At 41.2% G+C, this 71,927-nt stretch overlaps 3 protein-coding genes and 2 pseudogenes across 7 annotated transcripts; 4 read left to right on the top strand and 1 right to left on the bottom strand.

Moving 5' to 3' along the window:
* The first annotated feature begins 18,012 nt into the window (after nt 1-18,012).
* LOC122020632 (protein disulfide isomerase-like 1-5) lies at nt 18,013-27,918 on the top strand. 5 transcript variants are annotated; one of them, XM_042578634.1, is made up of 16 exons: nt 18,013-18,701; nt 19,073-19,202; nt 19,383-19,548; nt 21,113-21,231; nt 21,628-21,708; nt 21,790-21,876; nt 22,766-22,837; nt 22,930-22,998; nt 23,658-23,735; nt 23,843-23,977; nt 24,330-24,383; nt 24,460-25,729; nt 25,835-25,933; nt 26,092-26,202; nt 26,275-26,590; nt 27,794-27,918. In XM_042578634.1, exons 1-12 carry the CDS (start codon nt 18,190-18,192, stop codon nt 24,574-24,576), a joined length of 1,620 nt encoding a protein of 539 aa, XP_042434568.1. In that variant the 5' UTR covers nt 18,013-18,189; the 3' UTR covers nt 24,577-25,729; nt 25,835-25,933; nt 26,092-26,202; nt 26,275-26,590; nt 27,794-27,918. The 5 variants fall into 5 exon arrangements, with proteins under 5 accessions (XP_042434568.1, XP_042434569.1, XP_042434571.1 ...); XM_042578635.1 differs by having other exon boundaries at nt 27,731-27,866; XM_042578637.1 differs by having other exon boundaries at nt 26,275-26,576; nt 27,731-27,861.
* Nucleotides 24,701-28,324, top strand: LOC122019500 (annotated as a pseudogene).
* A 1,430-nt stretch (nt 28,325-29,754) lies between these two features.
* Nucleotides 29,755-52,605, top strand: LOC122019671 (ATP-dependent DNA helicase DDX11-like). The gene is made up of 12 exons (XM_042577130.1): nt 29,755-30,033; nt 30,151-30,723; nt 30,808-30,890; nt 31,364-31,717; nt 32,042-32,329; nt 32,396-32,641; nt 32,725-32,946; nt 49,352-49,913; nt 49,982-50,339; nt 50,542-51,695; nt 51,794-51,919; nt 51,997-52,605. Exons 1-9 carry the CDS (start codon nt 29,886-29,888, stop codon nt 50,194-50,196), a joined length of 2,691 nt encoding a protein of 896 aa, XP_042433064.1. The 5' UTR covers nt 29,755-29,885; the 3' UTR covers nt 50,197-50,339; nt 50,542-51,695; nt 51,794-51,919; nt 51,997-52,605.
* On the top strand, nt 51,307-52,462 carry LOC122019499 (probable WRKY transcription factor 27). Its single transcript, XM_042576961.1, has 3 exons — nt 51,307-51,695; nt 51,794-51,919; nt 51,997-52,462. Exons 1-3 carry the CDS (start codon nt 51,307-51,309, stop codon nt 52,460-52,462), a joined length of 981 nt encoding a protein of 326 aa, XP_042432895.1.
* A 414-nt stretch (nt 52,606-53,019) lies between the features above and the next one.
* On the bottom strand, nt 53,020-62,816 carry LOC122019498 (annotated as a pseudogene).
* Between the last annotated feature and the right edge of the window lie 9,111 nt (nt 62,817-71,927).

Raw genomic sequence — 71,927 nt, 5'->3', positions numbered from 1 at the left:
TCCTTTGACCTACTTGGATTTTTCTCCACCAGATGTCCGATCATCCTCGATCCATCTGGATTTTCCTGCCCGGCTTCACTCACGGGACTTTCACCTAGCTTCACTCACTAGGGTTTTCACTCGCCTAGCTTCACTCACTAGGACTTTCACCGGCTTCACTCACCAGGATTCCATCCGCCTAGCTTCACCACTAGGACTTTCACCGGCTTCACTCACGATTTCCATCCGCCTAGCTTCACTCACTAGGACTTCCTTCCGCCTGGCTTCACCATAACTTCCTGGCTTCACTCACGGGACTTTTCTGCCCGGCTTCACTCACCGGGACTTTCATTTTGCCTAACATCCCGGTTAGAACTTATCAAGTATCCAACAACCTTGACCTACTTGACTCTTCTTCAATCAATATCTTATTGTCAAACATCTAAACCCAAACCAAGACTCACCTTGGTTACCCAGTCAACCTTGACCTGAGGGATATTGCACCAACAATCTCCCCTTTTTGATGTTTGACAATACCACAATAACACTTACAATCCCATATGTAAGTTAGGCTAATCCCATAGCCTCCTTCTTCATGCCACTAGGTAATGAAAGCATAAATTAAGCTCTTCATTCTCCCCTAAGAGGGCAAACTCCCTCTAGGTAATGAAAGCCTAACTTACTCCCTTTCATGAGTCCTTTCATTCTCCCCCTATGACCTTCCCATAGGTAATGAAGGACTAAGCTTAACCATACATTCTCCCCCTATTGGCACACATCAACCCATCGTTGGACACACATCAACCTATGCTCCAATTCTGGGCACACTTCAACAAATCCATTTGTTGAAGAGTCTCCCCCTGAAGAGTTGCTCATCGTTGTTCACAACATCACTCGTTGTGATCAACACGATAATGAAGGTCCCATACCCTTCATTTATCCTTAACTTCTCCCTCAATGTAGACAACTACCCAACCTTGAGCATTATCTACCACTTGAGTGTCCACTTGAAATAATGAGGATATCCACTCCCCATTTCTCCCCATTTCAAGTTTAAATGCTCAACCTTGAGCAAGTTCACAACAAAAGGTTAACCACCTTCCAAGGTTCATGAAAAATAATTTTCATGTCTTTAAAGAGTCCCTCCCCCTAAAGACATGGTGGTAACTTCTGTCATTGCACCAACAATGACTTGGAATCCCTAAACCTTTAGGAAACCCAAATTTAGAAGTTTTGAGATTCAAATATTCAAAATTTGAAACAACCTCAACCTAAACTTCTACTTAGTCTTCGTTAACCAATCCATCCTTGTTTTCAACATGAAAACACCCTTTGTATGTATACAAATGTATTTAAGGGGTTTGGAATGGTTACCTAGACTCAAAGAGGTTCAAAAATGCTAAAATCAGGCCTTCCCAGCCAAAATCAGCAACTTGGATCGATTGGAGTTGGGTTCCAATCGATTGAACCTTTCTGAATCGATCCACTGATCGATTCAGACTCCCTGGATCGATCGGCTGATCGATCCAGCGAGCTTCTGCTCGCGGGAATTGCTGTTTGAATCGATCCATGGATCGATTCAGGAACTCCAATCGATCCATGGATCGATCGGAGCTCTGATAGTTGCTGAAATTCCATTTCAGTCAACTTCAGAAACCTCTAGAAAATTCTACAAAAATCTAAAAATTATGAAATTTCGTGTAGACATTATTTAGGGCATACTTAATCATGGAAAAATAGCTTTCTATGAAAATACATCTTATTTTCAAAGATTGACACAAACTTGAAAACTTGCAAAAACTTTAGTGTTTTTCTTCAAGTTTGTGTCTAACTATTCAATGGTGATTACTATCAAAAGATAGCTTTCACCAAGGTTTTCCAAAAATATTTTAAAAACATTTTCAAAACCAATATCCCATCATGTTCCTTGGGCATAATGCACATGACTTGTACATTAGCTTTCCCAATGATGGGAAAACACATAACTATGTGTTTTGATGAATTTAAAACTCAAAGGAATGCACTAAATCAACATCTTGAGCTTTGTTCATCATCCTAACATCTCACTTGTATATAATATGCACTAAAACACATACAAGTCACCTTAGAGGTCTTTGTGAGATGTAAAATTTGGTTTTGCCCTATTCTAGGGATCATGCATATCTATCTAGGCATTTTAGAGATATTAGACATCCACCCAGGATGTCACTTGTTAATAAGTGTCGTTAAATACCATTCGTCCTTAATTACAAGGAATTAAACTAAATGCATGATTATGTTATGGCATACATCAACAGAAAATAATTTTCAAAAGAAAATATCCTATTACTACATGATGTATGAATGTCATGACATGGTATTTTTGGATTTTCCATAATAAAACATGAATGCAAAAACTAGACATGATGTCATGGCATATGATGGGCAAACAATCATGGCAAGATTTAGCATAAATAAAATATACCTAGATTAACTATCTAAGTATCCGTAAAGTCTTAGTTAAACTTACAACTTAAACCTAGATTGCCCTAAAGTGCTTCAAGAAAATGCCAAAGCCTAAGTTTGCATTTCTTATTCCCTTGATTAATTTATGCCAATTAAAATAAACATGTCCTCAAATGTTGGCATATTCCATTTTTCCTCAAGAGTAGCACTTTTAAATTTAAGGCCCGGATTACCTTAAATTGCCTAAGAACATACCAAAAACCCAACTTGATAGTTCTTATGAATTTTCCAATATGTGCCGTTTAAGATTAAAATCAATTCTTCCACCATTAGGCACATTTTACTCTTTCAAGGAGTAATCAATAATTCCATTTCATTTTCAAAGGTTAACAAAAACCTTGAAAATGCTCCTTGAGTGTCAATTTCCTCAAAGTTGGGTTAACTACCCTTCTAATCGGAGTTGACACTCTCTAACCCATCTATGGGGTAGAGAAGATGCTCCTAGGAACCCAACACCTATTGGTGCTCCTTGGATGCTCTAGGTACTCACTAGGGATAACTTCCCTAGATACCTTCCTAGTGACCTTGTTGGGCTTCTTAGAAGCCTTGGTCACATTTTCTAGGTCAACTCTAGGGATAACCTCCCTTGTGACCTTGTTTATGACTTTCTTAGACTTCTTAGAAGTCTTAGTCACATTTATTGCAAAAATACTCTTAGGGATGACTTCCCTAGTATTTTTGGCTTGACCACTAGACCTAGGGTTTGTTCCATAACTATATGGAACTCTATGGTAAGAGGGCACATCCTTCTTAGCCTTTGGTTTGTATCCCAAACCTCTATGGCCATTAGATGACCTTTGTGCTCCTAGACCTAGGTTATGCTCATTTTGCCCTAATAGGATATTTTTCATCCTTTTTAGGGTCTTTTCCATTTTATCAAGTCTTGACCTCAAGACTTGATTTTCTCTCACTAAGTCCTTAGTATTTGACCCATGAGCATTTTTGTTTCTAGGCTTGTATCTAAAATCCTTAGAGTTTTTGCCTAGGTTTTTACCTACATTCCTAGCCTTAGGGATAGTAGTTTTGGCATGTAGGGCCACATGCTTTTCCTTAAAGCCCTCGTGCTTCCTATTCTTATGGTAAATCGCATTAAAATGATAAAAATTTGACCTAGCATGCTTTTTACCATTTTGCAAGGGAATAGGCTCAATGAAAGTTACCTTCCTTTTTACCTTGGAGGCTCCCCCTTGACTAGTGCCCCATTGAGCCTTGACCACCTTCTTCCCCTTAGGGCATTGACTTCGGTAATGCCCCTTTAGATTGCAAGAGAAGCACACGATGTGCTCCTTGCTCTTCTTTGTTCCGGGGATGGTCTCCTTGAGCTTCTCCTTGCCCTTTTGTGCCACTTGGCCCTTCTTCTTGGCCAATTTAGGGCATTTGCTCTTGTAGTGCCCACTTTCCCTACACTCAAAATATATTATATGATTTTTATTTTTAATTGAAACATTTATACCTTCTTGTATAGGGATGGCACTTGCTCCTCCATTTGATATTTCTTGAATTTCGGAGGTGGCACAATTTTCTTCTTCTTCACTTGACCCGGATGTAGAAACTTCTCCTTCTTCTTGATCCGGCGTCACCAAGAATTGCTCCCCCTCAATCCTAGAGGTGGAGGCTTCATCATTTTGAATGTGAAACAAGGAGTATGCTCCCTCCTTGTTCCCTTCGGTGCATTCCCTTGAGGATGAAGCTTCTTGGATTTCCTCTTCTTCGGAGGTTGAGCATCTCTCAACCTCGGAGTCCTCCTCTTGGTCTTGATCCAATGAGTCGCCCTCTTTGGATTCTCCTTGATTTGATACAGTGGAGGGGATCTCATGAATTCTTGCCAATTTGCTCCAAAGCTCCTTGGCATCTTCAAACTCTCCAATTTGTTCCAAGATGTTGCTTGGCAATAAATTGACCAAAAGCTTGGTCACTTTGTCATTGGCCTCACATCTTTGGATTTGGTCTTTGCTCCACTTGCTCCTTTTGAGTACTTTGCCCTTGGAATTTGTGGGAGCTTCAAAACCTTCCATGAGAGCAAACCATTGCTCTATCTCCATCATGAGAAAATTTTCGATTCTTGATTTCCAAGAATCGAAGCTTGTAGATGAATATGGTGGAGCCACCCTTGTGTCAAATCCAAGTCCATCTTGGAATTGCATCTTGAAGTTGAGCTTGATAAAGTCTTGAACTTGAAGAATTTGCTTCAACTTCTTCACCCTCTAGCTTTTCTTGTTATGCTTGACCCTTCCGGCGATGATTCCGGTGAAGAGCGACCTCGCTCTGATACCACTTGTTAGGACCAAAAGTAGCTAGAGGGGGGGTGAATAGCTCGTCGCGTTCGCTCGTTGCTCGACGTTGCTTGTTTCTTCAAGAATATGCAGCGGAAAATACAGAAACAAATACAACAACACTAACACGGTTGGTTTACTTGGTATCCACCTCACAAGAGGTGACTAATCCAAGGATCCACACCAACACACACACCCTCCACTAAATAAAACTCTCCTTTATGGTAACTACCAAAGGCGGAGAAGCCCTACAAGACTCAATACAAGAAGAGAGGGAAAGGATACAAGAAATACAAGCTTACAAGCTTACAATGAGTACAAAACCCTAACCCTAGCTTCTCTTCTTGGCTTTGATCCGCCTCTTGACTTGGAGAGCTTCCAAGATCCTTCAAGAACTGGCGATCTGAGCTTTGTGAGCGCTGTGGAGGAGTTGGCGAGAGCTCTGGAGTGAATCGGAGAAGCGATTTTGCAGCCATCGAACGCCTGCAGCTATAAACGACGCCAACGGTCGGATCCCGATCGATTCGAATGTTCCCAATCGATCGGGGAGGCTTTGGATCGATCCACGGATCGATCCGGCGCTTATCGCACGCTGGATCGATCCACGGATCGATCCGGCGCTTATCGCGCGAAGCCCCTGATCGATCCATCGATCGATTGGGACCTCGATCGATCCACGGATCGATCCGTGGCTCGTCATTGCTGTCCGGATCGATCCACCGATCGATCCGAGCCGGATCGATCCACTGATCGATCCAGCACTTGGTTTTTGTCCAAAACCAAGTCCTAAACCTCCCAAACCAACATCCGGTCAACCTTGACCTGTTGGTATATCATGCCTAGCATCTAGTCACTCCCTTGACCTGCTAGGACTCCCTTACCAAGTATCCGGTCAATCCCTTTGACCCACTTGGACTTTTCTCTGTGCCAAGTATCCGGTCAATCCCTTTGACCTACTTGGACTTTTCTTTCATGCCAAGTATCCAGTCAATCCTTTGACCTACTTGACTTTCCAACACCGGATGTCCGATCATCCTCGATCCATCTGGATTTTCCTTGCTCGGCTTCACTCACTGGGACTTTCACCTAGCTTCACTCACTAGGGTTTTCACCGCCTAGCTTCACTCACTAGGACTTTCACCGGCTTCACTCACCGGATTTCCATCTGCCTAGCTTCACTCACTAGGACTTTCACCTGGCTTCACTCACCAGGATTTCCATCTGCCTAACTTCACCCAGTAGGACTTTCACCTGGCTTCACTCACCAGGATTTCCATCTGCCTAGCTTCACTCACTAGGACTTCCTTCTGCCTGGCTTCACTCACCAGGACTTCCTTCTGCCTGGCTTCACTCACCAGGACTTTTCTTCTGCCTGGCTTCACTCACCAGGACTTTCATTTTGCCTAACATCCCAGTTAGGACTTCTCAGTCAAGTATCCAGTCAACCTTGACCTACTTGACTCTTCTTCAATCAATATCTTATTGTCAAACATCTAAACCCAAACCAAGACTCAGCTTGGTTACCCAGGTCAACCTTGACCTGAGGGATATTGCACCAACACAATTTTTGGTCGGGCTGCGCTTTCCTCCACATCCGTTCATCATCAAAATATGCAACCACTTTCGCCTCCCGCTCGGCCAATTAGTCCCGAACTCGATTAGGCTGCTGAGCGGGGTGATAGTTCTTTTCAAGTTGAATGATATCCCCTTGGACCCCCAAATCTTCCACTATTTCTTCTACCCAAAATAATCCGAGTGGGGGACCTTCATATTTCAATCTAGGTTGGGTTTCGTCCTATTTACCAACATGTCGAGCTCCAATAAGCATTGGAAGGAGCATTCCTTTTTTATGCGTCTCCCCAAACGGCCGGCCTTCCGAACGAAGTGGCAGACGGCGGTGCCGAATCAACCGGGTCTTGGCAAATTCAAGAGCCATCCGGCGTATCTTCATGCGGCCAACCAGCTGGTCGGCCAACGTTACGATATCGACAAGTTGCTCCTTCCTGGAGTAATGTATATATTCGGCTTGTCTCCCATCCAAGCCGATCTGCCTTGTAGCATGAGTAAGCGATTCTTATCCCCCTTTTTCTTTTGTGCTAATTGATTTATTCTTTGTTTCTGCAGCTGAAGTTATGTGGCGTGCTAAGGCAACCGAAAAGCTCAAGCTGAAAGCCGCCAATATTGAGGCGGTGAAGGACAAAGAGGTAGCCGAACGGGGTTTGGTTCTGGCCGGCTCGACAACTGAAGGGAGCGAGGGAACTCAAGTTGCTCCCGAGGCTTCGGTCGCTCGCGTCTCCACTGACGAGGCCGCGGCCAATATCACAACATCTGCCCAGGCCGAGGAGGAAGGCCGATCGGCTGACGAGGTACCTTTGGTGACTCGTAAACGCCGTCGGCTAGAGCAAGCCGCTCAACAACCTCCACCAGGAGAGAAGCTTTCCGAGCGGAGCGATGATGCTCATGTAGTTTTTGAGGCGGTCTCCTCGGAGCAGACTCCGACTCAGCTTGACTTGCCGCCGACCATCACTGAGGCGCAACCTTCCACCTCTCAGACTTTGCGTCGTCTTAGGCGACTGGGCGACCGTCCGGTCCCGATCGGCGAGTCCTCTGGCCATGCTGCTGCGTCTCAAGATGATTCGAGCGGCCCGAGGGTGATTAAAACTGTCCTCAGATTTCCCTCGGAGGAATACTTACTGGCCGCCGATCGGCCATCGGTTCCCAAACAGCAGATCACCCTCACCGGTCCGCTCGCCAAAGTTTGGGAGGACGCGCGCGTACGCGTCGCGCTCATGTCCCCCAGTCAGCTAGGGGACAGTAACCTGCAGCAGGCGACCGGGGTATGCCTTTCTGCTTTACTGATACTTCCTTTATTCGTAGAGTTGGGTAGAGCAGATCGCAGTCAGCAATCGACTGGCTGAGCTGGAGGAAGAAATGAAAAAACTCAAACTTTCGAAGGCAAACCAAGGGCAATCCACGGCTGCTTTGGAGAAAAGCAAAAAGCTTTTGGAAGCCGAACGGAAACGCGCTTCCGATCTAGCGAGCGAGGTCGCTCGGCTTGAAGCTGTGGTCAAACAACGGGATAAAGAGATCAAGACGGCGACCACTTGGAAGCGCAAGGCCATCGATGACATGGACCTAATGAAGGTGGAGATCAGAGCGCTAGAGCAACGCATCAAGGATCTGGATGCCCTTCTGGCCACCGAGAAGGAGAGCCGCTCGGCCGATCTGCTCAAATTTGAAGGAGACTTGAAGGATCTCCATGCCGCCAACGATTCTTCCCGAGCCGCGCTCAAAGAGTATCAGGAGGGGGAGTCGGCTCGCTCTGACGAAGTGAGGAAGGCATTTGTCCGCTCAGGCGACTTCGGAGAGAAATTCACCGACAAGATTTCCCTCACTTTCGAAGAGGCGATTAAGGCGGCGGTGGATTATTTGAAGACTAAAGGCCACCTTCCCGCCGAGCTGACCATCCCCCCAGAGGATCTGGCTACCGTGATGGGCGTCATTCCTGATGCTCTTTTTGATTTTGACGCGTGAGGAGTGTTTTTTATCAACCTTTTTGTATCCTCGCCGTTCGGCAAAACTTATTTTTGCTGTAACTTCTTTTGTTTGCCCAACGTTTGACGTAAATAGATCATCTTTCCGTTCCTATAACTTTTGTTTTGGCAAGAAATTTTTCTTTCGTCATGTTTAAAGTGTTCTTTAAAACTCCTCCACTCGGCTTCATACTCTAACATGAGCTCAAGCCGATTGTCTTCGAAAAACATCTTTCGCCATGCGACTGCATAGCCGCTCGGCGAGCGAATGTCATTCGCTCACGTGCTCACATCTTTAATTCTTATTAACTATCTTTTGCTTTGCACCTTACCTCAAAGGGATTTTCCCTATATTTTTGCTAGGCGAGCTGCTCGGCCGTATGCTGGCCGGCTCGTCTCTCGATATTTAACGTCGGAGCTCGACGGTCTTCCGCTCGGCGGGTTTATAGACGCCGGCTCGTCTCTCAATATTTAACGTCGGAGCTCGACGGCCTTCCGCTCGGACGTTTATAGACGCCGGCTCGTCTCTCGATATTTAACATCGGAGCTCGACGGTCTTCCGCTCGGACGTTTATAGACGCCGGCTCGTCTCTCGATATTTAACGTCGGAGCTCGACGGTCTTCCGCGCCGACGTTTATAGACGCCGGCTCGTCTCTCGATATTTAACGTCGGAGCTCGACGGTCTTCCGCTCGGACGTTTATAGACGCCGGCTCGTCTCTCGATATTTAACGTCGGAGCTCGACGGTCTTCCGCTCGGACGTTTATAGACGCCGGCTCGTCTCTCGATATTTAACGTCGGAGCTCGACGGTCTTCCGCTCGGATGTTTATAGACGCCGGCTCGTCTCTCGATATTTAACGTCGGAGCTCGACGGTCTTCCGCTCGGATGATTTATAGACACCGACTCATCTCTCGATATTTAACGTCGGAGCTCGACGGTCTTCCGCTTGAACGTTTATAGACGCCGGCTCGTCTCTCGATATTTAACATCGGAACTCGACGGTCTTCCGCTCGTACGTTTATAAACGCCGGCTCGTCTCTCGATATTTAACGTCGGAGCTCGACGGTCTTCCGCTCGGATGATTTATATACGCCGACTCGTCTCTCGATATTTAACATCGGAGCTCGACGGTCTTCCGCTCGGACGTTTATAGACGCCGGCTCGTCTCTCGATATTTAACGTCGGAGACATGGAGGAGTAGTGCTCGCCATGGTCGAAGCAGAAGAGATATTGACAGAAAAACTAAAAGAAAATGCCGACAGAATGAAAAAGAAAGCAATACAGTAGGAGGGGAGCTGAAAAGGAAGGCTTACGGGTACGAGAAAGATCGAGGAAAGGAAGAAGATGGCGAGCGCACCAAACAGACGGGGAATAAGGATCGCCGGAGCAGAAACAACAGCGGGGGGTCGAAGGTCGATGAAGAAGAAGGCGGCGGAGAGAGGGGGCCGCGAGATTTATAACGTTTGCCCCGTACGGCCTTAGCCGTCCGATTCAGGTCGTGAAGAACGAGGTCATCATCCAGCCGTTCATTTCAAACGGCGGCTGTCCTATCGGAGGTGACGCCACCGCCATACCCTGACAAAAGTAAGATTGCCACGTGTCAGCAGAATATAGGTCGCATTTAATGATCGCCCCTTACCGTGCGCAGCACACGTGATGGGTAGTAGAGGAGAGGATGGGGCATGGATTCCAAGGGAATACAAGGCATGGGCAAAGTACCGTCGAACGGATGAGCACCCCTAAGCCTGGCCGAGCGGATTGATGTATCGGTCGTTACTATGTCAGATCGACAGTCTAGTCAGTCGGACTACGCCTCCTTCGACTAGACTTGAGGGGAAGGCAAGTGATCCGGCGGTTAGAACACGGGACCCCATAGCGAGGGATCAATGCCACGTGGAAGTCAAAGGGCCAGGTGGTCCATCGGAGAAGGGTGAGCCGACCGGACTCATGAGAGAAGAGCAGACCGACCGACCGACCGGAGAAGGATGGGTTGGCCTCCCGACCGGCCTACCGATGAATATCCGATAATAAAAAGACGCCCTGACAGGGATCGGGGTTCCGACGTTCGATTGAACAGTAAGGAAGGGTCGAGCGGACGTCATGATCGTCCGAAGGCAATGTAACATACTGCTAGTAGTCCCTATATAACATCTTACCGTAGATTTCCCCAACAGGCCGATGAAGAGGAATGCTGGCCGGACAGACGCCTCGTCCCGCCGGCCAGACGGACGCCCCGGCCTGTGTCGGTAAAGAAGGACAAGAACATCTTATGACAGCTGTCAAGTCCTATGGCTAGGCCATACTCCAAGTCTGACAACAAGGTGTTCTGTTGTCCCATCGAAGACGTGTTTGGACTGTAGCAGTATGGCGTCAGGTAAGCTTTCTGACAGACACATACCGAGGTATGGGCTGCGGACACGTATGCGCCTCGGTGGACGTGCAGGAGCTCTTTCACCGCTCTATATAAAGAGCCTTATACTTCGCCGGAGGTACGCGAAAAAAGACCTTTGGAGCCACTTTTTTCATTGCTTGCTTGCCTGACTTGGGCGTCGGAGGGTCACCGCCGGGAACCCCTTCCCGGCCCGACTTCTGTGCAGGTTCGCCGGAGTTTCGTACGACTAGCCAGAGATCTACATCAACGACTCGGAGAGCGTCACGTGCCCAGCGTCCGTTGATTCAGCATTCGGACAGGATCAGCAGATATAAAAGCCAGGTTCGGAGTGACCATATCCTACAGAAAAGCATACATAGCTCGAGAGAAAGCGATGAAGAAAGTTGTTGGAGATTATGACCAAGCATATAGAGATCTTCCACTATATCTGCGTGAGTTAAGAATCAGGGATCTTGAAATCTATGTGGCACTATACAGGAATGGGGATAATCAGTTCCAACGCTGTTTTTGGGGTTTTGGAGCTTGTAGAAGAGTATTCAGGTCTTATCTTCGTAAATTAATTGGAATTGATGCCACACACCTAAGAGGCAAATATCCGGATGTGTTGTTGATGGCTACATCAATAGATGCTAATGACAATGTCCTCCCAGTAGCCTTTGGAATCGCTGAAGTTGAATGTGAGTCTGCATGGGAGTGGTTTCTGGATCATACGAAGAGATTCTTTAATGTTGATCCAGTGTTAATGAGTATAGTATCATATATACATCGTGGCATTATAGCAGCAGTTAGGAAAGTCTACCCTACTGCCCATCATACTTTTTGTTGCCACCACATGTCTTGCAATATGGTAACAGATACTGCAGTAGGTCAGGTTTAGGGTTGTTTTGGGCAGCAACTCGAGCAAACACAACACTACAATATAATCTCATAATGCAGTCCATGCTTGAAAAACATCCAGATGCTCATAAGTGGCTTCAGAACATTGACCCTAAAAGATAGGCTAATGCACACTTTAGTGGCAGAAGGTACACAATGCTAACCACCAATTGTGTAGAGAGTTTAAATACTTTGTTCAAGGAGACGCGTGAACTTCCGATAAACAGATTAATTGATAATACCAGAAGAAAGGTAGCTCAATGGTTCTTTAACCGTAAGGAGGAAACATCGAAATGGTATGTTGCATTGACACCTCATGCTACCAAAGAAATGGAATCAAGGAGGGAGAAAGCTAGACGATATAAAGTCCACCCCTACTCTCAATCCGAAATGGAAGTAGAGACATGAGGTGCTTCATATATTGTTGATTTGGAGAGAAAATATTATAACTGTGGGGAGTTTCAAATTTCAGGATTGCCTTGCTCATATGCAATTGCCGTCATAATTCATCGGAACATGGATACACTCCCATATTGTGAGCATTATTTTCATTCACATAATTGAAAAACGACATACATGGATCGTATTTACCCCTGTCGAAGCAAGGAATTTTAGCCTAGGGGAGTCAACAACATTATAGTGCTATGTCCTTGTAGCCTTGTGCAGCCTGGTAGGCGAAAGAAGGCAAGGATCGAGTCGAAACATAATGGGAAGGTAAAAATCAAATGCAGCAGATGCAAACAACTGAGCCATAATCGGAGGACATGTAGAATGCCGCCAGCCCCTAGTTCTTGACTGAATTGTAAATTGGAGGAGTTGAGCCATATGTTTTGTATAAAGTACATATATAGGATTGTAAGAAAAATAGTTGTGGAAAGTGATGTTTCTGTTATATAGGTTTATGGAGTATTTATTTTGTGTTACAGTGTTATTGTAGGTATGAAAAGTGTAAACCATCACCTGCAAGGCAGAAATAATACTTTACACCATATCTCCATTGTGTAAAATAAAAATAGGATACATTTCAATTCAACAAGAAGGGGTCAGTAATTTCAAAGTCACGTAAATATGTTGTGAAATATAAATGAGTTAAAACTCACACAAAGGGATTGTAGTAATCCTTGCAAAATAAGATAGGATAGCAGTTCTCGGTCATTGAAAAATAAAAGAGATGCACTGTTCCGTGGCAATTGACACGGAGCTATACCTTCTTAGACAGGGAGTATAAATACGTTTTGACACCATATATACCATCTCTCCAGTAAGAACTTCAGAGGGAATGTTATTTCAGGTAAATCCAAATAAGGGAGGGCCATCAGTGGGTTTCGGTCAAAACCCACTAATGGACCTAGACACCTCTGATTCGACTCATTTCAGTTCTAGTGGTATTATGAAGTTATAAAGACTTCAAATCTGCTGGCAAATCTTTATTTAAAGCTCTATAGGTGTTGGGAAAAAAATAAAATATAATCAGCCTCTGTTGGGCCTGATATGCTTGAATATCAGGCCCAACGTGGGCCTGATATGAGTGCATATCAGGCCCAACGTGGGTCTGGTATCGTATTGTTTTATAAAGCTTAATTTTATCTCCCCTAATATAAACTCCAAACATTCTAATAGTGGCTTGATCAAAAAAATTAAATAAGATCAATTTTAAAAGTCTCTTTCCATAGGGTTGAAAAGAAAAGTTGTGCACTGTGTCGTGCCAACTGGCACAGAGCTATACCTTTTTAGACATAGGGTATAAATATGTTTTGACACCAGATATACCTTCTCCCCAGTTAGACCTTCACAGGAAACGTGATTTCAGGTAAATCCAAGTAGAGGAGGGTCATCAGTGGGTTTTGGTCAAAACCCACTGATGGACCTAGACACCTCTGATTCGACCAATTTCAGTTCGAGTGGTATTCTGGAGTTGCAAGGACTCCAAATCTGCTGGCAAATCCTTATTTAAAGCTCTATAGGTGCTGGGAAAAAATAAAATATAATCAACCTCCGTTAGGCCTGATATGCTTGAATATCAGGCCCAACATAGGCCTGATATGAGTGCATATCAGGCCCAACGTGGGCCTGATATCGTATCGTTTCATAAAGATTGATTCTATCTCCCCCTAATATAAACTCCAAACATTCTAACAGGGTCTGATAAAAAAATTAAATAATATCAATTTTAAAAGTCTCCTTCCATAGGGTTGAAAAGAAAAGCTGTGCACTGTTCTGTGCCAGTAATACCTTCTTAGAAATGGGGTATAAATATGTTTTGACACCAGATATACCTTCTCCCCAAGCAGACCTTCACAGGGAACGTGATTTCAGGTAAATCTAAGTAGGGGAGGACCATCAGTGGGTTTTGGTCAAAACCCACTGATGGACCTAGACACCTTTGATTCCACCCAATTAAGTTCTAGTGGTATTCTGGAGTTACAAGGACTCCAAATATGTTGGCAAATCCTTATTTAAAGCTCTATAGGTATTGGGAAAAAAATAAAATATAATCAGCCTCCGTTGGGCCTGATATGCTTGAATATCAAGCCCAACGTGGGCCTGATATAAGTGCATATCAGGCCCAACGTGGGTCTGGTATCATATCGTTTCATAAAACTTGATTCCATCTTCCCCTAATATAAACTCCAAATATTCTAACAGAGGTCTGATCAAAAAAATTAAATAATTCTAACAGGGGCATGATCAAGACATTCTAACAGAGGATAAACTAACACTGGAATATTAATTATATTGCATAGTGATTAGTCAAATATAAGTCACAATATTCTGTGACATCCAAATTGCGATGCTGGTGCTTATTAGTGAAAAGAGAGATAATGTATATAAGTTGTACTGCACACCATATCTATCTTCTCAAAACTAAAAACATGGTAACAGTTGGGATTGTTTAGAAAATCAAATAGGATCAGACCAACACTCGGTTTCAAAAGCACAAGGTAGGCTTTGAAATTTAAATTAGGCATGTAAATATTGAACACCAAAGTAACTAAGTTACGAGAAAAAAAAATGGTTCTTAGTCCTGAAACTACAAGAGGCACTGTTCTGTGGCAACTGGCACGGAGTTATACCTTCTAATCCATGGTGTATAAATTCTGTTTGACACCATATATATCATCTCCCCACCAAGACCTTCACAGGAGACTTGATTTCATGTAAATCCAAGTAGGGGAGGACCATTAGTGGGTTTTGGTCAAAACCCACTAATGGACCTAGACACCTCTGATTGTACCCATTTCAGTTTAAGTGGGATTCTGGAATTTCAAGGACTCCATTGGTGCTAGCAAATCATGATTTAAAGCTCCATAGCTGTGGTGGCACGTGATGGAAAAAAAAATCATGCACCGTTGGGCCTGATATGCTTGAATATCAGGTCTAACGTGGGCCTGATATTCTACCATATCAGGCCCAACGTGGGCCTGGTATGGTATCCTTTATTATAAATTTATACTATCTCCCCCTTTCTATAAACTCAAAATGTGCTACCATACTCCTTATGAAAAAATAAAAAAAATTAATTAGAAGGTGCTACCATAGGGTTTAAGTCTATAGCATGACCATAAGTGGAATATGTGGCAACTGGCACAGAGTCATACCTTCTAATCCATGGTGTATAAATTCTGTTTGACACCATATATATCATTTCCCCACCAAGACCTTCACAGGGGACTTGATTTCATGTAAATCCAAGTAGGGGAGAGCCATCAGTGGGTTTTGGTCAAAACCCACTGATGGACCTAGACACCTCTTATTCGACCCATTTCAGTTCGAGTGGTATTCTGGAGTTGCAAGGACTCCAAATCTGCTAGTAAATCCTTATTTAAAGCTCTATAGGTGTTGGGAAAAAAATAAAATATAATCAGGCACCGTTGGCCCTGATATTCTACCATATCAGGCCCAACGTGGGCATGATATGAGAGCATATCAGGTCCAAAGTGGGCCTAGTATGGTATCCTTTCTTATAAATTCATACTATCTCCCCCTTTCTATAAACTCAAAATGTGCTACCATGTTCCTTATGAAAAAATAAAAAAAAAAATTAATTAGAAGGTGCTACCATAGGGTTTAAGTCTATAGCATGGCCATAAGTGAAATATGTGGCAACTAGCACGGAGCCATACCTTCTAATCCATGGTGTATAAATTCTGTTTGACACCATATATACTATCTCCCCACCAAGACCTTCACAGGGGACTTGATTTCATGTAAATCCAAGTAGGGGAGAGCTATCAGTGGGTTTTGGTCAAAATCCACTGATGGACCTAGACACCTCTTGTTCGACCCTTTTCAGTTCGAGTGGTATTCTGGAGTTGCAAGGACTCCAAATCTGCTGGTAAATCCTTATTTAAAGCTCTATAGGTGCTGGAAAAAAAATAAAATATAACCAGGCACCGTTGGGCCTGATATGCTTAAATATCAGGCCCAACGTGGGCCTAATATTCTACCATATCAGGCCCAAAGTGGGCCTGGTATGGTATCCTTTCTTATAAATTTATACTACCTCCCCCTTTCTATAAACTCAAAATGTGCTACCATGCTCCTTATGAAAAATTAAAAAAAAAATTAATTAGAAGGTGCTACCATAAGGTTTAAGTCTATAGCATGACCATAAGTGGAATATATGGCAATTGGCACGGAGCCATACCTTCTAATCCATGGTGTATAAATTCTGTTTGACACCATATATATACCATCTCCCCACCAAGACCTTCACAGGGAACTTGATTTCATGTAAATCCAAGTAGGGGAGAGCCATCAATAGGTTTTGGTCAAAACCCACTGATGGACCTAGACACCTCTTATTCGACCCATTTCAGTTCGAATGGTATTCTAGAAGTTATTTCCATGGGCTAAGAGAACATAAATATTCTGTTCACTACTAGTCGACTGCTAATTTTAGTAGTTGATTAGACCCGTTGACTGATAACTTTAGCAGTCGATTGGTAACTCTGCAACCATAAATTCTGTATCCTTCCAAGTTGTTGGTTCTCAGCCACCAGTCGACTGAGACATATACCAATCGACTGGTAAACCCTAAACCTAGAGTTTTACCCCAAGTGCAATCACTCATGCACTCGTCCTCGCCCGTACAAGTTGACCTTGCCTTCTGCCCTCCTCCATCAGATGCTTCCCCATCTTTTACGCTTTGCCTTCAAGAGCTTCCTTTAGTTTTGTCCTTGTTGTCGGGTCTTCCATTGCCAAGATGCTTCTCACCTCCCGGACTTCAACCTTGCCAAGAGCTTCTCGCTCCGAGACTTCATCCTTGCTAAGTCACACTTGGACTAACGTTGCCATACTTGGACTTACACTTCCAAGACTCCACTTGGACTTTCACCTTTGCCAAAATCTCACTTAGACTTTACCTTTTTTAAGATCACACTTAGACTTTTCTTATTGTACCTGCATCCTGTACGCTCATATATCAAATATAACAATAATCTTAACTTAAACCTTTGCCAAACATCAAAACCTAGGGTCACATAAATTGTTCCAGCAAGTTTTACATTAAAAATCTAACTAGCTAGTCCAAAACCAATTATATTGTGAGGAACTTTAATACCATCAAGCCTAATCATAGCATCTCTAAGCATACGACCATCATGTGCAGAACTTTCTCATACAGGTAAAATATATATAAACTGCATGTTTGGACAATAAACACCTAATACATTCGAAGTTATATTTAACTTTGATTAATATACCGTCTAAAGAACCTAAACAAACTTATCATTTAAATATTTTGAAAAAACAATAAGTAAGGTGACCTTTTTTGTTTCCAATAAGTTATAATTTCAAGAAATACAAATACAAAGTACCTTGAAACACTGCCACCGATCGTCTTAACAATCTTCAATAATAGGAACTGGTTTTTTAAGCAAAATAGAATGTAATTTCTGTTGGTCCCCTGACGGTCAACTAGAGGAGGGTGAATAGCCTGAAAACACAAATCAAACCTTCCTCGACATTTCAAACTAAATTAAGAAAACACTTATATAATAACAGAAAGTAAATACATAAACTAAAAACAGAGACAAGAGAATTTACCAAGTTTGCAATCAGAGGATTGCTAATCCTAGATAAATGAAGCTCACTTAAATCTACTTTGGTGGAGTAGCCTCTTTACAATGTTGGTAGCTTATAAAAGTAGTATAGCAGACTTAGAAGTGTAAGCACAGAAGTTGTTGCAAGTGTTATTCTAACTACAGAAATCAGGACGACATTTATGGAAGTAATAATAATTACTTGTTATTTCTATTTTAAATAATAATAATGAAATATGTTTCAAGTTATTAAGAATAATAAATAAAAAAACAAGTTATAAATATTATGGAAGTAATTTTGAAGATGAAAGTAAAGAAATCTTATAGAAATATTTATTTTAAAGGTAATGTATTTGTTATATTTGTATTTCCAAATCTCTGCCGTCAAATCCATTCCCATTTTATTCCCGCACCCACAAACCAAACGCCACCTAAATTTCATTATTTTTCTCTTCGATCTCCTGCTTCGCATTCCAATCTCCTTTCAAATCTTCGCCGTCGCTGCTTCAACAGCAATTTCATTGTTTTTCCAGAAAATTTGAAGCAAAAAAGCAGTTTTTTTTTAGTTCCGGTACGTCTTTCAGCATGCCCGTTTCGCAAAGATTTGTTCTTGCCACTGTTCTACTCCTTTTCCTGCTCCAATCTCTCCTGCTAGTTTCCGCATCCATTATCGACAACGAAGAAGATGATCTTGAGGGGCTTGAAGAGCTCCTGGCGGTAGATCAGGAGGAAGAGCAGGAGAAGGGCGGCGGCGGCGGCGGCGGCATCCAGAACAAGCTTTCGGAGGCCGAAATTCTGCGCCGCGCTCAGAAGATCGTTGTAGAGCTCAGCAATGAGAACGCCGAGAAAGTGGCTCTCTCGAACGCGGCCGTTCTGCTGCTTGGTTATGCCCCTTGGTGCCCCAGGAGCGCCGAGCTGATGCCGAAGTTCGCAGAGGCCGCAACTGCGCTTAGAGAGATGGGAAGCAACCTCGTGGTGGCGAAGCTCGATGCGGAGAGGCACGAGAAGGCTGCGAAGCTTCTTGGAATCAAGGGTTTCCCGACGATACTCCTCTTCATTGATGGGTCGCCGCTGGCTTATAGGGGTGGATTTACCAAGTAAAAGAGCTCTTCTTCTTTCCATGATGATTTCATACAGTTTCTGGACATATTTTCACGAGATTGAAACATTTTACTAAATGTGGCAGTCTTTGTAAGAGTGTGGTTAGATTCTCTAAAACACAACTTATTTTAGTTTCTATTCACTTTTGCCTTCTTTCTAATACCCTGATAAAGTGTTAAGTCACTGTGTGTTGTGCACATTGCAAGTTGCAACATACATAGGTAAAGGGAGTAACATTTGTTTGTCATCTGCTTGTCTTTGTAATTGCTGCTGTTCACATGGTTCCAGCTCTACTATCAGCAACTCTTGTCCGCAAAAATTGTTTATCAAACGATTACTAAAGAGGAATTTCATCTTCTAAATTCAGGGAGGAGATAGTGATTTGGGTGAAAAAGAAGACTGGTGCTCCTGTTATTCGATTATCTTCTTTAGATGCAGCTGAGGAGTTCCTAAGATGGCATCAGATTTTTATTATGGGCTACTTTGAAAATTATGAAGTATGTAATTAGAATTCCCTTTTAGGATGCACCATCACTTGACTTGATGTTTTCATTTTGTTAACTGTTGACTTCTTCCTGTTATTTCATGTTCTTTGGAAATGGGAATTGGAATGTTGATGCATAAGTCTGTAAGCAACATCTGCAAATTCTGATGGTTTCTGTTAAATTGTTTTGCAGGGACCCGAATATGATGAATTCCTCAAAGCAGCCATCACAGACAATGAAATCCAGTTTGTTGAAACCATTGACAGCACCATAGCTAGGCTTCTGTTCCCAGATGTTGAACTGGATAAGAAATTCATAGGACTTGTGAAAAGTGAGCCAGAAAGATTTGAGAAATTCGGTAAGTTGGTGAGTCCAGTTAGTATAGTACAATTTTTTCCTTGGCTTGGAGAACAAATGAGAACTAGAAACTTGAGCTGTTTCCAGAAAGAATGACTTTTATGCTCATTAAATCTTAGTCTTCTTTTCTTTGTCGTCTGAAAGTATTTCCAATCTCATTTTGAGTACCAATTTCAGCAGTTAAATTTGCTGAATGTATGTTGTTGTTAAAGCCTGATATGGGAAATAGTTTTTACACGTTGCTCCGGCATTTTGTGCCTTCTGAGTTTCCTTGAACAGGTTAGACTCGATATGCATTGGCTCAAGCCATATCGAGCATAGAGATACATGCCGGTGTTTCATGAACTAATTTTTCAGTCATGATGTAGAATCTGATTGCTATTTGTCTGTGCTCAATGCATTGAGTCAAGAGATAAGCGGAAGGAATTTAGATATATTTAGTTTCCAACTTTCTTTTGTTCTTGAATGGGTTTAACTTTTAATGCATCTAACTCAAACTAGGTTTGTTTCATCTGCGACCAGTTTGCCATTTCTACATGAGTTTTACCTGCCATGTTTAGAGGTGGCTCTAAACTATTACAAAGCATAAACTTTGTTGATTTCATATCAATTAAATTACATTTCATTTAGTTAAACAAGAGTTGCATATTTTATATGTTATATATTGTCAGTCGTATATATGATTAATTAATAATCTAGTTAATTAAGCAGGAGTTATGACTTGCATCCCTTCCCCTTCAACCTTCCAAGTACCTATTCCACCTTCTACCATTCCACGATCTGACAGGGTATGGTAGCACCAACGATCGGTAGATCAATTTCCTTCATCATCCGCCCTTTCACTATTATCTTCCCTTCACTCCTTCCCTTTTCCTTCCATTTCGGTAACTCAATGTCACTACCATTTTTTATGTCCCTTCTGGCATACCTTTTGCCTCATATGATCTTACAAGAACATTGCTTATGTTTGTCATTTTAGCATCCCTACTAGCAATCCTTCTTCCTTTCACAATATTCTCAACAGTTCGTTGCTTGCATCCTCCCCTGCCTCCATAGTCCTATATATAATTACTATGGATTATATATTTTGCATTCAATTGCATCATCATTGTACAGTTTTTATCATTATAGATTCTAATATATTTTTTATAATTCTGTCGTTAGAGTTTTTCTTGATATGATTTTTTATGTAGTATACTTTATATTTTGCTTTTCTAAAAAGTTAAAAATCATGGAATTCTCCAAATTCCTTGGAAATTAAAAATCCCCAAAACCCGAACCAAAAAAAAAAAAAGGGTTAAGATCTTTAAAATTTTTGGGCATGGCTCCAGGTATGAAAATTACCCAAATCAAACCAGGTTGGGTCACGTTTTGTAAAAAAATTGCCCCGGCCCCAACATGCCCCATGCTCCATGCCCAACCCTAGTTTGTAGTCCTAAGGTTTCTAATGTTGATGATGTTTTGATTTCTTGGTTCTGTTTAGTTTTTTTTAATAAGATTTGCAACATAAACTGTTGATGTTATATATATATATATATATAACCTTTTTTTCTTTGCTTCTGCAGATGACAACTTTGAAGAACATAGGATCTTGCAGTTCATAGAGTACAATAAATTTCCTCTAGTTACTGAATTGACTGAACTAAATTCTGCTAGAGTATATTCCAGTGCAATTAAGCTCCAGGTTGTTGTTGCTCCTTTGTACTTGCATTATTTACGCTCTTATATTTTCTAGAGAAATTCTATGACTCGTAAAATTTAAAATTAGAAAAAGTTAAAGAAAACAATGTCTGAAGAAAGGCAACTGTTTATATCCAGTAGCGAGCTAATTTGTTGTTATCCTTTATAGGCTCTCACTCCTTGGAAGACGATACCTAATTGATATATTGTATCTGATCTCTCTTGACTAACTGTCTATTAATTAGCATGTACCTTGAGATATTAGGATTTCTTGTTTGAGGGGAGAGGAACCCAATTGAGATCAGCCGATTCAATTTAGAATAGAACAATTGTGGAACACGATAATTTCTGACAATTGCACCTGTCTGACAATATTAATGTCAGCTCAATTTATTTCTAGGTTTTTATTTTTTCAACTCCTGAGGTCGTTGATGGTCTTCGACCACTAATTCAAGATGTTGCAAAGTCTTATAAGAGAAATGTAAGTAAAATAGTACTGCTTCTTAGAGTGCATTTCTTACTTGGATTTCCTGAGGTTTGATTATATTGCTTAACAATGCAGATAATGTTTATATATGTAGACAATGCTCAAGACAACCTTGCAAAACCATTTATGACTCTTTATGGACTTGAATCCGAAGAGCCTATTGTAAGAATTCTATCACTTGATTTTGTTATTTGTAATGCTCATCGTAAAGCTATAAAAACTCATGGTATAATTTGATAATTAAGCTATTTTGCCTCTGTGTGTGTTGTGTGTAATTTTGTTAGTGGTGGGAATTAAACTTTTATCTAGTTTGAAACAAAGATGAGATCTTGATCCAAATTTGCCATAGAAACTAAATGAGAGGCAAATTTTCTACTTGCTTTTCCCAGACTCAGGATTCTTTCTTTAGATTGGTTGTACTATTCTAAAACACCATCTTGATCAAACTGGACAAAGCTTAGACCATGGGCGGTCACATGAATCAAGTATACCAGGCTCAACATAACATATTATCAACCGTAAGAGAATAAGAAGAGGGTTTCAAACTCATGACTTTAGTTCCAATTGTTCGTTTATATTTTGTTTGGTTATAATCAAAACTTTATACTATAAGGAAAGGGCCCTGTGATACTATATGATTTATGGTATTTCACAAACTAGGACTCAGCTATAGTAAAATATGTGATAAATTTCACTCCTTATCTTTTTTTTTTTTTTTGAATATCTTTGGAGGCTTCCAGCTTGCATTTGCTAGTAGTTCTTGGTTTTACATTCGATGGGCCATCAAATGCTAAGTTGACTCTATCCAGTTCCTTGATAACAAATTATCTTCTCTACTTTCAGCATTTGGTCAACATATTGCATGCTTAAATTCTATTTCACTTATTTGACTTGTTCTTCTCAGTTGACATTGCCTATCTATTTTTTTTTTTCGCTGCCATATTGTTGTTGTTTCCATTTCAATGTTCGAGTAATGTTTTTTTTTTTAAATATTGTCTTAAGCTTGTTATCATGATCAAATAAGTTACGAGGTCATTCCTTCGATGCACAGGTTACTGCATTTGATAATAGAATTGGTTCCAAGTACTTACTGGAAGCAGATCTTGCACAGAGCACTTTGGAAGTAAGTTGAACCACTCTGCAAATTTCAACTTTTGACCGAACACTTAAAGGTGGACCCTTCTATATGATTATCTATTTGGGTCAACTTTACAGGAGTTCTGTAACCGATTTCTTCATGGTACTTTGCTACCATACTTCAAGTCAGAGCCAATTCCTAGTGAAGTACGTATCATATATGCAATTACCAATTTTGTGTACACAATATTCATGTTAAACATCCTGCCATAGCTTCTCAACTCATATATGTGATTGCCAATTTTTAATTTTTTTTTATTATTTTTTTTCCGGTCACCCCAGGGATAGTTAATGAGACTAACTGGATTATCATTTTTTTTAACTGATATTATTCCCTATAAGCAATTCTTTCGAAACACTAAACGTCACATTTTCTTTAATGGCTTTAAATGTTTTTTGGTCCTTGAGAAGGAAATTTATTGTTCTGCAAGGATTTTTTTTTTTAAATCACCCATCAACAGGAACGCATCAACTGTATGATAATAGTATGATCGCGATCATATAGATTTAATTCTATAGGTAATTAAAAATAAATACCATAATACTTCATTTCCATGAACCATGAGAATCTAAGTATGTAGAATTAAGGTAATTATTAATTTTACATCTGCAAGAGAAATGACTAACTATGATACGTTTACGCCCATTATTCTACTTTAACTCTTCTGTTGATTCTTTTTCTCGTATATGTTTTATTGGTCATGTGAATTTGGAAGCAAATTTCTTCAATACTTGTGTCTTTTGTTGTATTGTTATCGTATCATGTTCTAAGTCAGTTCTTTTTTTTTCTCTCATGAATAACACAGAAGGCAATGGTTGAGAAGGTTGTCGGTAAAACATTCAGTGCTTCTGTCTTGGAAAGTGTCGAAAGTGTATTTTTAGAGGTATTCCATTTTGCTTGAGTCAGCTTGTAGTTCTTTCATTTTTGAAGGAGTTACTGGTGAAACATTTGTCTGCGTGTTAACAATAAAGGCTTTGTTTTGAGCTATAGGTCTATACTCCATGGTGCATGGATTGTGATGCTACCAGCAAACAAGTACAGAAATTGGCCGAGCACTTTAAAGGACTGGAGGATTTGAAATTCGCCAGAATAGATGCTTCTTTGAATGAACACCCAAAGCTGGAGGTACTGATTCAAGCATCACGAAAACAATAGGGAAACTAGATTGAAATTCTTTATAGTCGCCTTTAGTTTTCCGGTATGCAGATAATTAGCTATCATCTAAAGCTTGAGTAGATTCCAGATTAGTGATTATACATTATAAATACATTATTGTGCTCCAAATTCAGTCAAAATTGTGTGGAAGGAATATTTGTTAAGAAGAATCATAGGCATTCAGCTTCACTTGTCAAACAAAAAAAAAAAGAATTTTGTTCATAGTTCATCGGATCCTCCAAGTCTTAGCATTAAGTATTTACTTCAATATGTAGCATATTCATCTTCTGTTTTAAATTCACTATTTGTATTGCAATTGCAGATAAACAACTACCCGACGCTTCTACTCTATCCAGCTGGAGATAAGTCGAAACCTGTATGTATTGCCCATATCGATACTTTGTCCATTGCAATTGCTTTATGTATTGTAACGAATGTACATCATTTTTCAGATAAAAGTTTCCAAGAAGTCAAGCTTGAAGGATTTCATTGCTTTCGTAAAAAAACATGCTAAAGCTGATGAAGATAGAGGAATTCTGGAAAAGGAGGAAAAGAAACAGGAACTGTGATGAACAAAATGTTACAAGTAGATTCTCATGGATTCGCAGCGAGGTTTATTGTGATCTTTTTTTTTGTTTTCGCCTGATGATGAAAGGGAAATGAGGTTTAAGGACTTGCTGCTGAACGCCAGGAATGCCGTCGTATGCCCCCACCTACCCTTTGCTTCCCCATTCTGTCTCCTCGCTTGATCTTGTTTTCAGAGACAGTAGTTCTTCTCTTTGTTTCGGAAGATTGTTCTACTGAATTGTCTTCAGAAGATTGTTCTACTGAATTGTCTTCAGTTTTATGGCGCCTCTTGTTCCCCTTTCTGTTTGCTGATGATTATTGTAGACGAATTGGTCTTGCGAATTGATTAATATAACCTGTCGGTTTGATGTAATGACCTTTTTTTTTCTTTCCCTCTAATTTCATCTTTACCTGTTTTCTTTCGTTTAAATGTTTTGCCCTCCAATCTCAATCAGTGGATGGTTTAAGAGACCCAGATATCAACTGCAACTCGGCGCTTTCTTTGGAAATTGTTATCTTCTTGGTACCATTTCGTAAGCAAAATTCTTACTTGCGTTCGAAATATCTCCGTTTGTTGGTAAGACAGTTTCAGCCATCTCTATTCTGTAGGAGCTGATTACTGATAATCTCTCAGCACTTGAATTGTCATTATAACAAATAAATTTGGTTTTCTAGCTTCTTACTTTGAGATATATATATATATTTCCTGGAGAAACGTGGTTTTGGTGTCGTTGAAGCTTTGGAAAATGGACTATGAGGATGGCCTGAACAATCTCTTCTTTACTTGGTAAATAATTTGTGTGGCCTGAATTCTTAACAATGAATTGCATGCTAGTTCACATCCAAAGTGTATTCTTTAAGGACCATTAATAAGTCTTGAATGGCTAGTTTAGTCTCTTCCTCTTTCTGTTGATTTGATGTAACCTAGAGATATTTTGGTTATCTCAGTGATCCGTTTCTTGCCTTTGCAATCTTGGCAGTTCTTTCATTATCTTTTTGAACTTAAATTCGGATCTTGAGAACTTATCCTAACTATTAATTGTAGATGTCACAAACACCTCTTCATGTGCAGCCGGATGTAATAATACCAGTATTGTAAAATACCTGCTCGAGCGGAAAGGTGTTGAGAAAATTGAGTTGGAGGCAAAGAACATGGTAGGCTGAGCCAAATAATCCATTCTTACCAGTGTTAACTTCTGTAAATGTATTCTCCTGCATGATAATCTATTAACTGGCATTCCTTGAACCAATTTATTGCAGTATGGTGAGACACCGTTTCATATGGCAGCAAAAAATGGCTGTAGCAAATCTGCAAGACTCCTACTGGCACAGGGTGCTTCACTTGATGCAAAAGTTAACGTAAATCTTCTATAAGATTACTTCACCTTTCTCTTAAAGCTATTGTTGTTAAGTATTTGAATTTCATTGTTTGCAATCTTCTTGGCGAACACATAGCATCTAGTGCTCATGTAGCTCCTTACCACTGTTGCATTTTTCCTTTTTAATGTCTATTGCAGAATGGGATGACTCCACTACATCTGGCAGTTTGGCATGCACTACGGGCAGAAGATTGCAACACTGTGAGCACATTGCTAGAATACAATGCCAATTGTAGTGCCAAACATAATGTATGCTTTCATTAATTTTGTATCAACAGGTCAACTTAGAAATTTTGAAGGGAGATTTGATATTCTTTGTAGGAGGGCATGACCCCTTTAAATCATCTCTCGGAAAGTGCTAGTCTGAGAAACTTTGAGGACTCCTTATCAAGCACATGGAAGAGCAAAGGAAATGCAAAGCTATTGAGTCTTGTAGTGAAGCAAAAGCTAAGATGGATGAGTTTAAATCAGCTATTTCAGGTATTATTGGATTGCAAGATCTCAAAATGCAATTGCGCAGATGGGCGAGGGGCATGCTTTTTGATGAGAAGAGAAGAGCATTTGGATTAAATATGCTCCAAGAAGGCCTCCACTTATGGCTTTCCTTGGTTACCCTGGAACAGGTACATGATAATAGGTAATGGGCTCTCCTCTTAAGTTGAAAACACAGGATGTATGTTTTTCATTTTGTAAAGAAGTTTGGCATGCTACTAGTACTGCTTATTTAGTCTACACATAGAAAACCAGTCATTTATGCTTTAACTTGGATGCATGGTTTGAGCATGCACAGAATATGGTTGTCTCTATTAGTCGTCTGAAAGGATTTTCCTATTTCTTGTTTCATGAATTTGTTGGTAGTTTGAACAAATTAGAAATATGGGAAAGAAGTACCCATCCAGGTAATACTTCCAAAGGAGTTGCAATCCACATTTTGGGTAATATGAGTTCAAGCAATGCTTTGTTTCTGTTGGACTAACAAAGTAGCCACTCAATAAACTGTTAACAATTTTTTTTGTTGAGGTCTGTCGTATAGAAGTGCTCAAATAGGATCAATGATTGATTTCTGTATTTCTTCCTAATCCTAATCTGTTTTTAGTTGCCACCATTGAGTTTGGAACCCTAAAAAGACTCTTGGTGATAAGCTGGATGGCAAATTTTTCGCAATCACATGTTTTGATTCCATGACACAGGTTTCTGGTGCGATAGATAGACTTTGATTCCTGCACATGGCTAATTGCATCACCTTTTGACGTTCCATGTGAATAGTTCTCTTACTAGATTTGGAAAACGGAAACGTAAAGAAAATTAAATAACTGTTTATTTTGTTTTGGTTTTACTAATAATATGGTCTAACATAGTGCTCAATGCCAAGAACTAGTCCTTGTAGTCCATCACAAATAGTTGGGACACAGATTGTCATTATTGTCTAAATCCTTATTGAGTTTGTAATATGATATAAAGGTTGTCTCCCATTTTCTTGCTGCTTCTATGATTTGAATCTGCTAAGTGTTGGAATGGTTATTTTGTTTGACACGTAAGACAATGGTTGCTCGCGTTCTTGGTAAACTCCTCCATATATATATAGTCGTTATTATCCTGATATCATGGGTTTCCTTGTTTACCTTTGTTTAGATGCACTAGACGTCAGTATCGCACCTTGAAACATTGTTAATTTCTCACAACATTGCTTCTAGTATCTTGTTAATTTCTTAGTATGGAAAACTTCAACAAACTTTAGAGACCTCTATAGTTAAATTATGATCTTGTAATTTTGTAGATCTGTGAAATCTTCATACTGTTAGACTAAAGATCCTGATGCTACATCAAACAATTTCCCCAGATAAGTGAAGCAAAGGGAGGAATTCTTTTTGTAGATGAAGCTTCAAGATTGATTCCAATGCAAAAGGCAGACGATAAGGACTATGGCTTGGAGGCACTAGAAGAAATTATGTCTAATGGATAGTGGTAAAGTGGTGGTGATTTTTTCTGGGTACTCAGAGCCAATGAAACGCGTGATTGAATCAAAAAAAGGTTTTTGTAGGAGGGTGACTAAGTTCTTTCACTTCGACAACTTCCGTTCAACCGAACTCGTTCAAATCCTTCATCTCAAAATGAATAACCAGGACCAGAACAGTTTCCTCTACGGATTCAAGCTCCACTCATCCTGTAGCATCACGGCCATTGCAGAGCCGATCAATAGTGAGATGACTGAGAAACAGAGGAGAGAGATGAATGGAGGACTAATAGATCCATTACTTGCAAATGCTCGTGAAAGTTTGGATCTTCGACTTTATTTTGATTGGACACTGATGAGGTAGTGACAATAACAATGGAGGATCTCAAACTTGGTCTTCAGCTGCTCACTCATTGATGATTCTTCTAGGCTTCTTAGAACATTTTACTTCTTGTAGCCAGAGTACATACCAGGCATCGATCAAATGCTATGTGTCGATAAGCTCGATTAGTTTGTTAAATATAATTTTTGGAATTGCCAACTTTTTTTTTTTTCATTTCAGAGGAAGAATATTTGGCGATGGATTAAGGAATGCTTCAGTGTTTGAAACCTATAATGTAATTTGTAGATTGGATTTGATTCTATAATGGCATTATTAAATGAGATTTCACATATTCAGAAGAAGGAAAAGACTAATTGTTCGATTTTATACGAATCAAATTTTGTTAAATCACCCCTCTATTGATCCATCATAGTAAACGGAGCATTAGGGTTCTAAAAAAAGATAAATAAATAAAAGCATTGTGAGAAGGGTGTCTTGTTTTTCAAATCAGGTCGTCTTATTTCGTTTTTTTTTAATTAAAAAAATGTCGTATTTTATTGTTCAGCCTTAAATAATTATTCAATTACTTTCTAATATTGTTTAGAGGACTGTTACTTTTTTTTTTAATCAGTCGTAAGCGTTATAGCATATGTACTTTTAGAATACTAAAAAGATGGTATCCCTTATCTTGGGCCTATAAGACTGTCCCATGCAATCGGGACATAGTGACCCTTTTAATGAGCTATTTTCCACAAGTTAAAAATTGACTTGATCTATCGTAACAATACTATATATAAGTACCAAATGTAGCAACTCGTTGGGGCAATATCTACAATTTTATAGCCGCTATATCACGGTAATATTTGATCTATTTGTAATTGATAAAACACATTCCACTTGCTCGCCTAATTTATATTGTAACAATTATAATTTCATAATTGTTATAACGCGCATGATCTATTTAAAAATTAAGTGAGAGATAATAATACTAAATTTCTTTTCATAAATGTTATAACGCCCTCTTTATCTTACTATTTTATTAAGAATTTGTCATCTTTACTAACTAATTTTGGTGAAACCTAAAATAAAATTATGTTAATATTTTTTTTTTCTTTTCATACAAAAAAAATTCAAAGTATTGATAATTTCCACAAATGCATGAATTAGGGATCTCTTTTACCCAATTTATGGGTAGTATTTTAGCTAAGATTAAATGTATTATTTATTCTTATCAATTTAATATTTGATATAAAAAATTAAAATTATAAAAATATTATAATCTTGTCCACTAAAAAATTTAAAATAAGGATAATATTTAAAAATTAAAATTAGTTCTATATGCCAATTTTTGTATCTCTCTACATTGTATCGCTAGTATTTAGAAAATAAAAAAAAAACCTCTTGTGTTTTTGCCAACACACTTTATCCGTCGCGTGGATATAACATGGAAAGTTAGTTCACTTGTCTATCGTATAGCACTGAAAGAGTAAAAGTCTAGTTCACTTGTCTGTCGAAAGAACCACGTGTCTGCCATTATCGGAATCGGACGGATCCAGGCGAGCCGTGAAAAGTTGCGCGGGAAATCGCTGTTAAGAAGTAAGAACCGACCGAAGGGGAGACGGAGAACGAAGGCTGAGAACGAACGGGAGGAGCGAAATGGGAGAAGAGGACACGAATCCGCGGCCGCGTCGCGACTTCCCGGCCTTCCCTTTCGAGCCCTATCCAATCCAAACCGAGTTCATGAGCTTTCTCTACAACTTCCTCGACAAAGGCGGCGGCGTCGCTATGCTCGAGAGCCCCACCGGTACTTCTCTTCGTTCTATTTCTTTTATCCGTCTTAATCCTTCCTTATGTCTCCGCGCCAATCTATTCTTCAATTCTTCGTGGTTCCTTTGTTCACTGGTCTGGGATTTTGAGTCAGGAACCGGTAAAACCCTAAGCCTCATTTGTAGCGCTATGCAATGGGTCGTCGACCATAAGGAAAAGAAACAGCTACTGAAGTCTATGAAGACGGATGCGAAACTGGGCGAAGCCAACGATGATGGAAATTGCGACGAGCCCCAGTGGATGAGGGACTTTGATATCACAGATGTAGAAAAGAAAGAGGCTCCCAGAAAAAGAAGTGAGTTTGTGGTTGGAGATTTTGAGAAGAAGCGCTCTGGAGCAAAATCAGTAAATGTGGAAAAGATGGGTGTGCAGTCATTGGACGACGAAGAGGATTTTTTGTTGGAGGAATATGTAAGTGAAGATGAAAGCACGGAGGGCGGCTTTGAAAAATCAAAGAGGAAGAGGGATACTGATTCTAATTGGAGCAGCAGCAGTGATGAGGAGGCATACGAGGAGGAAGATGAGGAAGTGACACCTAAGGTATATTTTTGTAGCAGGACACATTCACAGCTATCACAGTTTGTGGATGAATTCAGAAGGACGAGGTTTGCTTTGGCTCTCAAACTTGCATGTTTAGGTTCAAGGAAGAACTTATGTATTAATTCAGGTAAATTGGCTTCATATTCATTGAAAAACTTGGTAGCCATCCTGTATCTATTTATCAGTTGTATTCTTTTTTTATTTTAATCAGATGTTTTAAAGCTTAGGAACCCAAGCCGGATTAATGAGAGATGCTTGGAGCTGCAAAGGAATCAGAAAGATGCGAAACTCAAGGTTTGTGAGATTGTTCAGGTTTATTTATTTGTTCCAGTCTTGTCCTAATTTATCTAAATTTCTTGTTTATTTCTTTGTTCCATTCTTGTCCCAGCCTTTCCAATTTTCTTCTACTAGTAAAATAGTATTGGAATTACTTGCATTCTTATTTTCATGAATGATTTTTTTTTTTGGCTTGAACATGCTTACAGCAAGACAGTTTCATGACGCTACTCCAAATTCCTTGACAAGGCCACTAACATATGATACTGTAATTAGTTGCCGTTGTTTTGGGTTTGCTAACATTTGTACTATGATAATGGGTTCCTGTAAGGCACCAGAACCTGATCACATAATTTTATTTTATTTTTGTATAATTGTAATTTCTCTTTGTTTGCTGCCATTTATGGAATGATGCTATAGCAAAATGTCAATTTTTGTGTGTGTAATATTACTTGCAAGTTTCAACTTATGAACTGGATATTGTTTGGAAGGTTTTGGATGACAAGGGGAAGATGCGACGTTCAAAGGGCACATCTGGTTGTCCAATGTTACGGCGACAGAAGTTGCAAAAACTATTCAAGAATGAAGTGTGGAACACAGGCGCAATGGACATTGAAGATCTTGTTCAGCTAGGAAGTAAAATTGGTACATGCCCTTACTATGGTGCCCGCAACATGGTTCCTTCATCTGACATAATTGTGCTTCCTTACCAATCCTTATTTTTGAGGTCGGCACGTGAGTCATTAAGTATAAATTTGAAGAAAAGTATAATAATTATTGATGAAGCCCACAACTTAGCAGATTCTCTAACCAACATGTACAATGCAAAGATCAGTGAAACACAGGTAATTTGTTGGGCATACAATATTTCCATAGGCATAAACAAAATGTTGTAAGAACATATATGTAATCATATACTCTTTGATTAACTTTACTGGGGTAGTTACTGTTGTGATATCTTGTGATTTAGGAATGGTACACTTCTTCTTATTAGATATGTTATGCAGAAAAGAACCTTATCGTTGACATGAATGATGTTTTATCTAACTTGATAGAAAAATTTGATTTGCTTTTCTTGACTTCTTTAACTGCTGATTCAACTAATTAATGCAATTACCTTTATGATGTTGAGCAATTAGAAAAGCAAGATTTTTAATTGTCTGTTACAGTTGAAGCGAATACTAGACGCCCTCGAGTTTTATATCAACAAATTTCGTAGTTGCCTGGGTCCAGGAAATCGCCGTTACATCCAGACCCTTATAGTGTTAATCCAGTCCTTTCTTCAAAAGCTGCATGAATTCCTTAGCACCAGTTCTTACAGAGATGAGCAAGGGATTAAAGGGTCACTTGCTGACACTTCCATGACTATAAATGATTTCTTATTTTCACTTAACATTGACAACCTCAACTTAGTGAAACTCCACAGGTACATCAAAGACAGCAAAATAATTCACAAGGTATCACATTGATGGAATTTATCTCCTGTGGAGTTTCTTCCTACCTGATAACTATTGCTTTTTTAGATAAGTGGCTATGGAACTAAACTGGCAAGCTTGCAAAGTCACAATTCCATTTGTTCTGATAGCCAGAATAATAGTGAGGAAGGAAGCATCTTATCTGGCTTTCAGACATTGGATAATATCATTATTTCACTGGTTCACAATGATAGAGATGGAAGAATATTACTCTCAAGACCAAAATTATCTGGTCAGAAAGAGGAAGGATACATTAAATTTATGATGCTGTCTGGACACACAATTTTTTCTGAGGTCTGTTGCCCCATGGATTCAACCATTCTCAAGAACAACGATGATTTGGACAGTGGTACTTACCTCAAACTTTTTTTCTGCAGGTCTTGGATCAAGCATATGCTGTCGTTCTGGCTGGGGGAACACTTCAACCCATTGAAGAGACAAGAGTACGACTCTTCCCTAATTTGTCACGGGATGAAGTACATTTCTACACATGCAACCATATTGTCCCTCCAGAGAGCATTTTGCCTATTGTAGTTTCGCATGGCCCATCAGGCATTGACTTTGATTTCAGTTATAATTCAAGAAATTCTTCGAACATGGTTTGTACATTACCTTTAAAGTTTTTCAATGCTGGAATATTTTTTGATATGCTTCAGTGGATTTCATTAAGCAGTAGAAGCCCTGTACTAATATACCAAATATCTAACATGCAAAGCACATGTTTTACTTAAAAAAACAAATATGATCTTCAATAGCAGGATTTTAATGATCTCTAGAGTGTGCAAATTATATGATGGAAACATTCTTGTTGTGTATGATACCTAACTGAGCGATGAGTGCCCGTTTTCAGATGACTATTGTTGTTCTCATTTTCTGCACTTAATACGAAATATAGCCTAGATAATATATATCTTCTAGAGAAATAAGGATACAATATTAAATTCTATGCCAAGTTATTTGCCCGATGTCTAGGATTACCATCACTGGAGGTATCCAAAAAACTACTACACAAGCATGAGATGCAAATTAAATGTTCACAGAGAATTGCCATTTCAAATTGGTGTTGCATTTGCTGAAATTAAACTGAACCCTGTTACCTCATATATTATCCAAATTTTTACTACCTCTGTATAGTAGTTGAGTCTTCTGCTCTAGGTTTATATCTTTTAGTGCAACAAACATTCCAGAACATTTTATTAACTAGTATTTAGCTTACATGGTACATTAATGGCAGATAGCCTTAGAGGTGTTCATAATTGGTTGTAGATGAGCTAACTGAACTTTAAGTTTTTTCTGGGTTCTATTTTTGTAAAGTGCCTTTTGGTTTAGTTTAGTTTGCAGTAAGCTCAAATATATTCGGATCTATTTAGTTTAGTAATCACATATATATAATTGACTTGGAAATCTAACTCTTTGTACTTGAATAGCAATTTCTTGGAGATTTATTACTTTTATATCTCATATTCATTCAAAAATATAAAATTTAGTCAATTGATATCATACTCAAATTATTTGCTTCAACTTGAATAACAAACTGAGCTACTGAAAAAGTTCAGTTAGTTTGATTCTGTTTGATCTCAATTGAAGGGATTGAAATGCTAGATAGTTCAAATATGCATTCTCATGATCAGAATGGCTGATTTTAACTAATTAGGACACCCTGATTTATTGCTGACATTTGTTATTATCCACTTCATATCTTCTTTTGTTAATAAATTGGTGGTATACTTTCACTATTTGATGGCTAAGTTATGTGATTGCCACCTGTATATGATGACATGGAACATCATAGTTTCCTAGTTTTTTTTTATCTTCTCTTTACACAAGTTGTATGTCTGTTGATGTGGTTTGCTATGAATGATGATGACCTTTCTATTAGGATGTAACTAAGTTGGAACAATAGGCTGCTATGTTCTGTTTAATTATGAAGTATATTTCTACAAGTTATGTGGTGCCTTTGGATTGTTAACACGGATTCATTAGCATGCTATGCAACTTTCCTTTTTATTTTTATTTATTTAATTTTGAAAAGGAGTAGAGTGAACAGTATGTTCACTGAAAAACCTTTTTAAATTAGTATGGTGCAGCGGCAGGGCATCCAAGTTGTCACTCAGGCACCCGTGGTTCGAGCCCCAGCTATGGCGAATTTGCAAGAATTTTTCCTCCAAATGGGGCACGCAACTAAAGGATGCTGGGTTTCTGGGCTGCCCGCTGTGAGCGTTTCCCGATTTATCCTGGTGGCTCGTGGAAAATTTCCGTGGGGCGGGGCTGGTCACCCCAGGCTTGACGTTACCCAACCTAGTTAAAAAGATAGAATTTGAGACATAAGAGAACATAGAACAGTTGCATGATAAACACATCATCACATGAAGCTATAAAGATTATATAGTAATGAAATGAAAAAGAGTTTGGAGAGATGACCAAGCCTTCCAACTGCATCCTCCCATCTAAAGAAGATAACAGTATATGTTAAAGTTAATTGGCTATCCACTTATCTCAAAAGTTTGACTTATTAGGAAACAAATAATTTTAATCCCCACACGTACATGTGGGCCCAATGAGCATGGAGCCTCTTAGCTTTAACACGCCCTTTCATGCCAATCATGGCTCACAGGTGTGAACTTTTATTTATTTCACATAGGGTGGATTCAAACCCTAGGCCTCCTACTAAAGTTAATTGGCTAACCACTTATTTCAAAATTTTGAACTATTAGGAAAGGGACCAATTTTATCTAATAGTTTCCATGTAGGACCAATGAGTGTAGAGCCTCCTAGCTTTAACAATATCCATGCCTAAATAATGGCTTGATCGCTAGGTGCATGCAAAAGACTGATGTAGGCCCTTCCTGTTGAATATAGAACACATGAACTCTAAAGTTAAGTTTGATACCTTAGGAGTGAAACAAAGCAACCAAGTTCTTTTGATAGATAGTCAAAACAATAGAGATAATGCCATCTATAAAGGAGAGTACCAAGCCATTTATAGAGTTCCAAGCTAGAGAGCAAAGGTACACATGAACCAGGGTCGTCACCTAGAAAGAAAATTTGCAACCTCCAACAAGCTTGTGGAGTAGAAGCAGAGTCTCCAAACCATATAGGTCATGTTTTTGTTTATTTAATTTCTGCTATGGTGATTCTCTTGACATTATCAACCAAACACACAAGCACACTCGTGTTACTAACATTATTGTTTGTCTTTGTTGTGTGCGAGAATTTTAAATTGAGGTCACTATCTATCACTTCCACCATAGAGCCATCCTGTTGTTAAGATTGTCATGCAAAACCAACCAAATGAGCACTTTCACCTTAAACAATGAAAGGAGGGCCAAATGAACTAATGTTGTGGGTCTTGCAACAACATTCTATAGGCCGAACCAATGTAACAGTGGCCATCATAATCTCCAAATCACATCCGGATCACTAGAGCCTTCTTGAATGGCCACAATTTGTGAAAATCCTAGGTGGGTCCCTTGAAGTAACTAGTCTAGTGAAATGAAGGCCGATTGATTGAAAAAAGTCTAGTTGTCAAAAAGTGACATCCTGATGTGGGAATAAAAGAACAATTTTAGTTTTTTTAAATTTTTATCGAGTTTGGTATTTAGGCTATTTTTGATCATTTATGTCTTTTGTATTTTTTTTTATTTTGAATCTGTTTATGATATTTTAGATTTTTAGCATGTTTAGAATTTTTTCCTTTTGTCAGGATTACTTTCCTTTCTTTGTGCCTTAAGATTTGGAGTCTGTATAAACTAGGGGTGAGCAGTCAACCCGCCAAACCGACCAACCCGCTTATACCGACCCGAACCGAACCGAAAAAACAAAATCCGCCGGATATAGGGCCGGATGTAGGGTCATGATATTACATTATCCGATCTAGTAGGGCCGGATAGTTTTTTATCCCAATAATCGAACCAACCCGATCCGCGATCACCCCTAGTTGTAGCAACTACTGCCGATAAGTTGTTACACGTTATAGTAGCTACTGCGGATAAGCTGCTACACGTTGTAGTAGCTACTGTCGATAAGTTGTTACACATTGTAGCAGCTATTGACGATTAGCTACTACAATGTATAATAAGTAATGTCTATTATCATTTTAAAATATTTTATTTTTTATTATTTTATATTTATATTTTATATTTCATTGGATATAGGGTCGGATATCCAAATAACTGACAACCCGTCGGATATTTAATACATAATAACCGCCGGATATAGGGCCGGATGTAGGGTCATGATATTACATTATCCGATCTAGTAGGGTCGGATAGTTTTTTATCCCAATAACCGAACCAACCCGATCCGCGATCACCCCTAGTATAAACAATTGTTTGGGCTGATGTAAGGGAGTTTTTGATTTAATAATAGTTTCATCCGCACCGTTCTGTTTACCCAAACGACGAGTTTGGTTGTCTTTTTCCGAGTATTCTGTTGAATTAATGAGGATTAGAAGATCACTTCCGGTATTCGTGCACAAATCAATGAAACTGATAGTTTTCCGCAGCATCAGTTGATATCAAAGCGAGGTTGATCTTGTGGAGTTAGTCGCTATCTCATTCTTTAGGAACGATGAGTTTTGTTTTTCTATTTCTTGGTATTCGTGAGCGAATTAACAGGGTTTAGAAGATTGCTTCCTGATCCGGCGATAAGAACAGGGACCCACCTCTGAGGGAAGTCAACGCCACGTGGAAGTCAAATGGCCGAACGGCCGATCGGAGAAGAGGAGACCGGTCGGCCAAACGGGGTCCTATCGGAGTCCAAGGCACCCGGCGAGGAGTCAGGGTTCCGACGCTCGTTGAACAGGATTGTACGGCCGAGCGGGTGGCCCATCAGTCTCCACAGAGCACACTACCGGGAATATCTCAAGTGGACCAGCATGTATGACCGGCCGGACGAAAAGGGACTGCTGACCGGCCGGACACTCCCTATATAGTAAGGAGAACAGGACAAGGAAACATCCTCTGATAGCGGGTATGTCCGAGGAGCAGGCCATACGCAGGATCTTATGACAGGGGTCCGCTGCCCCGTCAAAGACGTGCTCGGATTGTAGCAGTAAGGGGTCAGGTAAGCTTTTCTGACAAGCCCATATGGAGGTATGGGCTGAGGACACGTATTCGCCTCGATATGTGTGCGTGAGTCCCTTTCCAGCCCTATATAAAGGGCATCACCCTTCACCGGAGGTATGCGTTCTACGATATTTGGAGCCACTTCTTTGTTGTCGAGCTTTGCCTGACTTGAGCGTCGGAGGGTCGTCGCCGAGAACCCCTTCCCGGCCTGACTTCCTTGCAGGTTCGCCGGAGGTTCGTACGACCAGTCGGAGATCTACGTTAACGGCTCGGAGAGCACCACGTGCCCAGCGTCCGTTGATTCAGCTTTCGGACAGGATCAATTTGGCGCCGTTTGTGGGAACGCTCCTGCATCCGATTGGAAGCAATGGACGAAGCTGGACGACCACATACAGTGACGCTCTTCACGGAGGAACTTGACGCTCTGATTGAGTCGAGGGCTGCTAAGCTTGTGGAACAAAAACAGAAGGCACAAGCCGAGCGGAAGTACCACCGGCCACAGTTCCATTCCATCGGGCTCTATTCCGCACTCCTGAAGCCGCAGCAGTTAATCGTGATCGAGGATCTTCTTTAGATGAAGTGCCAAGACGAGACAGCAGAAAAGGCAAAGCCCCCCGAGCGGACGCCTCTCCCGAACGGATCAACCGTCAATTCTCAGAGGCTATTCTACGAGACCCTCTGCCAAAGCACTATGTGCCTCCGGCGATCGGTGAATACAACGGAACCACCGATCCAGATGATCATTTGGGTAAGTTCGACAACACAGCTACTCTTCATCAATACACAGATGGAGTGAAGTGTCGAGTTTTTCTTACCACCCTCTCGGGATCGGCTCAACGGTAGTTTCGGAGGTTGCCGATCGGATCCATCACAAGTTTTAAAGACTTCCGAACGGCTTTCCTCCACCACTTCGCAAGCAGTCGGCGCTATCAGAAGACTAGTGTCAGTCTGTTTGCCATCAAACAAGAGGCCCGCGAATCGCTCCGAGCCTATATCCAGCGGTTCAACAGGGTGACCATGGATATTCCTACGGCCACCTCGGAGACCATGATGAATGCCTTCACACAAGGCCTCGTGGATGGGGATTTCTTCCGATCGCTCATTCGGAAGCCGCCCCGAGACTACGACCATATGTTACACCGGACCAACGAATACATCAACGTGGAGGAAGCCCAAGCGGCCCGAAGAAAGGAAACCCCAACCGAGCGGGCTCCCCCTGCCGAGCGGAAGCCTCACATTGCTCATCAGCCGCTCAGAGGACCGAGGGCCGAAGCAATCCGCTCCCCCCATGTGAGGTCCCACGTGCAAGAGGTAGCTGCCGCGCGGCCCAAGCCAAAGAAGAAATGGACCCCAATGTTCTGCTCCTTCCACCAGACGGACACACATAACACCAGGGATTGTCGGAATCTTCCTCTAATCGCCCACCCCGTTCCCCGGAGTGGCGGCCGTCGATCGCCATCAGCCGACAGGCGACAGAGGCCTCGTGAAGCCGATCGGACGATAGCCGACAGGCGACAACAACCGACTCCCGAGCGACATCGCACTCTGAGGCATGAGAATCCCCGGATGTCTAGGGAGCGGCCCCGACCGTCCGCTCGGGAAGAAGAAAATAGAAGTAATATTTCCCGAGGCGAAATCAACATTATAGCTGGCGGGCCGACCGGAGGTGACTCTAACCGAGCTAGGAAGGCGAGCGTCCGGCAACTCCAGATCCATGCGGTCGGCTGCAGCCAGGAACAGGCGAGCGGACCCGAAATCAGTTTCGGGCCCAAGGATTTGGAAGGAGTCGAAGTGCCACACGACGACGCTCTTCTCATCAAAGCGGTAATAGCCAATTACACTATTCACCGCGTTTTTATTGACACAGGGAGCTCTGTCAATATCATATTCAAAAAGGCCTTCGATCAACTACAAATTGATCGAGCCGAGCTGCTGCCCATGACAACCCCCCTCTACGGGTTCACGGGCAATGAAGTTTAGCCGGTCGGACAGATCCGGCTAGCCATTTCACTAGGAGAGGAGCCGCTCAGAAGGACGCGGACTGCAAACTTTGTTGTGGTGGACTCTCCGTCGGCGTACAATGTCATATTGGGACGATCGGCTCTAAGTGAATTCCGAGCGGCAGTCTCCACCTTCCACCAGAAAATCAAGTTCCCGATTGAAGACAAAGTGGGAGAAGTACGAGGAGATCAACTAACGGCTCGGCGATGCTACGTTGAGATGGTCCGAGCATAAGCCAATTCCGCTCGGAAGATGCCACGAATCGAGGTGAACGCTATAACTGAAAAACCTCCCTCTTTGGTTTATGAAGAAAAAGAGGAAGTGCAGATTCACCCGACCCGATCGGAGGCCACAACGTTCATTGCGGCCGATTTGGAGGCCAACCAGAAAGAGGAAGTGATCAAATGCCTCCAGAGAAACCGTGATGTCTTCGTCTGGTCGACGCATGAGCTGCTCGGAATTTCACCGAGTATAGCGCAACATGAGCTCCACGTCCGACCGGACGCTCGGCCGGTGAAGCAGAGAAAGAGGGACTTCAGCGCCGAACAGAATGCAATCATCCGATCGGAGGTCGAGAAACTCTTGGAAGCCGGCCACGTACGCGAGGTCCAATTCCCTAGCTGGTTGGCGAACGTGGTACTAGTCTCCAAGCCGGGCAACAAATGGAGAGTGTGCATCGATTTCCGGGACCTTAACAAGGCGTGCCCAAAAGATTTTTATCCTCTGCCCCGAATCGATCAACTGGTGGATTCTACGGCCGGCTGCGAGTTGATATGTATGCTCGACGCATATCAAGGCTACCATCAAGTGCCGCTCGCCCGAGAAGATCAAGAAAAAGTCAGCTTCGTTACAGCCGACGGCACCTATTGCTATAATGTGATGTCGTTCGGACTGAAGAACGCGGGAGCCACTTATCAGCGCTTGATGAACAAAGTGTTCAAAGAGCAGATCGGGCGAAATCTGGAAGTATACGTGGACGACATTCTCATCAAGTCCGTCCGAGCGGCCGATCTCTTTGAAGACATGGAGGAGACCTTCCGAACGCTGAGGAGGTATGGAGTTAAGCTGAACCCTCAGAAGTGTCTGTTCGGAGCAAAAGGCGGGCATTTCTTGGGATACATAGTGACCGAGCGGGGCATTGAGGCAAATCCCAGCAAAGTGAAAGCCTTACAAGATATGCCGTCTCCAAGAAATCTGAGGGAAGTGCAGCGCTTGACCGGTCGGATAACAGCTCTGTCCAGATTCATCTCCAAGACCGCCGATCGGAGCTTGCCTTTTTTCAAAATCTTGCGCAAGGCCACTAAGTTTCACTGGGACGAAGAATGTGATCGGGCGTTCGAAGATCTGAAGACATACTTGAGCTCTCTGCCGGTGCTAGCCAAACCAGCTGTTGGTGAGCCACTTTGCATCTACTTATCTTCAACCGAGCAAGCAGTCGGCTCGGCACTAGTAAGGGCGAGCGGAGAAGAACCTGTATATTTTCTAAGTCATATTTTAAAAGATGCTGAATCTCGTTACACTGGGCTCGAGAAGCTGGCTTTTGCTTTGGTCCTCGCCTCTCGGCGCCTCCGTCTCTATTTCTTGGCTCATACTATCATTGTCCGGACGAACAACCCATTGGGAAGAGTGCTGTTGAACCTGGAAGCGTCCGGACGGCTCATCAAATGGACAACGGAGTTGAGCGAATTTGACATTCAATACCAGCCCCGTTCGGCGATAAAGGCGCAGTCCTTGGCGGATTTTGTCACCGAAGTACAAAGGCCAGAACCCGAAGCCATGTGGAAAATATTCGTGGACGGATCTTCTATTTGGCTCGGAAGCGGGATTGGCGTACTATTACTCTCTCCTCAAGAAGAAAAAATGCACTTATCCGTCCGGCTGGATTACAGAGCTACAAATAACGAAGCAGACTATGAAACCCTTATAGCCGGTTTACAGGTCGCCCGGCATGTGGGAGCCGGACGGGTGACGCTGCATTCAGATTCTCAGTTGGCCGCTCAGCAACTCTACGCGGAAGCCTTCGAAAAGCTCAAGGCCAATTTCAGAGAGGTCATTATCCAGAAGATACCCCGAGTGGAAAACCAGGCGGCAGATGAGTTGGCCAAACTAGCAAGTTCAATAACGCCGGTCGTCATCCAATAGTCAATCGAACAAGTATCTTTGGTGGCACATGTCGACCAGATGGAGGGCCTCGCGTTTCCGAGCGACTGGAGGACAGCCATCATAGAGTTTCTGCGCACGGGTGCGACACCGTCCGATCGGGAAGCTGCTCAGCTATTAAGAAGGAGAGCCGGTCGGTTCACGCTCATTGGAGACCAACTCTACAAGAAGGCTTTTTCTCGGCCACTATTGAAATGTGTAAGCTCGGAGGACGCGGCGTACATTCTTCAAGAAGTACACCAAGGATCGTGTGGAGGGCATCCGGGCGGACGATCGTTGGCTAAGAAGATCCTGCTGGCCGGATACTTCTGGCCAACCTTGCAAGCAGACGCCGCTCGGACTGTCGCAACGTGTCTTTCCTGCCAGAAGTATCACAACTTCTATCACCGACCGGCGGAGGAAATGAAGGCAGCTACCGTATCATATCCGTTCGACCAGTGGGGAATGTATATCGTGGGTCCGTTTCCTATGGCGACCGGTCAGCGGAAGTTTTTGCTGGTGGCTGTCGACTATTTTTCCAGATGGGTGGAGGCCGAGCCATTGGCCAGGATCACCGAGCAGATGGTTAAATAGTTTATATGGCAACACATCATCTGCCGATTCGGCATCCCTCGTCGACTTGTTTCTGATAACGGGCGGCAGTTCGCGGGAAAGTTGCTCGAAGATTGGTGCAAAAGCTACGGCATCAAGCAACACTTCACGTCTGTGGCGTATCCCCAAAGCAATGGTCAAGCCGAAGTAGCCAACCGGGAAATTCTTCACATTCTGCGCGCTCGGCTCGACCATTTGGGAGGAAGCTGGGTGGATGAAGTGCCTGGCGTCTTATAGGCCATCCGCACGACCCCAAAGGAAGGAACGGGCGTCACGCCTTTCCATCTGGTGTACGGCGGCGAAGCGGTTATTCCTGTCGAAGTCGGCGTCGAGTCCGTCCGGATCCAGAACTATGATAATGGCAACGCCGAGCGGAGGAACATGGAGCTGGATTTGGTCGACGAGGAGCGAGCCAAGGCATCCGTTCGGCTGATGGCGTACCGGCAACGGATGAAGCAAAACTACAATCGGCACGTAATCCCCAGAGCATTCCAGGTTGGCGACCTTGTCTGGAAGAAAGTAAAGTCGGTCGGCGACGTGGGCAAACTGGAGGCTCCTTGGGCGGGCCCCTTCAAAGTCATCGAAAAGCTCCGCTCGGGTGCTTATTATTTGGAGGATGAAGACGGGCGACGGCTGGATCGACCATGGAGCGCGAATCATCTCCAGCCGTACCGAGCTGGGTAAGAGGTGCGCTGATGTAATTTTGCATATGCTTTGGTCGCCTATGTACTTGTAATACAGGCCGCAAAAATGATAAAAAGGATGACAAATAACTTCGCCGAACGACAGTGTTAAAGTTAGCCTTAAAGGCCGTCGAGCTCCGACGTTAAAAATCAAGAGACGAGCCAGCGTCTATAAATCCTCCGAGCGGAAGACCGTCGAGCTCCGACATTAAAAATCGAGAGACGAGCCGGCGTCTATAAATCTTCCGAGCGGAAGACCGTCGAGCTCCGACGTTAAAAATTGAGAGACGAGCCGGCGTCTATAAATCTTAGACGAGCCGGCGTCTATAAATCTTCCGAGCGGAAGACCGTCGAGCTCCGACGTTAAAAATCGAGAGACGAGCCGGCGTCTATAAATCTTCCGAGCGAAAGACCGTCGAGCTCCGACTTTAAAAATCGAGAGACGAGCCGACGTCTATAAATCTTCCGAGCGGAAGGCCGTCGAGCTCCGACGTTAAAATCGAGACGGCGTTTATAAATCCTCCGAGCGGAAGACCGCCGAGCTCCGACGTTAAAAATCGAGAGAGCATCTATAAATCTTCCGAGAGGAAAACCGTCGAGCTCCGACGTTAAAATCGAGAGACGAGCGGCCTATAAATCCTCCGAAGCGGAAGATCGTCGAGCTCGACGTTAAAATCGAGACGAGGCCGTATAAATCTTCGAGCGGAAGACCGCCGAGCTCGGCGTTAAAATCGAGAGACGCGGCGTCTATAAATCCTCCGAGCGAAGACCGTCGAGCTCGACGTTAAAAATCGAGAGACGAGCCGGCTGCTATAAATCTTCTGAGCGGAAGACCGTCGAGCTCCGACGTTAAAAATCGAGAGACGAGCCGGCGTCTATAAATCCTCCGAGCGGAAGGCCGTCGAGCTCCGACGTTAAAAATCGAGAGACGAGCCGGCGTCTATAAATCTTCCGAGCGGAAGGCCGTCGAGCTCCGACGTTAAAAATCGAGAGACGAGCTGGCGTCTATAAATCCTCTGAGTGGAAGACCGTCGAACTCCGACGTTAAAAATCGAGAGACGAGCCGGCGTCTATAAATCCTCCGAGAGGAAGACCGTCGAGCTCCGACGTTAAAAATCGAGAGACGAGCAGGCGTCTATAAATCTTTCGAGCGGAAGACCGTCGAGCTCCGACGTTAAAAATCGAGAGACGAGCCGGCGTCTATAAATCTTTCGAGCGGAAGAAGAAGGCAATCAAAAGGACTTGTAATCGCTATTAATATCGTTTGACCAACTATGCATTCTGCTCGGCCCAGTACCCAAAGGTACTTCATCAATATCCAGTGAATAATCTCGTCGAATCAGAACATATTCGTCCGAGCGGAAATGGTACGCAAAATACTTCGTAAAAATACCTTTCGAGCACGAGAGGTGTGATAAGAGGCGAGCGGACAACACACATATTAACTAGCAAAAGGACAACAAGCGAAAGGATAGCATATTAAAAAGACTGGCCGAGTGGCCAAATTACAAAAAAGGAGTGCCTTGGGCCGAGCGGCCAAATTACATGTAAAACTTCTACTCTAGGTAATCATAGAGGTCCTTGGGGATGTTGTCGAGAAGAGCCACTTGATCTGCGGTGGGGATGACGGCGGACTCGGGAAGGTGCCCCTTGGACTTCAGATAGGTCACCGTGCCGGTCATGGCAAGGTCAAACGCAGTATACATCCGCTCGCAAACCTTCTCCGAAAATTCAGGCGAGCGGATGTAATTCTGTCTCAGGGCGGCGACCCGACTCGGCTCGGCCTCCTGATATTTTGTGAAGACCGCTTGGGAGGCAGCGAGGGATTCCTGCAGAGTTTTCAGCTCGTCCTTATGCTTGATTGCGTCGGCCGAGCGGCCCGCCTTCTCTTTATCGAGCTGCTCCATCAACTCCTTGACTTTCAGCTCCAATCCCCGAGCCTTGACATTCTTTTTCTCCAGATCGGAGATGGCCATGTTTTTTCGGGTGGTGGCCAGGGTTATTTTTGTGTCGAGCGACTTGACTTGCCGCTCGGACTCAGTCAAGGCGTGGGCCTGATCGGCCGTCTTCTTCTGCTCGGCCGCCAGCAAATCCTGAGTCTTTTTGAGTTCCTTTTGAAGCTCGGCATACAAAGGGCCTTGCGGAGGAGCGCCGCCCGAGCTCCGTAGCCTTTTAAGCTCCTCGTTCACCATCGCAAGCCGATTGGAAACGGCAATCTCCTCCACCCATCTCTGACAAAAGAAAATTTATTATGAGCAGATCGGAAAGAATGTGCGAGGAAGTTGGAGAAAATACACCTACCCCGGTGGCCTGTTGCATGTGGTTATCGGCCAAGTTGCGGAGCGGAATCAGTGCCACATGCGCCCGAGCGTCGGCCCACATTTCAGCTAAGGGCCCCTTCATCGTGATCATGTGCTCGGGCGCTGTGGGTCGGTCGGCCTCGGGCAACAGTTCTTCGGTCGGGAGGTGGTGTGAGACTCGGATGGTGCGGCGCCGACCGGGGGTCGTCGATCGGACGAAATCGCCTCGATCTCTGGAGCTTTACCTCGAGAAGCGGCGGTAACCCGCTCTGATGGATGTATAGCTGAAGCTGCCGAGCGGAGTGGCGTTTCCTCCCGGCGTCTTTTTTGTCGAAGGGGGCGTTCTTCCTCTTGCGCTGAGCCCTCATCCCGAGCGGAAGGCTCTCGACTGGCAGTTGCGCCAGTCGCTTGCCCTGGAAGAGAAGCCTGAGCGGCCGACTCCCCAGCATGGGTCCCGCTCTCTCCCTCATTAGATCCGACCGGTTGGATGCCGAGAGCCTCCATTTCTTTGGCCGCTGCGGCTTCTAGCGCCGCCGCCTTTTTCTTCAGAATGCCAGCCATCACTGACTCCATGACGGTGTTCGCTGCAAAGGAAAACAGAGAAAATCAGTTAGCAATTAAAATGAATTTACCAAGTCAAATTCTTACCGAAACCGTTCGGTAGTGGTGCTCTGATCGGACTCAAGCCGAAGATGTACATAACCCCTTCTGGAAGGAACTTGTTGATGTCAAGCCGCAGACCGGATAGCATGTTGGCGGCGTGGAGATAATCCGGTCGGGTCTTGAATTTTTTGAGTTCTGGGGAGAGTGGATTTCCGACCTGCCATTGGGTTCGGAAGGTAGGCCGTTCGGGAAAGCGAATGTAGAAGTAGAATTCCTTCCAATGCTTATTGGAGGAAGGCAGTTTATTGAAGAAGACCAAGCCGGGCCGAGCTTGGAACATATAGGTGCCTGGCTCGGATTGCTTGGGATAATAGAAGTAATAGAAGACCTCCGGCTGGAGGGGAATGTTATGGATTTTGAAGAGGACGACTACACCGCATAAAAGGCAGAAAGTGTTGGGGACTAGGCTTCCGAGCGGAATGCCGAAAAAGTTACAAACTTCTATAAAGAAGGGATGAATGGGGAGTCGCAGACCGACCGTGAACTGGTCACGGAAAACACAAAACGCTCCGTGCGGCAGTTTGTTTGGCCGAGCGGAATCTGTGGGAAGGATGATTTCAAGGTTGGAAGGGATCTCAAAAGTATTAATTAGAAGGTCGGCGTCACGCCGATCGAATCGCGACTCCATGGTAGTGTACCATGGGCCGAGGGCTTGATCTTCGGGTTGAGAAGATTGGGCCATGATCCGGACGGACGAAATCAAAAGAGAAGGAAGAAGATGGCAAAGAAACAGTAGCCAGGAACGAAAACTTAGGAAAGAAAAGCAACGGAAATGCCAGAAACAAAGAGAAAAAGAAGCAGAAAGAAGCAGAACCTTACAACGGAGAGGAGGATCGAGGGAAGAGCACCGGAGATCGCCGGAAACAGAAGCGCAAGATCGCCGGAAGTCTGGAGCGCAGGAGGAATTGGGAGGCATGCGACAGCAGACGTGAGGTGAAGGAAAGAAAACGAAGCCTTTATAGGGTGGAGCCCGAGCGGCCTCCACCGTTGGATCCAGGTCGCGAGAATCGGAGCACGCATCGCACTGTTCATTTCGAACCGCCTCGATCCCATCAAAACCCACGCCGTCGCCGTACGATGACGACAGCACCGCCACGTGGCATTCAGCACTGGAATGCATTTAATGAGCGCGTGCTCGACCTTAATGATGTAGATTGGTGGAAAATTCGAAGAGACGCTGAGGAAAGTTGGCGTTGACTGGCGTTTTGGCTGCCTCTGGTTTCCGAGTAGATGGCAGTTGCAGCAGGACGCTCCGCCCAACTGATGGTCCAGTCAGTCGGACTAATCGCCTCCTTCGACTAGACTTGAAGGGGAGGCAAGTGATTCGGCGATAAGAACAGGGACCCACCTCTGAGGGAAGTCAACGTCACGTGGAAGTCAAATGGCCGAACGGCCGATCGGAGGAGAGGAGACCGGTCGGCCAAACGGAGTCCTATCGGAGTCCACGGCACCCGGCGAGGAGTCAGGGTTCCGACGCTCGTTGAACAGGATTGTACGGCCGAGCGGGTGGCCCACTCGGCCGAAGGCATAAAGTAGCAATAATGCGATCAGTCTCCACAGAGCACACTATCGGGAATATCTCAAGTGGACCAGCATGTATGACCGGCCGGACGAAAAGGGACTGCTGACCGGCCGGACACTCGCTATATAGTAAGGAGAACAGGACAAGGAAACATCCTCTGACAGCGGGTATGTCCGAGGAGCAGGCCATACGCAGGATCTTATGACAGGGGTCCGCTGTCCCGTCAAAGACGTGCTCGGACTGTAGCAGTAAGGGGTCAGGTAAGCTTTTCTGACAAGCCCATATGGAGGTATGGGCTGAGGACACGTATTCGCCTCGATATGTGTGCGTGAGTCCCTTTCCAGCCCTATATGAAGGGCCTCACCCTTCACCGGAGGTATGCATTCTACGATATTTGGAGTCACTTCTTTGTTGTCGAGCTTTGCCTGACTTGAGCGTCGGAGGGTCGTCGCCGGGAACCCCTTCCCGGCCCGACTTCTTTGCAAGTTCGCCGGAGGTTCGTACGACCGGTCGGAGATCTACGTCAACGACTCGGAGAGCGCCACGTGCCCAGCGTCTGTTGATTCAGCTTTCGGACAGGATCACTTCCGATATTCGTGCATGAATCAACAAATTCAATAACTTTCTGCTGCATCACACCAAGAAGACCGCAACGCATCAACAACACTTCTGATGAAGATATGACCAACAATTCGAGGGCGAATTTTCTCCCCCATAGGAAGAATGATGCAAGAACAAAAGAACAATTTTAATCTTTTTATTATCTTTATCGAGTTTGATATTTAGGATATTTTTGATAATTTCTGTCTTTTATATTTTTGGATTTTGAATCCATTTAGGATATTTTGGATTTTTAGTATGTTTAGCATTTTTTCTTTTTGTTAGAATTTCTTTTCTTTCTTTGTCTCTTAGTGTTTGGAGTTTATATAAACAATTGTTTAGGTTGATGTAAGGGAGTTTTTGATTTAATAATAGTTTCGAGCGTGCCTTTCTCTTTACCCAAACGACGAGTTTGGTTGTCTTTCTTGGTATTCTATTGAATCAACAGGAATTAAAGGATCGCTTCCGATAATCGTGCACGAATCAACGGAACCAATAGTTTTCCACTGCGTCACATCCTAATTGTCATAGTGGGAGAAACACAACATCCACTTAGTAGCACCTTCTCACACTACCTACGATGATATAAGGTTACATCTATAGATCTACAAACATTCAGAGAATACTGACAGAATATGAATCATGAAAATACCTGATAATCTTCTGAGTATAGGGGAATGGTGATCCGTCACCGCCAGTTCCCAAGATCTAGAAGAGAAATATGCTCTAGATACAACACATTGCCATTATGTGCCCTACTCACTGAGGATAATCATCACTAGTGACAAAGTAATGCCAAATTATACTGCCTCAAGTTTGGAATGCGAAGACCACCCAATAAAATTGACTATTAGACAACACTCCCTCCATGCAGCAAGATTTCGGACCAGAGAGGTTATCTATAGCTGATTCCAAAAGATGTGTCCTTAAATGACTTTAATTTTCCAATATCTAAGGTAGGAGTTAGTAAACCAAACAAGGATATACCATTGTAGAGGAAAACACACTACTAACCCTTATAAGCCAACTACTCATCAAGGAAAAACCTTGTTGTCAGGGCTCCCTTGGTCAGCAGTCCATCCCACTAGTCTCTGCTAGGCTTGTAGTTCCCCAACTGAAAACCAAGGTATTGAATTGGAAGCTACTGTAAGGAACATTAGGATATGTTTTCCAATAGAAGGCCCTAGTTGCTAGAATAACCAATATATATAAGCATGGTGTTAAAATCTTTAACCAGATGCTTGTTCTGGATAATCCTTCTGCTGCTCTCTTTCCAGATGACTTAAATTTGGTCGAGAATTTTGTTATGTACCTATAGCAGTTCGTAGTGTTTTTAAATGTTGTCATGCTAGTATACTTGAGGTAATAAATGCTGATTTCTACTCATTGCAACTTGGTCATTTTTGTTGATCAAACAGATTGAAGAGCTAGGGCGCCTACTTTGCAATCTCGTGGCAATTGTTCCAGAAGGATTTGTAGTGTTTTTCTCTTCCTTTGACTACGAAGGACGGGTTTATGATGCATGGAAAGCTTCGGGTGTTCTTTCAAAGATTTCAAAGAAAAAAATTGTGTACAGGGAACCTAAAAGTAGTAACGACGTTGAGCATGTACTTAAGAAGTACAAGGAAACCATTGCGAGTTGTGATACAATATTGAAAGATACTGGAATCAATGGAGCTGTACTGTTAGCAGTGGTTGGGGGAAAGATCTCTGAAGGTATAAATCTTAGCGACGGCATGGGTCGTTGCATTCTAATGGTTGGGCTTCCATATCCAAGTCCTGATATTGAACTGATTGAAAGAGTACAACATATTGAAGGACTAGGACAAGCCATACCACAGAGGTGCAACAAGCCCTTTAGGAATTCATCTAATGATGGACACGAGGCTGAGTCTGGTTTTGGCTTCTTACGAAGGTGCAAGCAAAGAGGAAAAGAGTATTATGAGAACTTGTGCATGAAGGCCGTAAATCAATCAATTGGTAGGTTCTCTGTTTAAGATTTAGCCAATCATGCTGAAGTCTTTTTCATCAAAATCTTTCTACTGCAGGTCGAGCGATCAGGCACGTAAATGACTATGCTGCAGTTTTGTTAGTCGACTCACGTTATGCTTGCAGCCAATTAAGCCAAAACATGTCACACCCGACGAACAAACTACCACTCTGGATAAAGCAGCAGCTTGTCTCATCTACTCAAAACTATGGTGAAGTCCATCGGTTGCTGCATAAGTTTTTCCAATTTAATCGACAAAAGCGGCATACATGAGGAGCAGAAGCACAGATTGGACTCGGATATTCATGATAGGAAAACAGTTTTTATCAGCCAAACCCACTTCTATGGACAAAATCCAACTCTGCGGGTTCAAGTTTATCTGAAAATTTCCAGTAGAATGGAGGATCTGCATATAGGTACATTTCTGCCACTTCCATCTGATATAAGAACAATTTTTTTGTTCACAAGTATAGCTATGCTAAGGACCGTTTAGTTCATTCAATATTCTATTTAGTGTCTCGTGTAACTAATGACTTTGTACCATGCTAGATTTATTCTAAATTTTTCTTAGCATTGTTTATTTGGTGCCTCATCTATTGTTTACAATATTTTGTGTAGGTTAAAATGTGATATATCATGGAAGAATATTGTTTCGACAAGCTGAACACTAGGGCTTTAGGACACGGTTGTATAAACATTGAAGGAGAATCTGTTCAAAGTGTGATCAAAGACTATAATGTTTCAACTAGATTTAAGTTTTTCATTCTATTGAGAATAATTCAATTTTTTTAATGGGCTATAAGTCATCACTGTGACTTATCTCTGGTTCTTCAAACTTAGGTCTGGTCCTATGAAAATTTTTCATTGGTTAAGAAACTTTAATAGAGATTTATTTAGACGGTCAAAATTCTTATAACTATTTTTCATTATAAGAAAAATTTATTACCATGCATCGTAGTTGAGATTTAAATTTTAGATTTTGCCCACTACAAATAAACTATTATTTACCATATGTGCTATGTCTGGGGCATCTTGTGTCCTTGTTGAAGCATCTACGTGCTGTTATTTTCTCTTTCGTCTTTTTGTCAGCCGACATCGTTGTTTCCATGGACCATGCATCCACTTGATTGAATTACTCTCATCGTCCTCTCTCTCTTGTTTCTCACACCTTTGACATTGATCCAAAGTCAAGCTTGGGAATCCAAGGAACACGCAAGCAGTCTTGTGCTCCTTCCCAGAAACCAACCCGAATCCTGTTTTGAGTGGTTTTGCACTTTTGTTTTGACGAATCCAAAGGATCCAATGCACGTCGGCTGCAGCCAACGTCAAAAACTTCGCTGTTAGCCTGTTACTAGTGCCACTCCTCCCACTAGATCTGTTTAAATGTCAACTCCACTATCTCTTGCCTTATCCTCCCTCCCTGCCCTTACGAAAAGTCAGCGCCCCATTCCTGTCGCCGTTCCATTACTTCTGTTGTCAACGCCAGCGACCGTTGGGTGGAGGATGTTCACGGTGGCGGCGGAGATGGACGGAGACAACTGGGACCTCGGCGCAGTGGTGCGGAGCTGTCGCCCGTCGGGGTCGTCGGCAGCAAGGGACGCCGTGTGGGCGTTCCCGCCGCTTCCAGAGCCCTTTCAGGCGGTGGAGGGCGGCCAAGGCGGCGTCTTTGTCTCCAGATCCTCTCGCTCCGCTGCTGGTTTGGGGTCCAATCTACTTCCGCTTCCTCGGGAGGCGGATCGGCTGAGTTGTCAAGCTCCCCGCTCTAGGCGAAGGTAATTAAGCTTCGTTCCTTTGGACAATTTTTCACTTAGAAAATTACCAAAAGAGAGAGTTTTGGAGGTAAAAATTGCATCTTTGGTGGCGTTCCCAGGAAGAGCCGCCAGCAGCAACAGCTGAAGAAGGTCGTGCGTCATGTCGCCGCCGACGATCTCTCCTCGGACATCTGCGCATGGCGGAAGTATGGCCAGAAACCGATAAAAGGATCGCCGTATCCTCGGTAATTAAGCCGTTTCTTGGCCGCCTCTGTTCTTATGTCGCTAAGCGAAAAGGGACTAACTTTGATGGAGGAAACAGGGGATACTACAAGTGCAGCAGCTCAAAAGGCTGCCCGGCCCGGAAGCAGGTGGAACGGAGCCAGGCGGATTCGGCACTGCTCATCATCACCTACACCGGCGACCACAACCACTCCATGCCGACGAACTACAACTCCCTGGACGGAAGCACCAGCTACGAGTTTCCCAGGTCGCCCTCCGACAGCAACCAAGAAGCCAGTCCTCTATATTCCGCCGCCGCCGCACCTGAGCTCTCCCCCACCACGCCGCTCTCCGCCTCCATCCTCAGGCGGACAAAGAAACGGGAAGGCAGCGTGGATGAGGCGGAGGTTGAAGAAGCAAAAGACAACGACGAGGGGGAATTGCTGGTGGAGGACATGGAAATAATAAGCGAGGACGACTTGCTCTTCCTAGCCGGCGTCACCTCGCCCACGGTGGCGGACATGACCACGACATCTGACGGCGACTCCATCTTTCCTCTGTTGTGACTGTCAACCGTACCGAGACATTCTCAGCGTCGCAGCGTAGGAACACCATGGACCAGCATCAAAGGATGCGATCCGATCTAAGTAATTATTGTTTGTTAATTCCGATAAAGATGAAGAAAAAAAAAATCTATTGATTTGCATGATCCGATCTCCCATCATCTCTTCTTTAGCAAAGTCTGCAATCAATTTCGTCAGGAATTTTCTTCTCTACTTCGCCGTACGTCTCATACCCTATGCCATCTTACTCCATTGCCGTTGACTTTTTCTTTCAAGTGGCACCATGATATGGAGGTCAACGCGTTAGGTTTGGGAAGTCACAGAAAGACAGCACTCCACGAACAATGCAGTTGACCATTTTCACGATATGCTTTCGATCGTTGACTTCGACACTCTAATTGACTATGTCCATTTGACCAAGTTTTGACAAAATTCGGATACGAATTTGCATGCTGTTCAACTTAAAAATCAAGTTATTTTGTTTATTTGCTTCTCTACTATTGTTAAGAGGATGCATAACAAGGCGGGAACAAGGAACAGATCGTCTAGCAGTTGACATTTCAAGCTTCTCCATTTGTACTCTCATTTTCTGCAGCAACTGCTGCAGCTGATACTGCCTCATTCAAGCCCCTGCTCTCCAGTACTTTCCGAAAAGTTTCAACATCAGCTTCGCCTATTCTGTATGGCGTATAAGCTGCGCTAGGAAACGATCCACTTTCGACTTCTTCCTGTATTTCGATAGAGCTTTGTTTATGGCATCCCCCACTTGCTCATATTGTTTACAGAACTTCCGAGTGACCTATCAGAAGAGTTGATCATCCATGGATGTATGAAGGTTGGTGCAGAGTGATGAGGATGTTGCAACATGGCCAATAAACATTCTATGTGAAACTTGCAGAAATCACTGGGAAACATTCTTTTAGGTACGAAATTGAGAGCATCGGTTGCGAGTGAACAAGTAAACATAAAATTTTATCGCTTCATAACACATTTTGAAGGAAAGACAGTGCAGGTCTACTCTCTGTGGCTATATAATACTGTCAAGTTGAAGGAAGAAATTAAGGAGCAATAGCCAAATTGATCGATAAGAATTACACAAAACTGATCGTAACCAGTTGCCTCTTGGTTCAACGCAAAAATGATCCTTTAGACAGAGTGATCCATTTTAGAAGAAAAAGGTAGATGCTCCTTACTAGTGATTAAGAAAAAATTAAAAGAACCTGATTAGCTTGCGTGAGTAGTTAGATCCACTGATTATCTAACTCTACGAAAGGTGTTAAGCATGTAAACCTGAATGTAAACTCTATGATGTACATTGGAATTAGTTGGAACCAAATTCCTAATTGATAGATACATAAAAACGATGTTGCTTTAACACAACCATTCGTCATGCATGATTGTCTAGATCGTCAGGTGTCTTCCAACCCAATGAAGGTAATCAACCAGGCAAAGGTGGCATCGAGGGATGGCCGGATAGGTAATTCCTCCGAGTACAAGTGAATTTTTCTCATGCTAGATAGCCCATGAATATCCGGTGGTGAAGCTACAAGGTTGATAAGTGGGGGAGTCTACCCGTTGGATCTTGATCCACAATCTATCGGAGGAACAATACTTAATTATCTATCAAGATAACTTGAATTGATAATCTCAAATTATCGACTTGGTTGAATAGGTCGATATTGGAGCTAACCAAATCTATGTTGGAGAGGGAAGTTGTCAAGACGGCAAGTGCTCCGAGTGTTGAATCAAGGAAGCTAATGCCAAAAGCTCAAAACGGATGCCGAACAAACTTAGAACCTGAGTCCAAATTGTACAAGGGGCATCGCCTAAGGAACAAAGAAGTCAAGTATGAGACAGTCTCCTTAAAATAGATTCGTCCCCTCAGACAATGTTAAGAGGTTACATTTGAACATCTATTTTCATGATAAAATGACAAGACCATAATACAACTTAGCATAGGTTGACGTAGCAAACTAAGTGTATACCTGAACATTATTATAGATATCTACAAAATGAAATATTGCTCGGCAAAAAGATGAGATAGAACTGAGGGATTGAACGAGAAGAGCACGCTTGTTTTTCCTCCTTTGCTTCTCTACATGAAGAAGAGCTTCGAAGAAAGCTATTCAAGCTTCTGCTTTGCTCACTACTGCTTGCTTCTCCTGGTAAAGACTAAGTTGAGCAAGCTTGTGAGACATATACGATTGTGCATGCATAACATTTGTTCTTTGTACATGCATGCAATACTTTCATGCAACACAAGTGTCGTTCATGCATATCAACATAATGCATGTGGCAGGCCATGTGGCGTACACACGCCGAGCAGGTAAAAGAGACCCATAGTAATTTTGGTTGATTCATATGGACACATTATGTCCTGATCACGGTCCATTATATATAATAGTGTTCACGGATGAATCTTTAGATTTGTACCATCTGGGCTCTGAATTCACACCTTCTTATACACTATTAAATAGCTATAATATCACTTAATGTGGGGAAGATAATTATCCTACAAATACTTAAAAATATGGAAATGTCTTGCCAAAGTATTAGTTCTTGATCCGAAGAGGATTAAAATAGAGTCAAAGACTTGATTGCATATTTCTTGGATATGCACATAACAGTGCTTATAGATTCCTTCTGTTTGAATCTTAGATATTGGCGATACACAAGAACTCAATTACTGAATCGAGAAATACCTCGTTCTTCGAATATATGTTTCTGTATAAGACCCAAGAGGAAGTTAGTTCCTCAAAATACACATATGAAACACAAAGAAAAGAAGAAGCTGATGAACCTGTTGAAGTTGAGCTCAGACGAAGCAAAAGAGTACGGGTGGAAAAATCCTTCGGGATTTTATCACTTTCATGTTAGAAAGCGATCCCCAAAGTTATTCAGAAGCATTAAGTTGTTCTGAGGGACCTCAATGGAAAGAGGCAATTGCATTTGAAATTGACTATCTTACAAAACCACACTTGGGAACTTGTGGTTCTTCCTTCTGGAAATAAACAACTCGGTTGCAAGTGAACTTTCAAGAAGAAAATGAAATCAGATGGCATGATTGGCTAAATTGGTAATTAAAGGTTACCGACAATAAAAAAGCCTTGATTACTTTGATATGTATTCTTCGGTATCAAGAATAATCTCCATTAGAGTATTGTTGGCTATCACCGCTCTATGAAATTTGGAAATATATCAAATGGATGTAAAGATCGCTTTTCTAAATGAAAATTTAGAAGAGGATTTATATGGAGCAATTTGAAGAATTTTCTGCGCTTGGGTAGAAAAATAAGGTTTATAGATTAGTCAAGTCATTATACGACTTGAAACAAGCTCTAAAGTAAGGATATGAAAAGTTTGACACCGCTATAAAGGAAAGTGGATTTCATATAAATGAATATGATAAATGCATATACATGAAAACTACATAACATGAGTATGTGATGTTATATCTATATATATATGACATCCTTATCATGTGATGTGATGATAGGGATTCAAATTCTTAGAACAGTAGAAGTAATTGTTTTAAGTCAGTCTCATTATGTGGGCAGGATTCTTGAAAAATTCAACAAAAGTGATACTACGTTGGCATTGACTCCAATAGATATGAGCAACATCTATCGAAAAATCAAGCTACGAGTATCTCTCAGGGTGATTAGCAGACTGATGTCTTTAATGAGTTATACATGACTAGACTTAGCCTATGCAGTAAACAAGCTTAGTAGATACACAAGTAATCGCGGTGTTGAGCACTGAAAAGGGATAACAAAAGTACTGAGGTACTTGCGGCATACTCGTAATTATGAACTGCACTACACGAGATATCCTGCTGTGATCGAAGTGTACAACGACACAAATTGAATATCAGACATGAAAGATTCTAAGTTCACAATGAATATGTATTCACTTTGGAAAGTGTAGTCATTTCATGGAAATCTTTTAAGCAAACCAAAATAACTAGATCCATAATGGAATCTGAGTTTATAGCTCTTGACAAATGTGATGAAAAGATTGAATGATTACAACAATTCTTAGAAGATGTTCCTGGATGGTTGAAACATGTGTCTACAATTTGTATACATTGCGATAGTCAATATGCAATTGATCGAGTACATAACTATCTGTATAATGGTAAGTCTCAACATATATGTCATCAACACAATACCATTATGCAACTACTCTTAATGGGAGTTATTATGTATAGTCAAAGGATAACCTAGCGGATCTGCTAACCAAAGAGTTAAATAGACAGTTAGTTGCAAACTCATAGTGAGGAATGAGCTTGATGTAAGTGCTAATGCCACTTGTAGGTGCAAAGGGAATCGAACCTATGTTAACTAGAGATTCCAAGAACTAGATTCAAAGGGACAACCTAAATGCACTGAAAGACAATCACTTAGGGGAATGACCCGAAGACTCAGTGACTAGAAGAAGGGTAAGCATTCTTGCTTTTAATGATCGTAGTGGAGTAATGAAAAATACTCTCGAGAGATCACTTATGTAAAAAAGAAGTGGGACCGGTTTGAAAAGAATTAGAGACACAACTATTAGTGCTTTTCATAGAACCAAACATGTTCATAGCCAGGAACAAATACACTCATGAGACCTGAGTTATATCAGGGAGAGTCCTGGGTGAGATTTGTCTATGCTTACACAAACGATATAACAGTTCAAAGATATCGCGTCTACTGATTAGCTAGTGAGCAAACAAATTTTCATAAGGGAAAGTTCAAGAGGTAACACCTACCTATCTTATACACGACTCAACTGCCAAAGACTCACATACCTTATTTTTAAGGATTCTTATGACTACAGTCGGGACATAATGTGCCCATGTGAATCAGTCAAAATTGTCATGAGTCTCTTTTACCTGCTCATCATGGCTTGCCACGTGCATGACATGCATTATCTTGATATGCATGCACAAGCGTCTGTGTCTCACAAGCAACTTAGTCTTTATAAGGAGAAGCAAGTAGTGAGCAAAGAAGAAGCTTGAATCTTCGAAACTCTTCTTCGTGTAGAGAAGCAAAGGTGAAAAAGTAAGAGTACTCTTCTTTTTTGCAATCCTTCAGTTCTACTTCATCTTTATGCCAAGCAATTTTTCGTTAAGTAGATATTGATGATAATATTCAGGTATACGCTCAGTTTGCCACATCAATCTGTACTAGGTTGTGTCATGGTCTCATCGTTTTATCCTAGAAAATAGACGCCCAAGTGCGACTTCTTAACATCGCCGGGGAGACGAATTTGTTTTACAGAGACTACCTCATTACAGGACTCAGTGTTTTTGTTCCTCGGGCGACGCCTCTCACGCAACTCAAACTCAGGCTTTGAGTTTATTCGACGTCCATCTCGAGCCTTCGACATCAACTTCCTTGATTCAACACTCAGAGCACTCGCCGTCTTGATAACTTTCCTCTCCGACACAGAATTGGGTAGCTCTAAATGACATTGGCGATCAGCCTATTCAACCAAGCCAACAGTTTGAGATTATCAGCTGAAACCATCTTAACTGATAAGTAAGTATTGTCCCTCTAAAAGATTGTGGATAAAGATCCAATAATCTTAAAACAAAATCGTTCTGTTGAGAAGGTGGTAGAAGATGTTGAGATGTAACAGGCTCGACATGTGTCAACCTCCTCCGCTTTGATTAGAAATGTACCAATCACACATGGGGAAAAGCCAGAGAAGTTCACCGGTTTGAACTTCAAGCGATGGCAGCAAAAGATGTTCTTCTACCTGACCACACTGAATCTGGCATGGATCTTAACTAAGGAACCTCCCAAGTTTACTGAGGGTATAAATGATGTGAAAATTATCACTGCAATTGACAAATGAAACGAGTTTGAGTTCCTATGTCGAAACTACATCCTCAACAGTCTTGCTGACTCACTGTACGTTGTGTACTGTAAGACGAAAATGACAAAGGAGATGTAGAAGTCCCTAGATAAGAAATAGAAATCGAAAGATGCTGGGGCTAAAAAGTTCATTGTTGGGCGCTTCCTAGACTATAAGATTGTTGACTCTAAGTCAGTGATCAGTCAAGTCTAGGAGCTTCAGGTGATCTTGCAAGAGATTCATTCAGAAGACATGACGTTGAGTGAAATCTTTCAGGTGACAGCGATCATTGAGAAGTTGCTTTCTGGCTGGAAGGACTTCAAGAATTATCTGAAACAGAAACATAAGGAGATAAATATAGAATAACTCATTGTAAGAATTCGAATTGAGGAAGATAACAAGAGTTCAGAGAGAAACTATTCTCTCAGGCTTTTATAAAAGTAACATGGTCGAGCATGAAACTGAAGGACCCCAAACCTTCTAAGATGGCACCCAGAGTTGACAGTTTCAAGAAAAAATTCTTTGGAAAATGCTACAACTGTAATCAAGTTAGTCACAAAACTTCGGAGTGTAAGAAATCAAAAAAAAAGTAAGAGGCCAACCTGAATGAGGAACTAGACATGAACCTCTATGCCATGAACTCTGAAGTGAACCTGATAGGTTCCAACCCGCGACAATGGTGGATCGATATCAGTGTCACCAAACATGTCTGCTATAATAAGGAACTGCTCCACAACTTTGAAGGAGTCAAAGATGGGGATAAACTGTTCGTGGACAATTCAACAACCTTGGACATTATGGGGAAAGTAGTGTTGAAGATGACCTCTAGCAAGGAGCTAACTCTGAACACGGTGTTGTATGTTCTAGAGATTTGAAAGAATCTAGTCTCCAGATCACTTCTCTGCAAGCATGGATTCCATATTGTGTTTGAGTCAGATGGGGTTGTACTGTCCAAACATGGAATGTTTCTAAGAAGAGACTATGTAAATGATTGGGCTCTTTAAGCTGAATGTAATGACCATTCGACTTAAAATAAATAAAGCTGAAAGCTCTTCTATGTATATGTTTGAGTTTTTTAGTTTGTGGCATGGTAGACTAAGATATGTGAACTACGATGTATTATGTAGATTAAGTAACATGCAAAGTATACCTATATTCCACGTTGACCTGGAACATAAGTGTGAGACTTGTGTGGAAGTAAAAATGACAAGGTCATCATTTCAACATGTTGAAAGAAGTACTAAACCACTCAATTTAATTCACACCAACATGTGTGACCTTAAAGAAATATTGACACGTGGTGGGAATAAGTACTTCATCACTTTTGTAAATGATCACATAAAATACGGTTATGTGTATCTTCTCCAAAGTAAGAATGAAGCTATAAAGAAATTTATTCTCTATAAGAGTGAGGTTGAAAATCAACTTCATAGGCAAAATCAAGGTGGTTTGAAGTGATCGAGGCGGTAAATATGTATCACCGTTCGTTGAGTTGTGTGCTGAATATGGGATCAGACACGAAACAATAGCTCCCTATTCTCCTTAGTCGAATGGTGTTGTTGAGCGAAAGAATCGTACTTGGAAAGAGATGATAAATGCTTTTCTATTGAGTTCTGATTGCCAGAGCAAATGTGGGGGGAAGTTGTGCTCACGGCTAATCCAGACCCTAAATTCACACTCCTTTATGCACTATCGATTAGCCATAATGTCACTTAATCGATGTGAGACTAATAACCCACAAGTCGTGTTTCCATTCATATTTTTCCAACACTACCTTCCATGACAAATCATCTGGTAATTACAAAGGGGCATGCCAACAACAAATCAGAATCCTTAGTTTTGCACATAGGACAAGTGAGGTTGACATTAATCTTTCTTTAGTAGAGGAAGTCTTTATTTTGAAGTCAGTTTTTAGGAGGAAGGTAAAGAAGTCCAAAGATGTTCATGCATAAACTCATCGGTACCAATGAGGGGCAATAAGGTGTAGGGTCATCTTATGTTATGAAGGTATGAGGAAGATTTATGCTCAATTTACTCTAGAGGATGGATCATTGAAGAGGCAAATTGCACGAGAGTCAAAACACTTTTCTTTGTTTACTAGACGTAAAATAAGCAAAAAATTGAATTTACATTTTCAAAGGATTTATCTATCCACGGATTGATTTTTAGCCACATCTTATCCACCCAAAATTAGGTGGAAAAAATATTTTCTTCCACCTTATCTCAATGCCACTATCTCCAAGCATGCTTTTTGTCACTGCCGCAAGCCCAACGATGAGCTTGCGGTGACCACCTGGTCATGAATCCGCGGGAGCTACTTGGTCGCAAGCTCACAATCTCCTTGTGAATTCACTGACCGCCTAGCCTTGTGAGAACATCAAGGTTGGAGTTTGCATAAGACCCAGCGACCTTTGATGGTAGACAAATGTTGTAGTCTAATCCAGACCAAAGAAAGGCCCGCAATCTTGCGAGTGACTCATTGGGTGGTCATCTGGATACTCAAGTACCAGATAATCTACAATTTTTTGATTTGTAATTTGGATATTCAGGTACTAGACCATCTAAGTATTCTGATTACTAGTATTTCTCTCTTGGAAACTTCCGTCGGATAGAACAAACTTCAAAGAATTGTAAGCATTTCAATTGGGAAGGAGGAAACCAATTTTTCAACGCATGCTAGAGTTGTCCATAAATCCTAAACTAAGAACAGTTTTGTTCATTATCCTTGTGTTGCTTGCTTATAATGAAACATTTGAAACCCACTAAATGAACTATAGATAGGAAACTGTAATCTCTCTATCACTACAAAAAGAATTTTACTTTCATCTAGTCTTGGTTAGTAATGATAAAATAAGATAAGATTTATTTATATATAGATAATGATATAGTAAAGGATCAAATCCAATGACCTAGGAAGAAACAAATGTAGGATTTAATCTCTATTTGGTGGCTAACATTTGACTAACAATAACACATAATAATTATATCATTAAGGATCTAAACCCCAATTAAGTGATCTATTGCATTAAGCATGAAGGGGAGTTTATATTATTAGATATGGGTTCAATGTGTAGATCTATTAAACCGACTCATTAACATTAATGGACTGTTAATGAGGAATGAGTTTTTATATGGATGGTATGGATGGGCCAAGGTATATAAGAGAAGAAGTTCAATGATTTGGGCATCTTGAATATTGGATTCAATAGGCCTTCTTCATCTTCCTCCTCTCTTCCCTATTGAGAAGGACTACGAATTGCCGCTCACTTCTGTCATTTTGCGCTGGTAGGAACTTCGGTGACAAGTAAGAGATACAATGACATTAGCTATGGACTCAGATCAGCATTTGGTTTGTCGTTGCATCAATTTTAATTTTCAATATTGCCTTAAAGATAGATGATAGCCAGATCTTGTGATTGATGCATTATATGGATTGTTTTCGATGTATCGCTATTGCTTTCAACATATAGTCAATCTTGGTTAAAAAAGATAATGAATGATCTAGTAGGAGATCTAAGTTTAATTACATAGAAGGATTTATATAGTCTACCCCATAAAGTAGGATAAAGGTTTAATTATTGTTGTTGTATCATAGCCTTGCAAACAATAAACAGTGAAACCTCCATTTTGGGGCAAAAGATAATCTAACCTGGCCACTACAGAAAGGTCTAGCACCAATGCCAATGATGGGTATCTGCAGAGCGAAAGTTGCTGCAGCGCTACTGGTGCCGGAACGCGCTCTAAAACAACTGAGAAACAACTTGCATCTTACAAAGCAAGGGTAGTCTCCACGACTTGCACATTTGCTAGCAATTTTCACCAATAAAATCATATATTGTGTAGGTTCAAAAAGTCACCTTGATGGCGCTAGCCACTATCTTCTCTTGCAGCATGAACCCGTTGAGAATACTAATAGCCTGTGGAGTCAATCCAACATGCCCCATGACCGCAATCCCTGCCTCAACGATGGCCTTGGCGGCACCGATCCGGGACGGCCCGCCGCCTTCGAGTTTGATCGTATCCATTCCTCCTTTCAGCATCCTCACCGTTGAATCCACGGCCTGTCACCCCCCAAGACAAGAAACAGATCGAGAAGATGAAAGACGAGTTCTTTGAGGTCGAAAAGGACAGTCATTATACCTGGGAGGCAAAGGACTTGTAGGATCCGAATGGAAGATCGCCGACGAGGAGGGGGCGCGAGGCGCCTCTGGCGGCGGCGCGACAGTGGAGGAGCATGTCGTCGAGGGTGATGGGAAGCGTGCTATCGTGGTCGTGGACGACCATGGCGGCGGAGTCGCCCGCGAGGAGGGCGTCTATGCCTGCGGAGTCCACGTGGGCCGCGGACGGGTAGTCGTAGGCAATGACGATGGTGATGGGATGGCCGCAGCGGTGCTTCTGGCGGAGGTGCATGGGAGAGAGTGACGCGCTGTGCGGGCGATTGGAGCTTCGACCCGCTGTACACTGTGCTCTCCGGCATGTTGCTCATCAGCCGCCTCGCCAGCCGCTGAAACATCCTGCCTCCCCTCTCTTCGCTCCTCCTCTATCCTCCAATCTGAGGCGGTCGGAGCAGGGGAGCTACGTCGCTGTGAGGAGCAGATGGATGGGAACGAGATTGAGATAAAAAGATGGAAACTTGAAAGCGACATGACGGGATCGCATTTTAGTGGATCGATTCTGTGTGGAAGGATGTTCGAATTTGGTGCCCTATTTTGGATTCTTCCCGTTTATTAAAAATTCTAAGCCCCCAAAATCTAGTCGAATTTTCCTTTTTTAGTTGGGCATGCTATAGGTTGCATAAAAGGAGCTCAATCTAATCGTTGCCTGGATTGGTTGGTGGTCGGTTAACTTAATTACCTTTGTAAGAGGTGGTGAACGAATGCTTACAGTGCTCAATGGCTCTCTGGATACCGTCCTAAAGGCCCATTGGGCAACTTAATTTGCATGACCCATTAGTCAGTCTTCTTGAGCATATTGCGATTTTTTTATATATTACTATAATTCAGGTATATAAGTCTTGAGTTCAACTAATCCTAAAGGTGAATGACTTTCCCTTTATTCGTCCACCGAATAAATCCAAAAGCATGAGTGGCCCCTTGATCAGCAATCAACGTCCCAAATTTTCATTTCACTAGAGAAAAATGTCTTACTGTGTATTGTCCATATTGTTCATTCTTGAACTAAATTATCCTTTTTAATTTGTTAGGATTCATGTGAACTAGAGGAGAAGTGAATAGCTTTCATCTTGATCTTAGGCTCGTCGTTTGAGTACGCAATAGGAACATTGATTCAAAGTTGACTCTACATGCACAACACTTAGATTTGACATGATATCTGTCTCCTTAAGGCAACTAATTCAATGTTCGCTCCTAGTGATCTCACTTCACTATAAACTTCTTCATTTAGATACCTTCCGGAGATGGAGAAGCTTCTTACAATCTTGTTCGTATAAGAATACAACAATATAATAAGAAATAAGAATGCAAATACAAATGAAAGCAAAAATGATTTTATAATGAAAATCTTGCTTTGCTTGTTCTTTAGTTGTTTTAGATTACCTCTTAGTGTTAAGAAATGCAATAACACTTTGTCTCCAAACCTTCAAGAATTGACACCTTCAAACCTCTTTGAAATCACCTTTTAAAGATTATTGCTAGGGATAATTTTTGTTTATCAGTCGATTAATCTAATGAATTCGATCAATGAAATATGTAGAATAACTCTTTTTGACTTATTTGATCATATTAGTCGACTGATTTCCTAAATCAGTCGATTTGATTTGCTTTTATTTGCTTATGGATCAAATTGATTAGACTTATTTTCTTAATCAGTTGAATCAATTTACTTCTGGATCAAATTGATTCAACTGATTTTCCTAATAAGTTGAATTAATTTAATTTACTTTTGGATCAAATCAATTCAATTGATTTTCCCAATCAGTTCTACATCATTACCACCCTTGCATCCGATCCAACGATCAGTTCGGGCTTCCTCCTCTTGCTAAGAATTTGATCATCGACTTTTTTAGACTTTCCTTGCCTTGTATTTAGCCTTACGACCTGTAAGGCCTTTATCTTGCCTAATATCATGTTGACTTTAACCTACCATGACTTCCTTTAATCAACATTCGGTCCATCATGACATTCCAAGACTTCCATTATCATCAAGTGTTCGCTCCTCCCTAGACTTTTTATCTTATGTCAAGTATCCGGTCCTCCATAATCCACTTAGACTTTCCTCTTATTAACTTTCCGTTAGACTTCCGATTACCAAATGTCTGGTTCTCTATGACCCACTTGAACTTGTCTCTTATTAACTTTTCGTTGAACTTTTGATCACCAAGTTTTAGATCTTCTGCAACTCACTTGGACTTTTTTCTTGTAGTAAAGTATCCAGTTACCTTGATATACTTGACTTTTTACTAATATATTGATCAAATATCGAAATCCAAACTCGAGTCAACTCAAACTTGATCAACCTTGAGCTGAAGTCGACTGCACTAATATAATTGACTCACATACTTAGATAGCCAACTTTTTAGCTCCTCAAACCAATTTATCTCTCTTAGTTCACCAAATCCACTTAGTCTGATCAGCATAACCCACCCTAACTCGGCTTACTCAATCTACCTAGCCTAGCCCATCCAACACACTTCATTCCTTAATTGGTTCAACCTACACGTCTTTCAAATTTGTGTGTAACTCATTATAAACATATGTACTCCGTGAACAATATAATAAAGTAAGGATATGCACTTCTTAAATTGGTGTAAAAAATAATTACAAAGGGGGCATGAAGGAAGAATATATATAGCTTCATTCATGCACGAGGAATTTGGAATTCAGAAATATAAAGTGAGCTGAGCTCTAGCTTGCCTTGGAAATTAATTAGGGTCCAAGTAGAGTGGTGCATGGCATCAGACAGAGCACAGAAATGTTGGCGAGGAAGAAGGGAGAAATGACAAAACGAAGTTGGTGCCTAGCTCTCCATTATCACCTCCTCTCTCTGTCTCAATTGATTTGTCTTCACGGGCGTAGCAGAATTGGTACTCGGATGATAAATTTACATCACAAGAATAAGGAAGTTCATTCCCTTCCTTTCACGAAGTAAATAGGGATAAGTAGTGTTCTCATCGTTTTCATATCATTAGAGTTTGAAAGACACATGGAAATTAATATATCTAGAAATTAATATTGTGGTAATTTTTCGATCGATGAATAAAATCTCTCTTTTGTTAACTATTTTCTTGAGAATTCCTCTGACTATGCAGTGGAGTAAGAAAATGGTTAGCTATATATATATGCATGTCTCCCTAAATGATAATTAATGATGATAAAAATAATCAAAGTACCTTCGTGTTCGACCATGTGAAAATGGATGAAAGATAGATAGCGTGGGAATCTCATGTAATTGTCTTGTGATTAGTATTATAATCAATCACAAGGTAAATAAATCATTAATATATAGGAGATGGGATTAATTAATTCTGTGATTAGGGTTTTTGGGTAAGAGCGAGGAGGCGGCCTCGAAGTGAGGGTCGCGGTGGAGTGCTGCTGCGGGATCCTCTACAACCCTCGCACGTGCACGCCCTCCCACTCCCTCCTCTACTGCGTGCCTCGTCGCGCGTGTCTTTCTTCTCTCTTTTAATGTACCCTTGCAGTTAATGAAGTTATCTTTGAGGTTAATTAATCAGATAAAATGCACAAAACTCTCGTAATTTCTTTCCAAAAATTTGGATTTCGTTGGCATTTACTTTACGTTTCAATTAGCAACAGTCTTAAAATTATGTAGGTTTAAGTACTCATTGCTCTCATAATTTTTTTATTAAATATATTATCATCTGATATATTATGATAATTGGAATATTAATGTCTGATTTATTAGAGGATGATAAATTTATTATAATAAAATAAAATATTAATTTCTGACTGACTTTCAAGAATTTTTTTTTTCCATCCTTAACTAATTTAATAGTCAACTATAAATTACTACTGTAATGTAATTATCTGCACATAATTTGAGATAGACTATGAGATACATAACTTAATAATTTTTACTTCAATAATTATAATACTAATGCGATAATGTAGAACTATTAAATATACCCGATGGCAATAACATTGAGACTAGGTATTAACATTTTGGTGAGACTAGCTAGCATATACTAATCTTATCATTTAATAGATATACGTGACATTACGCTAACAATCGGATATGAATCTTTATATTTTTTTAGAAGCAATTGACTTAAAGTTGTTGAATTTATAAAAGGCCTATCTAGTTTTGAGATTTTTCCAAATGGCGCATTTATTTTCTATTTTTTCTCCTCCTACCAACCGCTATAGCATTGCATTCAAAGAATAATACCTTGGTGGTATTGGATTTCAAAGAATAACACTATTTAATACTCTGTTTCAAAAATTAGTATCATTATGATACTGATTTTTAAAAATATCATCATTATGGTGTTGTTTTAAGGGTTTATGCGACGCCAAAGTGGTACTAATTTTTGAAAACTAATATAGGATAAAAGAGTATCTAATTTTTAACGGGTTATAACTTTTAACTCGAAACTCAAAATCAGGTTATGTCTATGCTTACGCGTGCAGAATTTAGAGATTTATATTTGTTACTATGGAACTCATAACCATCAAGTTTCGGATCTAAAAAATATCATTTAAGTCATTTTCAAATGATTCAAACTTTTTTTCTAATTTTAGTAATTTATATTTTATGATATTTCAAGTATTTTTGGTATGTTTTGGGTATTTATGGATTAAGATTTGTCTATATAAGCATCTTGTTTAACTGTTAAGGGATTATCCTCTATTCATAATTTTTTTTTGATAAAACCTAGAGAATAGTGGATTTCTCTTTGTCCTTGACAATTTCTCCTCTTGCATTCTCCCTAATTTCCCTTTCTCATCAGCCCACAATATAATCGTTATCTTGCCTATGTCAAAAACTAAGATCATAGTGGTACTTATTATTAAAATGCAACAACACTACAATGGTTTTGTTCTTCGAAATCTAGCTCCACAGTGTTGTTGTTTTTTAATGCAATACAGAAATGGTTGACGGGAAGAGTAAAATGGGAAGCAAGTGCATCCTTTGGGAATCTGAAAGTTAGGTGCGCCTTTTGAATATTCCACAACTTTAAGTGCACCCTTTAGGGAATTGTTATTTTTTTAATGAAAGATAGGTGCAAGTGCAAAATAATACAAGCGTAGTATAATATATTTTCAAGATCCTTCCAAAAGATCCATGTGAAGGAAACTGCATATCAGTTGGATTTAGAGTTCTACCTTTGTTGTGTAATTATGAACTCTCGACAACAACTTTGTCCTCGTTGGATCTCAACATGATCAAGTGTTCGCACCTCTTTCGATATCTACATGAACACGTTCCGTCCGTATCATGAACTCACAAACTTGGAGAAGAGAAACCACATAAGGTTGTGCTAGCAACCAAACAAGGAGATTTCGGCCAAAGAGTAAGAAAGATTAGAAGAAGAGCAAGAACACAAGTGTATCTTCATGAAATCAATCAAAACCTTTTTTGTACTCATTCAATCAATTGTCTTAATGTCAATTAGCTTAATTGGCATTAATATTTATTTTCATCCAATACATGATCAATTCAAAATTGACCACCTTTTTGTTGGTGCAATTTGCACTAATGATCTAACTCAGGTTTTGATAAATGATAAGTAGATTAAAGTTAGAGTATTTTGTGGGTTAATTGCTTTACCAAGTGTGCACTTTTATTTCAATACTCAATCATTATCATACTAACAATGAAGCATCTTAATTTTCAAAATAAAATTTGATTTAACAAAAAAAAATCCACTAAAACTTAATATACGGGTCAACCCGAACCCGATCCGAAAATCTCCAACCCCAACCGGAAAACCCCCAATCCGAACCTAATTTTTTTTTGTCCAACTCAGGTCGGGTTTATTTTTTGGCACCCCTAACTTTTACAAAACATTATAGATTAAAGCAAATCTGAGATATAAATTACCAAACACTAAATGCTATGTCTACTTGGAAAGAGGGAGAGGATAGTATAAAAAATTTCTACTTGGATGAGGACTGAGAAGAGGGAAAGAGAGGAAATGGAAAATTACATCTCTACCCTTCAACATGTTCTCTACTCTATTTGAAAAGGTGACAATGGGATTGATGTCTGGGGATGGTCTAGCCATGGTGCAAATGTGTGTCCACTTAACTAGGGAGGAAGAAGGTGAGATCTTGTCCACTTGGAAGAGTAAGAAGGTGACATCAAAAGAGAATTTAGATAAGAAATTTCACCTTTTATTCTCTCAATGCTAAAAGGGAGGAAGGAACACGGGGGCTAGGAAAGCCAACCAGCTTACTCAATGTGAAAATGTGCGTTGGGATTCAAAGTCTTCATGTCCAGAAAGGACAAAGGTAAATGGTATATATTTATATTTGTTGGAGTATTCGTCCCTTCATGCAATTGTGCAGACAATTCTTTTTGATGAGTTGGGCCAAGAGTCTAAGTTAGGCTTGTTGTTACACTTACATCTAATATGTGTGTTGATGTGTGTGTGTCAATTTGTGCAGTATTTACTAAGTTTGTAGATGACTTGCATGTCCAAGGTGGTTGATGGCTCGAGGTTCATAGAGATCGGAGAAGGCTGGTGAGCATTCAAAGAATTGTAAGATAAGGAGCATCAAAGCATAACCGAGCAAAAGAGGTGAACTACATAAGTGAATGCGTGAAAGGATGGCATGAGCGAACCAAGAACTCAGTGCATTTGAGAGACAAGTAGCTTGACAAAAGAAAATTTCAAGGTTCAAAAAGACTCTACGAGTGATGTGAGTGGAGTGACCAGTATATAAGAAATGTAGATAAATGCCAACTTAAGCGGACTTGACTTTAAGGCCTTATTTACTTAGGAGGACAGAAATAAAAACAGTGGACGGCAGAAAACGTTCCTCTATTTACTTCATGAAAAAAGGGTATTACTTTTCATTCTTCTGTTTACCTGGGAGCATCCACAATAGAACTAAATATTTCTCCCAAATATTTGTGATCCCCACGCCATATCATCCATCAAATATCTCACTGTTCAAATATCCCAAATCCCACAATCAAATATCCCCTCAACTAAATATTTATGGGTCTCACCTACCAAATATCTACTCTCAAATATCTCAAATTCCACAATCAAATATCTCATCAACCAAATATTTATGGATCCCACTATCATTTGATTAATTTACATCTAATTTTATATTTAAATAAAATTAATTATACTTATCAATTTTTAATTTAATATATTTCATCGATATCTTCATAAATATTTTTTACTTAATATTTATTTATATTTGATAATTATTAATTTTTTTTAAAAAAAAAATCACAACAAAAAATGCTACTGTAGCAGCAGCAGCAGTAGCAGCAGGCCCTCCCACCGTCTGCTGTTGCAGCTTCTTTAGTTTTTTTTTTTAAAGTAAATGACACAATGGAGAGAAATCACCGAGCATAGAATTATGCCCGGTGAGTTCTCAATGTCCCCATCACCTATGCTCACAATGGGGGATATTTGAAATGAGAGGATATTTGAAGAAATATCCCCTCCAAATATCCCCCATTGTGGATGCTTTGATGGGCAAACGGATTTACAAATCCATCTGCCAATAATTTTTTTTGTCTGCTCAAATCGGGCAAGAAGCAATCTCCTTCCTCCCAACCCAACTATGCAATCGAATTTCCTCATGCAACTACGGAAGACGACATCATGTGAGGTCGCCTTGAACGACCAACCTCACACGACAGGTCAACAACCCCGTGAGGTCGCCTTGCGTAGCCATAGCGGCTGCCTGGCACTCACGCGCGACCCCACGAGGTCGCCACGCATGACCGCGACACCTCAAGGTTGTATTTGTTCTTCTTTTTTCCATTTTATTTTCCTTTCCTTGGAGATTTTTTTCTTTTCTCTTTCCTTAGCCTTTCTATAGAGATTCTTTTGCCACTTTGAATTCCTTTCCTTCTCCATTCCTTCATTCGGAGTACATAGAGGAAAAATGTGGTTGTTGTCATGATGTTGATCGACTCGTATGAGAAGATAGTAGACTAGCGGCTGAGAAACTTAATATCTTAAGTGTTTCTAGTTTACGGTTTGACTAGTTAACTGATATGGATCCACATTAATCGATTGGTGATTGAATCCACTAATGTTAGGTAAGCCAAAACCCCAAGTTTGTCTCTTTGGGAGATTGTGAATTGAATCAATCAATTGATGCTAGGTAAGCCCAAAACCCAAGTTTGTCTCTACGAGAGATTGTGTATTGAATCAATCGATTGATGATTAGATTCAGCCGATTGATGACTCAAACCTTTTGGAAACCTAATATAATGTTTGGATCCTTTGGGTTAAGAATAAACTATTTTCTAGTCAATTAAGCAATCAACTCAGGACTGACCAATCGACTGATACTACCATTGACTCAAACGAAGTCGAAGATAAGATATTGTAGAGCAATTGATTGTTAGCCAACCAAAAGTCACCTCTATGAAATACATCAATCAAGTGTTGTTACCGTCCAAACTTTGCCTTTTCTTTACGCTTCATTGTAGTCCTTCTCCTCAACCATGTAAGTCTTGAGTGTGAAATTATAAGAGGTTTCTCCATCTTTGATGCTAGAAGAAGAAAGTATAGAGGTCTTCTGAGTGATCACCTAAAGGATCATAGGTCATGCACTAGGAATCTAGGGGTTGCCGACCCACATTAAACAAGTGTGTCATCTAGTTAGATTTATTTTGTGTTTATATTTCTACTGCATTGTTTTTTATTACACTAACATCTCAAAAAGTTAGGCAATATAACACCATGACAAATAGTCACATTAATCGAGAAAAAGAGAGGCCAAAGAAGACCTAATTAGATAAAACAAGATAAAATCTATTTAAATATAGATGATGATATAAAAAGAATCGAGACCAATGACATATGAGGATACATATAGTCAATTCCGTTTAGTGAAATAAAGGCTTGGTGATTGTTGTTGTTGCAACATTGTAGAAAGTGGTATTCCCTTCCCCCTGTACCACACCGATCATTAATCTTACACGCCCTAACAATATTATTATACAAATTAATTATATATATATAAATGATATGAGTTATATGATTATTTCTTTATATAATTATATCCTATATATTTAAATTTATACAAAATATATCTTATAGTTTGTAATTAGATTTATAAATAAATTTAATTTATGTTTAAATTAAATTATGAAATAACTAATTTAGATTAATTTATGTATTGAATCAGATATCAATGTATAAATAAATATATTATATTAAATCAAATTAAAATCAGTAATTCTGGTAAAATTAATTTGAATTGTGTTAAACCAAAGTTCAATATATAAAAAAGATGAATATTAATTTGTATCAGTTTATAAATTAAAACAAATTTCAATGCATAAAAATAGTTCAATTTATAAATATAATGTATTATTTGAATTAAATTTTAATAATAATTAAAATTAGAATAATAATTAAATTAATTTAAATTTGAATAATAATTCATAATAATTTATGTGTTAAAATCATATTTTAATTTTAATGTATAGTCAAATTAATTAA

This window comes from Zingiber officinale, chromosome 9A (assembly GCF_018446385.1).
Source record: "Zingiber officinale cultivar Zhangliang chromosome 9A, Zo_v1.1, whole genome shotgun sequence".
Classification (NCBI taxonomy): Eukaryota; Viridiplantae; Streptophyta; class Magnoliopsida; order Zingiberales; family Zingiberaceae; genus Zingiber; species Zingiber officinale.
This window is presented reverse-complemented; position numbering and strand designations above follow the sequence as displayed.

Excerpts from the sequence above, each read along its gene's own strand:
- LOC122019499 (XM_042576961.1), top strand. The coding sequence starts at position 51,307 with ATGTCAACTCCACTATCTCTTGCCTTATCCTCCCTCCCTGCCCTTACG. Across the intron at positions 51,696-51,793 it reads GCTCCCCGCTCTAGGCGAAG|GAAGAGCCGCCAGCAGCAAC; the intron begins GTAATTAAGCTT and ends TGGCGTTCCCAG. Across the intron at positions 51,920-51,996 it reads AAAGGATCGCCGTATCCTCG|GGGATACTACAAGTGCAGCA; the intron begins GTAATTAAGCCG and ends TGGAGGAAACAG.
- LOC122020632 (XM_042578634.1), top strand. The coding sequence starts at position 18,190 with ATGCCCGTTTCGCAAAGATTTGTTCTTGCCACTGTTCTACTCCTTTTC. Across the intron at positions 21,232-21,627 it reads CCAGTGCAATTAAGCTCCAG|GTTTTTATTTTTTCAACTCC; the intron begins GTTGTTGTTGCT and ends ATTTATTTCTAG. Across the intron at positions 21,709-21,789 it reads CAAAGTCTTATAAGAGAAAT|ATAATGTTTATATATGTAGA; the intron begins GTAAGTAAAATA and ends TTAACAATGCAG.
- LOC122019671 (XM_042577130.1), top strand. The coding sequence starts at position 29,886 with ATGGGAGAAGAGGACACGAATCCGCGGCCGCGTCGCGACTTCCCGGCC. Across the intron at positions 30,724-30,807 it reads GAACTTATGTATTAATTCAG|ATGTTTTAAAGCTTAGGAAC; the intron begins GTAAATTGGCTT and ends TATTTTAATCAG. Across the intron at positions 32,642-32,724 it reads GACACACAATTTTTTCTGAG|GTCTTGGATCAAGCATATGC; the intron begins GTCTGTTGCCCC and ends TTTTTTCTGCAG.